Source organism: Giraffa tippelskirchi, chromosome 6, assembly GCF_054371585.1.
Source record: "Giraffa tippelskirchi isolate mGirTip1 chromosome 6, T2T-mGirTip1v1.2.pri, whole genome shotgun sequence".
In the NCBI taxonomy this organism is placed as follows: Eukaryota; Metazoa; Chordata; class Mammalia; order Artiodactyla; family Giraffidae; genus Giraffa; species Giraffa tippelskirchi.
Window position 1 is genome coordinate 16,364,593 of NC_137280.1, and position 68,153 is coordinate 16,432,745.

Sequence of the window (68,153 nt, forward strand, 5' to 3'; positions counted from 1 at the left end):
AACAAAACATGCCTCATATATTTGCTACCTAAAAAAGACTCACTTCAGATCTAGAGACAAAGAGACTGAATGTGGAGGGATGGAAAACAGTATTTCATGCAAATAGGAAGTAAAAGAAAGCTGGGGTAGCAATACTCATATCAGACAAAATAGACTTTAAAATAAAGTCTGTAACAAAAAAAAAGAAGGGCATTGCATAATGATAGAGGGATCAGTCCAACAAATGGATATAATGCTTATAAGTATCAATGCACCCTATATAAGAACAACTAAATATCAAAGGGAGAAATTGGTGTAATACGATAATGGTAGAGGACTTTAACACCTCACTTATATCACTGAATAGCTCATCCAGACAGAAAATCAAAAAGGAAACATTGGCCTTATGTGACACCTTTGATCAGATGACATTAATATATATATATATATATATATATATATATAATATTCTGCCTCCAAACAGCAGAACACACATTTTCTTCAAGTACACATGGAACATTCTTCAGGACAGATCACATGTTAGATCACAAAATAAGTCTTAATAAATTTAAGAAGAACTGAAGTCATATCAAGCATCTTTTTTGACCACAACAGTCTGAAACCAGAAATCAATCATAAGAAGAAAACTGGAAAAGCACAAACACATGGAGGTTAAACAACACGCTAGTAAACAAAGGGTAGGCCAACAAATAAGTTAAAGAGGGCATAAAAATACCTTGAGACATATTAAACGGAAATACAATATTCTAAAATCTATGGATGTAGCAAAAACAGTTTTAAGAGAGAAGTTTATAGCAATACAGGCTGACCTCAGGAAACAAGAAAAATCTCAAAAAAAAAGCAATCTAACCTTACAGCTAAAGGAAGTAGAAAAAGAACAAACAAAGTGCAAAGTTAGTAGAAGGAAGGAAATAACAAAGATCAGAGTGGAAATAAATGAAATTGAGACTCAAATAACAATAGAAAAGATCAATGAGACTAATAGCTGGTTCTTTGACAAGATAAACAAAATGGATGGCTTTAGTCAAACTCACAAAGAAAAAAAGAGGGCCCAAATAAATAAAATCAGAAATGAAAGAGAAGTTACAACTGACACCACAGAAATACAAATGATAAGAAACTATTGCAAATATTTATACACGAACAAACTAGACAATCTAGAATAAATGAATAAATTGCTGGAAACAACAATCTTCCCATGCTAAATCAGGAATAAATATTATTAGAAAATCTGAATCGATCAGTCACTACTAATGAAATTGAATACACAACCAAAACACTCCCAACAAAACAAAGTCCAGACCAAATAAATTCATAGGTGAATGCCACAAAACATTTAAAGACAAGTTAATACCTATGCTTCTCAAACTATTCCAAAAGGTGGAAACACTTGCAAAATCCTCCTACAAGTCCAATAGAATCACAAAACCAGATAAAGACAGTAAAACTAAGGAAGAGAAAAAGGATAATTATAGGTCAATATACCTTATGAACACAGATGAAAAATCCTCAACAAAATATTAACAAACCAAATTCAATAATAATTAAAAGGATCATACACTGTGATCAAGTTAGATTTATTTCGAGGATGCAAAGATAGTTCAATATTCACAAATCAGTCAATGGAATACACCACACTAACAAAATGGAAGATAAAAATCATAGAATCTTGTCAATAGATGAAGGAAAAGCATTTGACAAAATTCAGTAGTCATTTCTGATAAAAACTCAACAAAGTGAGCAGAATGAGAACATACCCCAACATAATAAAAGACCATATATCACAAGCCCTCAGTTAACACTATGCTCAACAGTGAAAGATGGAAAGTTTTTCCTCTTTCATCAGGTAGAAGACAGGGTGTCCACTCTCACCACTCCTATTCAATATAGTCGTAGAAGTCCTGACCAGAACAAGCAGGCAAAGAAAATAAATAAAAGACATCTAAATTGGAAAGGAAAAAGTAAAACTGTCTTTGTTTGTAGATGATATAATCTTATCTATAGAAAACCCTAAAGACTTCACCAAAAAACAAAAAAACTATTAGACCTGATGAATGAACTCAGTAAAGTTTCAGGATACAAAATTTACGTAGAGAAATCAGTTGCATTTCTATACTACACTAACAATAAACTCTCTGAAAAAGAAATAAATAATTCCATATACAGTTGTACAAAAACAATAAAATACTTAGGAATAAATTTAACCAGAAAATGAGATCTGTACATGGAAGACTATCAGTTTGATGAAAGAAATGGAAAAAGACACAAATAATTGGGAAAGTATCTTATGTCCATGGATTAAAAGAATGAATATTGTAAAAATGTTCACACTAACCAAAGCCATCCATAGATTTAATGCAACCTCTAACAAAATTCCAATGGCATTTTCCACAAAAATATTAAAAACAATATTAAAATTTGTATGGAACCATAGAAGACTCTTAATAGACCAAAGCAGTCCTGAACAGGAATAACACAGCTGGAGGAATTTTACACTTCCTGATTTCAAACTATACTGCAAACCAATTGTAATCATGGCAGTACTGGCAGAAAAGTAGACTCATAGATCAATAGAACAGAACCGAGAGCCCAGAAATAAACCTGTACATATATGATCAACTAACATTTGACAAGAGAGCCAGGAATATTCAATGGGGAAAGGATAGTCTCTTCAATAAATGGTGTTGGGAAAACAGGACAACCACTTTCAGAAGGATGAAATTGAATTGTATCTTATATCACTCACAAAAATTAATTCAAAGTGGATTAAAGACTTAAACACAAAGCCTCCAACCATAAAACTCTTAGAAGAAAGCATAGGGAAATAACTTCTTGATAACAATCACAGCAAAAAGCTTTTAAATGTGACACCAAAATTTGCACAAACAACAGAAACAAAAATTAATAAATGGGACTACATTAAATTAAAAAGCTCCTACACAGCAAAAGAAACAATCAGCAAAATGAAGAGGTAACTTACTGAACGGGAGAAAATACTTGCAAATCATGTATCTGATTAAGAGATTAATTTCCAAAATGTAGAAAGAACTCATAGAATTCAATAGTAAAGCAAATCAATAAAAACACAAACAATTCAATTAAAATATGGAAGGGGGGCTGAAAAGACATCTTCCCAAAGAAGACATACAAATGGTCAACAGGCACATGAAAAGGTGCTCAACAGCACTAATCACCAGGGAAATACCAATCAAAACCCCAGTAAGATATTACCTCATACCTGTCAGAATGACTATTATCAAAAAGACAACAAATAACAAGCATTGGTGAGAATAAGGAAAAAAAGGAATCTTCATGTACTTCCAGTAGGATTGTAAATTGCTGTAGCCTCGGTGTATGCAAATATTTACAGCATTTTAATTTATAATTGCCTCAAACTGGAAGTAATCCAATATTCATCAGCTAAGAAATAGATGGGACAAATTGTGGTATATCTTTACAATGGACCAATAAAAGGAATAAAAAGGAATGAAGTACTAAAGCATGCAACAACATAAATGACTCTCAGAGGCATCAAACTAAATGAAATAACCAGACACGAAAGGATCCTGATTTACTTGACATTCTGATTAAGTCAGTCAGTGGGACAGTAATCAGATCAATAGTTCCTAAGGACTGGAGATAGGGAGAGGGGACACAAGACAACTTTTTGAGGTGATGGAAATACTCTATATTATGGTAGATACATGATTGTATATTATTTGTCAAAACACACAGAGCTGTACACCTAATACAATAAACCTGAAAAAAAAATCACACCCTAAAAAAACCCAAAACAACTCCTTTACCATGCTTCCTACCTTATTTCTTTACTTATTTACCTGGTTGTGAGGTTTCTTAGGGAAGAGACTTTTTCTATGTAGCTTGTATTCAGCTAATATTTATTCACTGTTTACTATGTGCCAACATCCATTAACTGCTGGAAAACCGAAGTGAACCAGACGGTTTATCTCTGCTCTCAATATATTGTCTTAGCGTTAGTTATAACCTGCTTCTATTCCTTTTCTAGCAAGCTTCACAGAAAGGTCATCTAAACTTAAAGCTCACATTTCTCAAAGATTCAACTACTAGGTACATATCTAGCTAGAAACTTTTGCTCATCTATAACAGAGATCCTCCCAAATAGTGGCTTAAATAAGACAGAAGTTTGGACACAGGCAGTCCAGGGACCTAAATCAACTGGGACCTGAATTTCTTTCTGCTCCGGCATCCTCTGAGGATTTTATGTGCAAGACACAAGGTGGTTTAAGCTGACTGACAGACCTCCAGCTATCATGTTGGGGTTACAGGCATCAGGAAGGACAAAGGAGGAAGACAAACAACCGCCACCCCCTACCCCTGACCCCTGTGCTTTTAAGGAGACTTCTGGAAGTCCCACAGAACAGTTCTATGAGAATTTAGTCACAAAACTACAGCTAAATATCATACATATATATACACATATATTTCATATTCATATATATATAGATTTCAGGCAGCACTATGTCTAGTTTAAAAAAGGAGGTTTTGGAAAAATGACCATTTGGCAGCCAGCATGGTGGAACTAGATCTGGACAAGAATAATCTGAGAATCTAAATCCAGGGAGGGACATTTGCTGCACAGCACAACATTTATATGTTCATAAAGTATTTCCCCACAGATTGCTTATTGGTCACAAAGGGAGGTAGTAACTGTACAACGGAGTAACCAGATGACACCCTGACCGGGTGATCAAGACGGGTACAACCAATGAGGAGCAGGCGGACATCATGTGGCCTCCAGATGTGACTCTGTGAAGGACATGACATTGCACTCATGGTATTTCAGCTGGAAATGCATGGCTTGAATCTAATCACGAGTAAACATCAGACAAACCAAAGCCGAGGAACCGTCCATAAAAGTAACTTTTCAAAAATGCCAGTGTTATGAAAGATAATGAAAAGCTGATAAATGTTTCCAAGATTAAAGGAGACTAAAGAGACAGTAACCAAATACAATAGGTGATCCTGGACTGGTTCCTGGGCTGGAGGAAAGCAAAATGCTCTAAAGGACATGATTGAGACATTTGACTAACCTGGTAGAGATACTGACTTCAAAGAGAGAAAGAGCAAGATCTGAGGACTAGTCTTGAATCTATTTCCCCCTTTCTATCCTCAGAGGCATTGTCTTAGTTCAGTTTCTCAGCGTGTACCCCTATCCCCTCAGCCTATCTCCTGAATCTTCCATGTAATATCACAAAGTCCATTGTCTTTCCTTTCCAGTCTGTCCTCCACATTGTCAGCAGGGTGACTTTTTAAAAGCACAAATCTGATTATGCCAAATTTCCTTAGTCCATTTGGACTGCTATAACAAAAATACCATAAACTGATTGGATTTTAAAGCAACAAACATTTCTCATCGTTTTGGAGGCTGGGAAGTCTAAGATCATAGCACTGGCAGATTTAGTGTCTGTTAAGTGGCTCAGACGGTAAAGAATCTGCCTGCAATGTGGGAGACCTGGGTTCAATTCCTGGGTTGGGAAGATCCCCTGGAGAAGAGAAAGGCTACTCACTCCAGTATTCATGCCTGGGAAATCCCATGGACAGAGGAGCCTGGCAGGCCACAGTCCACGGGGTCGCAAAGAGTCGGAAAAGACTGAGCAACTAACGCTTTCACTTTCAAGAACTGCTTGTCTCATTTTTTAATATCTCGTTCATCTCCGATTCTTTGTGACTACAGGGACCGTAGCCTGCCAGGCTCCTCTGTCCAATGAATTCTCCAAGCAAGAATATGGAGTGGGTTGCCATGCCCTCCTCCAGGGGATCTTCCTGACCCAGGGATCCAGCTCTTGCATCTCCTGCTTTGGCGGGCAGATTCTTTACCACTGCCTCACCTAGGAAGCCCAATTGTCTCCTTAAGGGCTGCCTTTTCCCTGTGACCTCACATAGAGGAAGCAGCAAGAGTGTTTTCTTGGCTTCTTTTGTAAGGGCACTGATCCTATTTATGGGGACTCAAACGACAGTGGCCTGATTATCTCCCAAAGGCTTCACCTCCATCATATAGGGGGTTGGGACTTCAATCCGTGGATTTGGAGAGGGCCCAGAGATTCAATCCCTGGCACTCCTGATGAGAGACCATCTGTGGCCTGATCCTAGCCACTTAACCGTCATTCTCTATGTGAACCCAGAGTTCCCTGTGGGGCATTTCTCTCCTGCACTCCTGTCGCAAATGGTTTCCGTTCTTGAATGTTCCCTCCACCTTTTGTCGTCATGACATAATGCTGTGCATGAGATAATGAGGGTAAGCAGGGGAGGTAATAAGCCAGCAAATAAGGAGTTGTTTTAAAGCTTTTACCTAATTTGAAATACAGGCTGGACTATCATGTGAAATGCTCCCATTAAACATTTTTAAAGGAATTAATTTTTCAGAGAAATAAGTAAGTGTCTACTGTTTGTGCCAACTCAAAGGGAAGGGCAAATGAAGATGGGCTTGTTGGCTAACTTCCACCTTAGAATTTCCTGTGAGGCTATTAGATGCAGCCAGCTAAGGATCTCATCTTAGTCAGACTTATTCTGTCAACAGCCCTTTTTCTCTGTCACAGCTGGTATCGAGAGCCATATGTCATAAAACTCCCTGTACTCCCGAAGTTTGGAACCTTTGCTGGAACGAAAATGCATCACTGTTGTTGAATCAAGTGACCTATGGAGTTCCCCAAAGAACTGTCCTTTATATCTCATAGTTTTATGGTGAAAACTCATGGCTTTTCTTACCCATGTGACTTTTCCCCCATTTCCCATCTGTTTACTCCCTATAATTTTTCCAAAATGTTATTCCATCAATCTGTTCAGTAAAAAAAGCTTGCTTACCTCATTTGCTCTCAGGAATAAAAAAGCATCACAAGAATTGCATTTAGTGATGAGTTGATACAATTCTGTTTCTCGGGACTTCTCAAATAAGATTACCAGCAAATAAACACTTAGCTAGAATACAAGACAGAAGATCCAGCTATAATATATTAGTATCTATTCCATAGATCTCTATCTGTACCCAAACTCACATTTTTAAGGTATTAGTTTTAACTGTTGTCAAGCATGCCCTTAAAAGTCAAGTCTGCAGTAATATAATGAACAGTGAGAGAAGATTGAGAGTATAATTGTCAACTGCCTGAGTGAAGATTATTCATTCTGCACTGTGTATCCTGTTAAGGGGAATTCTAATTTGCGGCCAAGCATCATGTTCATTTCCATATAGGAGAGATGGTCTACAGAGCTCTTAATAGCTTTGTATTTCAAAGGGATGCTGCGATACCATTTTATATCTAATCTATGAACTTGGCATGTCTACTTCTACTTTGCTCTATGAATTTAAACAGTCACTTCCCTCATATTCTTGGAGTAAGTGAAGTAATAGATTATTTGTGACAGCAGCAATTTCTAAGCTATGGATCCATTTAATATAAGTTATTAGACTCTAAATTCATCCAAGATTTACAGTTAAATTCCAGGAAATTGATGGAGAAAAATCTGAGTTATTGTCTTACCTTTCCAGAGAATATTACTGTTTCATCAATGTCCATGTAAGTTTCCAAAGAACTGCCAAAAATCTTACATGTTTAACACTCTTATATGCATTAGTGATCACTATTTTAATGGAACAGATAATAACTTCTCTATGCACCTCACAGGCTTATGAGAATCTTAAGAAATAATTTATAGGAAAAAATATAAAGAAGGGTTACTCTATTATTAAGTATATTTTATTAAAAATAACAATTTCTTAAGTTGCAGATATGATCAGAGAAACTTAACTCTTGAGAAATCACCTAATATTATTTTGTAATAAAAAATAGACATATATTCTGCTCACAAACCAGAAAGAACAGGCTGGTCTCATTTTTTATTGCCTGTGAAATCAACAGTGCTTGGAAACCTGTCTTGGGGTTAGAGTTCTAGGGCCTGGACTTGACTTGAATCATGCCTCCCCCTCTGCCTTATTGAAAATATCAACAGTAGTATCTTTTACTAAAAGCTTCACTCCCCCCACCCCATTCTCTAAAACAAGTCAACAGCCACGACAGACTCCGGCTGGGGTTAAGTCCCATGTCCAGGATAGCTGTGCTGGTTGTTTAAGGCTGGCATCCATTCTGATTGATCAGAAGCTGTCCTAGACACCCTGTGAGGTGGATGTCATTTATTATTATCATCACCATCATCATCATCATCTCTATTTTAAAATTAGGAAACTGAGGGGTTAAATAACATTCCCAAGGTCATATAGTTAATAAGTGGCTAGAGCCAGTATTTGAACTCAGACAGGTTATCTTGTGGCTCAGCTGGTAAAGAATCTGCCTGCAATGCGGGAGACCTGGGTTCGATCCCTGGGTTGGGAAGATTCCCCTGGAGAAGGGACAGGCTATCCACTCCAGTATTCTGGCCGGGAGAATTCCATGGACTGTATAGTCTATGGGGTCGCAAAGAGTTGGACACTTCTGAGCGACTTTCATTTTCACTTCTCAGTCTGTCTCCAGGATCTATGCTCTTAACCTTGACACTATTGATAAGCAGCTGCGTGCAAGGGTCTGTAGAAAAGGAGTCATATCTGGGATGTGTAGAGGAATCACATGAGTGGAGAGGGTAGAAAGGGGAGATGGCAGATCACAGAGGTGACTCTATCTGCTGTATCCCTAGAAAAGGCCTGGATGGAACATCTGTAACTAAATATTTTACATTCAAGGAGCATTTGCACTGAATAGGAATTTGAGAAAAAAGACAAATGCCTTCCTTTTACAGATGAAGAAAATGCAGTACCAAAAAGTACCTAGTCACCTAGGGTGACATAGCTCCTTCATTCAATTTAATCATTTATTCAGTCAAATACTGTGCTAGGCTCCCGAGAAATAAAGATAGCAGGTCACCTTGCCTTCAAGAAAGTTATACTTTGTCAGAAAACCATGTATGAAAAACCAAAATTATGAAACAGTAAAAATACTAAAAGAGATATAAGTGAAGTGTGTGAGAACTCAGAGACTTTCCTTGGGGGTCCTTCCTTGAAGGCTTCCCAGAGGAGGCAGCCTTTGAGCTGAGTACTGAAAGATGTGTAGGAGGTTCCCACGTGGAGAATGAAAAGAAGTGTATTCCAGGCAGTCCAGGTGATTGGTGCTAGAGTGCAAACTAAAACGCCTGCGTTTTTATTCATTCCAGCCCTCAGCCTTCCATACTACCAGGGAAAGAAATCCCCAGTCTTGGGAAGCATTCTTGACAGGACTGTTCTAGATCACATGAGAATACACGTCAGAAAAATACACACAGTCGGTGGTAACTGAAGATTTTAAATCATTTCTCCTCTCCTAATCCAACATTTTCACATCTCTTACTAATGCTTTCATTATACCTTGTAGCTATATGTAAATTACATACAAAAGATATTTTATCTGCTTTCTCCTTATTTTGAAATGGCAGAGAGATAATTTAACACTTCCATCTAAGAGCCATCATTTATTTTGTTTTCTTCTTAGGATCTTAATTCTCTTAGGAGAGTAAGACCGGCCCCAGCTTTCAGCATTCAGTCTTCCTGGTCTCGAATAGTTGCAAAAATTTCTGTAAAATCCGTAGACTTTGTTATGTTTTAATTAAATGACATTTTCTTGCAAGTTTTTTTTTTTTTCCTGAAAATTAAAATAGTTACCTTGGTTAATTGTGTCCAGAGTATATGTGTTAAGGTTATGTGCTGGGTTTTCCTGGTGCCTCAGTGGGAAAGAATCTGCCGTCAATGCAGGAGACACAGATCCATTCCCTGGTCTGGGAAGATCCCACATGCCCTGGAGCAACTAAGCCCTTGTGCCACAACCACTGAGCCTGTGCTCTAGAGCCTGGGAGCTGCGACTACTGAACCCATGTGCCGCAACTACTGAAGACCACACACCCTAGAGTCCACACTCCACCACAAGAGAAGCCACCACGATGAGAAGCCACCACAACTACAGAGTAGACTCCACTTGCTGCAATTAGAGAAAAGCGCACAAAGCAGTCAAGACCCAGCACAGCCAAAAATTTAAAAATAAATTTTTTTAAAAAATGGTGATATACTGAACAAGAGCTCCTGGAAAGAGGATGAATTGGGAGTAAAGTCCATCTTGAGACTTCTCAGCCTCAAGAAATAGAAGACTTTTCTGGTTATTCAAACATGGACTTGGTCTTCTGTGGATAATTAGGAGGATTTAGAATGCACGGTTCAACTTTGGGCTTTTGAAAGGGTAATGACTCAGTTCAGTTCAGTTCAGTCGCTCAGTCATGTCTGAATCTTTGCGACCCCATGAACCGCAGCAAGCCAGGCCTCCCTGTCCATCACCAACTCCCAGAGTCTACCCAAACCCATGTCCATCGAGTCGGTGATGCCATCCAGCCATCTCATCCTCTGTCGTCCCCTTCTCCTCCTGCCCCCAATCCTTCCCAGCATCAGGGTCTTTTCCAATGAGTCAACTCTTCGCATGAGGTGGCCAAAGTATTGGAGTTTCAGCTTCAGCATCAGTCCTTCCAATGAACACCCAGGACTGATCTCCTTTAGGATGGACTGGTTGGATCTCCTTGCAGTCCAAGGGACTCTCAAGAATCTTCTCCAACACCACAGTTCAAAAGCATCAATTCTTCGGCACTCAGCTTTCTTCACTGTCGAACTCTCACATTCATACATGACCACTGGAAAAGCCATAGCCTTGACTAGACGGACCTTTGTTGAAAAAGTAATGTCTCTGCTTTTAAATATGCTATCTAGGTTGGTCATAACCTTCCTTCCAAGGAGTAAGCGTCTTTTAATTTCATGGCTGCAATCACCATCAGAAGTGATTTTGGAGCCCAAAAAAATAAAGTCAGCCACTGTTTCCACTGTTTCCCCATCTATTTCCCATGAAGTGATGGGACCAGATGCCATGATCTTAGTTTTCTGAATGTTGAGCTTTAAGCCAACTTTTTCACTCTCCTCTTTCACTTTCATCAAGAGGCTCTTTAGTTCTTCTTCACTTTCTGCCATAAGGATGGTGTCATCTGCATAATGACTCAGGGTTGGGTTCTAATCACACCATCAGATTAGCTTTAACCCCTGTGGTAGACCAGGACTTGAATTCAGTCTGACTCCAGAACACTTGCTTATGACCATCAAGATGGGGTGATCCCACTGTACAACTCTGCCTTTAATAAAAAACATACAAGTCCCATTATAGCATTGGGGCCTGAAGTTCCTGTGCCTGCAGTCTGTCAACCCCTGTGATATCCCCTCACCCCAAGACCCCACCAAGTAAAGAACCCTCCTTCTCTGGTCATCTAGGGCAATTCATTAAGGAAGGGGGAGGGGGATGGAAGTGTTCACACTTGCCAGTTGGCAGCGTCCAGCTTGTTGCTTCTCTTCTGTTGCTGTTTCCTTCACTGTTTCCCAGACAGTGTTTACTGTCTGGCAAGGTATTTGAAGGGGCCTCACTATTTTTTTTTTTTAATTTAATTTTAACTTTTTTTTTTTAACACCAAAAACATTTTGTATTGGGGTATAGCTGATTAACAATGTTGTGATAGTTTTAGGTGAAAAGTGAAGGGACTCAGCCACACATATACATTTAACCCTTCTCCTCTATTCCCCCCAACCCCCCCCCCCCATCTGGGCTGGCACATAACGTTGAGCAGAGTTCCATGTGTTATACAATAGGATTTTGCTGGTTATCCATTTTAAATATAGCAGTCGGTACATGACCTTCCCAAAGTGAAGGGGCCTCACTATTGCCATAGGCAATGGTGTTCTTCCAAAGAGGGTGATAGCAGGCAGCAAATACTTAGACAGCACTCACCATATTCCAGGCACTGTTCTAAGGGCTTGACACATAACACTCCTTTGATACTTTAAGCAGACCTGTGAAGAGGACAGTCTACTATCCTACCATTTATACACCAGAAAGCTGAGGTACTGAAAGATTAAGTAACTTGCCCAATAAGGTAATAATGAAGCTAGTCTGACTGCAGTGCTCGTCATCTTAAGCCTGTTACTGTACTCATGTCCCAAGACTCACTCCTGATGCTTCTAATGGTTGAGGTGAAAGAAAGGCTGTAGGTTCCTTTCAGGAGTGATAAGAAGAGCCTGCTCCCAACTGGGGCTACACTCTCAACTCCAGGGAACCACTCATGCTCAGATGATCTCAAACCCTTTAATGTGAACAGTTATTTGGTTTTCTCGAGTAAATGTTTCCTAAATAATATCCATAAGCATGGGCAATGTTTACTTGTACTTATGGGTAGTAAAGTAATGCTCAAAATTCTCCAAGCCAGGCTTCAAAAGTACATGACCCGTGAACTTCCAGATGTTCAAGCTGGATTTAGACAAGGCAGAGGAACCAGAGATCAAATTGCCAACATCTGTTGGATCATCGAGAAAGCAAGAGAGTTCCAGAAAAACATCTATTTCTGCCTTATTGACTATGCCAAAGCCTTTGACTGTGTGGATCACAATAAACTGTGGAAAATTCTTAAAGAGATGGGCATACCAGACCACCTGACCTGCCTTTTGAGAAATCTGTATGCAGGTCAGGAAGCAACAGTTAGAACTGGACATGGAACAACAAACTGGTTCCAAGTAGGGAAAGGAGTATGTCAAGGCTGTATATTATTGTCACCCTGCTTATTTAACTTCAGGCATCCCTGGTGGCTCAGATGGTAAGGCGTCTGCCTGCAATATGGGAGACCCAGGTTCAATCTCTGGGTTGGGAAGATTCCCTGGAGAAGGAAATGGCAACCCACTCTAGTACTCTTGCCTGGAAAATTCCACGGACTGAGGAGCCTGGTAGGCTACAGTCCATGGGTTCGCAAAGAGTCAGACACGACTGAGCAACTTCACTTTCACTTTTATTTAACTTACATGCAGAGTACACCATGAGAAACGCTGGGCTGGAGGAAGCACAAGCTGGAATCAAGACTGCTGGGAGAAATATCAGTAACCTCAGATATGCAGATGACACCATCCTTATGGCAGAAAGTGAAGAAGAACTAAAGAGCCTGTTGATGAAAGTGAAAGAGGAGAGTGAAAAAGTTGGCTTAAAGCTCAATATTCAGAAAACTAAGATCATGGCATCCGGTCCCATCACTTCATGGCAGATAGATCGGGAAACAGTGGAAACAGTGGCTGACTTTATTTTTCTGGACTCCAAAATCACTGCTGATGGTGATTACAGCCATGAAATTAAAAGATGCTTACTCCTTGGAAGGAAAGTTATGACCAACCTAGACAGCATATTAAAAAGCAGAGACATTACTTTTTCAACAAAGGTCCATCTAGTCAAGGCTACGGTTTTTCCAGTGGTCATGTATGGATGTGAGAGTTGGACTATAAAGAAGGCTGAGCACCAAAGAATTGATGCTTTTGAACTGTGGTGTTGGAGAAGACTCTTAAGAGTCCCTTGGACTGCAAGGAGATCCAACCAGTCCATCCTAAAGGAGATCAGTCCTGGGTGTTCATTGGAAGGACTGATGTTGAAGCTGAAACTCCAATACTTTGGCCACCTCATGCGAAGAGCTGACTCATTTGAAAAGACCCTGATACTGGGAAAGATTGAGGGCAGGAGAAGGGGATGACAGGGGATGAGATGGTTGGATGGTATCATCAACTCAATGGACATGGGTTTGGGCAGACTCCGGGAGTTGGTAATGGACAGAGTGGTCTGGAGTGCTGCAGTTCACAGGGTCGCAAAGATTTGGACATGACTAAGCAACTGAACTGAACTGAAAATCACTGCAGATGGTGACTGCAGCCATGAAATTGGAAGGCGCTTGCTCCTTGGAAGAAAAGCTGTGACCACCCTAGACAGCATATTAAAAAGCAGAGACATTACTTTGCCAACAAAGGTCCATGTAGTCAAGGCTATGGTTTTTCCAGTAGTCATGTATGGATGTGAGAGTTGGACTATAAAGAAGGCTGAGCACTGAAGAATTGATGCTTTTGAACTGTGGTGTTGGAGAAGACTCTTGAGAGTCCCTTGGACTGCAAGGAGATCCAACCAGTCCATCCTAAAGGAAATCAGTCCTGAACACTCATTGGAAGGACTGATGCTGAAGCTGAAACTCCAATACTTTGGCCACCTGATGTGAAGCACTGACTCATTTGAGAAGACCTGGATGCTGGGAAAGATTGAAGGCGGGAGGAGAAGGGGATGACAGAGGATGAGATGGTTGGATGGCATCACCGATTCAATGGACATGGTTTTGAGTAAACTCCGGGAGCTGATGATGGACAAGGAGGCCTGGCATGCTGCAGTCCATGGGGTTGCAAAGAGTCAGACACGATCGAGTGACTTAACTGAACTGAATGGGTCAGTTTCTTGCAGGGGAAAGTTGAAAGCAGACACAAATCTGTAATGATGCAGCTACTTATTGCATACAAATTATTTTATGTTTGTTTGCTCATTTTCCCCCCTCCTCCAACAAATATTTAGTGAGCACCTACTCTGTATTCAGGGATGTGGTGGTAAGCCAAACAGTCCAGCTTGCTGCCTTTATGAAAGTCGTATTCTTACAGAGAGCAGTTTGGCTACTTGGAACCAGGCCGCAGCCACTCTACACTCCATGTTCGAATAATTAATTGGCCCCATGTGACTGTCCCCTGTGCAATTCCACAGGGGCCTATACTTAGAAGGAGTGTTTGTTTTAATGCTCTGCTGTCACCATTTTGGAATTTTTACAAATTAATGAACAATGGTTCTGCACTTTCAGTTTGCACTGGGCCCTATACATTATATACCCAGCCCTGATTGGCCAGCTTGTTCATAAGGCTGAAAACTGCCTGCAGTCCTGAAATGGCTATTCTTCCATTCACACTTCAGAAATCTCTGTGCAAAGTTTTAATCAAAAATCAAACTCAGTGTCCCAAGATGATGGCCACTGGGTTACTTCATCCTTCCCCTTCTCACTCCAAGAACCACTGTGTCTTGGTTTCTGTAACTCTGACAACAATAACTGGTTGAAAACATGAACTTGCACCAGATTATTGACTAATAAGAAAATAAGGTTACACTTAAGGAATTGCACCTCAGCCCAAACCTCTGACTTGATCTCTTTTTGGCTCCCCACTTGCAATCCACTTATTTTTTCTTCCTCCCATGTCTTAGATCGTGGTGAGAGCAGCGAGCTGTTTGTCCTTTGGGGACCAAATGGGACCAAGGGGATGTGGCAGAACTGGAAAAAAGGACTCCCTGTGATCCTGCTTTTAGCTTGATTGTGACGTAGGCATTTGAACTCTAGATTTTTCCATGACACTTATTCTTCCTCAGTGTTCATGATCCATTTGCTCTTTTTTCTTAAAACTTGCTCCGTGGGAAAGCAGAAAAGAAATACAATCAAATTTTTTTTTATCAAAATGCAAATGACTAGTTAATAAGATTTAATGTGTATCTCTTCTCATGATGTTTCAATTTTAACACAGTGCAAAACTTGTCTGACCATGCTCAAGGCTGAAGAGAATAATTCGACTTCAATCAGGAGGACCCCAGGGATGTGTGGGGAAGAGTGGGGAGATGAGAGAGGAAAAAGGAGAACTCTTCCCACCACTCCTGACTCTCATCTAGGAGTAGTCCTGAAAGATCATTCCTTGCCTTGAATAAAATGGAATTGCCCTGAGCTTTTGAATCTGGAAGCCATAGGCCAGGTAGAAAAGGTAAACTGAAAACCAGGTTATAGACCTCAAAGCCCAAAGAAATAAGCAATGTTTCCCATGGTAACTGGGGCATAAACATCTTTGTGAATTAGTATGGAAGGAGATCCATCCCACTGGTGCCCCAGTTAACCCATTTGTGTTTGTCTGTCCTGACTCAGACTGTTCTCCAAGTGGAAGCAAGTCTATCCAGGGACTTTTCTTTTTCCTGATTGTCTGTCCTCCTTCCCTATGAGCCCCCTTTGTTGTTGGCAGATAAACTATGTCTTAATGTTGCTGTTGATATTTCAGCAGCTATGCCTACAATTCTGAATAAAAATCTAGCACAAAGGAGTTGACAGTGATGGACCAATAGTCCAAGAATACACATTAGCGAGACAGGCATCTTCAGTTAATTCAACAGCATCAGTTTGCTGGAGAGAGTTCCTGGGAGCAAATGGATTGGAGTATCGTGACATTTGGTTGTTGTTGTGAAAGTTTAGGTGAAAGGCAGCTGTAATGAGAGACTTTAAAAAAGAGGGGGCAAATGTCTTGGGACTGAATTTATTCATTAAGCTTGGAGAGATCCTCTGGGGGAAGAGAGGAAGCAGCTGGAGGGAGAGAAGGAAGCAACAGATGGTCTGTGGGCCAAAATTTCTCCTTCAAGAGAAGTGAAACAGGGTGCACAGGACCAAATAACATGGCTGTGAGAAGAAGCCTTACCCCAAATCAGGTCAAATGGTAAGGGGTGGCCTGGATTTCTCATGAAGAATGGTGTGTCCTCCTAAGGGACAGGTGTCAGGGAGGAGGGCCAGAAAGATGGATTGCCTCCTCTACCAGACACACAGTTTAGTGATCAAGAGGGGCTGAAAGTTATATGATTTACCTTTTGGGGTTACCAAATGGGAGGAAGGCAAGTGTTAAAATATGGATAGCATCAAAAGACAGATTCAAAATGACCCTATCAAACCCTCATGCATTCTTTGGGGGCATCTGAAGTTCTGGTTCTTGAATAGAACTATGGGCACGTTCCTTCTCTCTGGGGCAGAAGGCAGAGGTTTGATGGCAGCAGGGACACCGGGAAGGTGTTCCAGAAATACAACAGAGCAGATGGGTGAGTTGCATATGGTGGAAAAAAAGAAACGCTTCACTGGGGTTGGTGTGTTCACTAGGCAGAGACATTGAGGTGGGAGGCTGGGTATGAATTTTATGGGGGATACTGGGTCCCTAGACACCTAGGAGTAAAACAGACTCCATCTGTAAGACCTGGACTCTGGAGGTCCGCTTTGAAGTAGGCATCAGTTTGGATTGAGTAGAAGTTTACAAAGGCTTCCCTAGTGACTCAGATGGTAAAGAATTCGTCTGCAATGCAGGAAACCTAGGTTTGGATCCCTGGGTTAGGAAGATCCCCTAGAGGAGGGCATGGCAACCCACTCTAGTATTCTGTCCATGGGGATTCTCCAGGCAGGAATACTAGAGTGGGTTGGCATGCCAGGTCACAAATCAAAAGTGTACTTCCCCCTTTTGTCAATAAGGACAGCCCACTCTGGGGACAAGAGAGATGCAGAACTCTGCCCAGGAAGCAACTAGGACATGCCCAAGGTATTTGGAAAGAACTGCCAGAATCAAGTGATTAAACTCCACGTGAGGGATAAGGGAGAGAGAAAGTAGAAAGAAGAGTCAGTATGGGGGAGAACGAGTAAGTTTTGGTTTAGACATGACAAGGTCAAGAGGTTGGTAGGCCATCCATGTGGAAGCATCCAGCAGGCATGGATCCAGAAGCATCCAGAAGGCTATCAGGGCTGATGCTATGAATGGGGGTCGCTTGCTTAGACAGTGGTCACTGAAGCCATGATGGTGGGTGAGGCTGTGTGGTGAGAGTGGGCAGGCTAGGAGGTGAATGGCCATCAGGACACGGAAGACTGCCACAGACTCGAGGTGGAAGGAGAAAAAAAATGCAGATGAATACTTGAGAAGGTGACTCTGAGAAGTCCAAGACAAAGCACCCTGTTGTCGTGTCTCGGAGGTGGAGAAAGAAAAATTGACCGAAAGCATTAAGTGACCAGTAGATGGGCAAGGAAAAAAGTTCTCAGACTTGGCCAGTTAAGTTCATGGCTTCTTTGGCAGGGTACAGCGCATGAGACCAGAAGGCCGATTGCAGAGGGGTTGAGGCAGGAGTGACTGCAACGAAGGTCAGCCGTGATTGTCTTTTGCGAAGTTTGATTTTAAATTCTAGTGCCAATCGGCAAGGATTAAAGATCTGAGTCATCAACGTGGAATCAGGTTTAAAAGATGCTGTGGGTTTTTTGAATGGCAGTAATAGATTCATCAACATTTCTAGAGACCTCTGTCATTTTCAAAGCACTTTCTTATAGCAGCCCCTTATTTCATGCTCTCAAGAAGCCTCTGAAAGCATTTTCGTCTTAAAGATGAGGACATTAGATCCAAAAAGCTGTGGTGTCACAGCTGATTTGTGGCAGATCTGGGCCTCACAACCTATCTCCTGTCTCTATGTTCTAAGATGTCATTTTATTTCATCTCTAATAGTTAACGAGAAGTACATTAAATGACACACTAGCGTTCTGGACTTCCAGGGTTCCTCTTTTTGGCCAAAGTTGAATGGGGTATGTGGTTGTGTGTTGGGGATAAATATTCCATGTTTGTTTGGGTGAGGAGGATGGGTCAAAAGTCGGCTGGATCAGCATGGCTCAGAAATGTGAGACACAGTGCATTTATTTTCTCTTACTGTGATGTGTAGCTAGAATAGCTGCTCTTGGCAGCACCAGTCTTTTCATAGGTTAACTCGAATTTATTACCAGTTGTGTGCCAGAGTCCAGAGGGCTTGAGGATACAAAGATCCAGCAAGCCTCTATCTATCTAGTTCCAGGACACAGAGTGTGACAGAGTTATCATGTAAATGTGCACGTTCGCCATGGTAGTTGCAAACCTGCTTAGAAGAAATGTCATTTAAAGGTTGCTTTTGAAATGTTTGGCACGTGGTTTTTGTTCTAAATGAAAGGATTTTGGTTGAACAAAATTATCAAATAAATGAATGAGAAAGATAGCTAATGATAAATTCCTGGAATTAAGTGAGTTCAGGGGTGAGTTGAAGAAAAAGCACAGAACGTGCATGTGTGTATGTGTTGAGGGTGGTGATGAGGAGATGGGGTTTAGTAGAAAGAAGACAAGTTCTCCATGGATCTGGGCAGCTTGGACCAAGGCTCAGAGGTGGTGAAGGGTAGAACAGATGTCGAAAGGCATCAGAAACGCATCTTACTGGAGATAAAGCCTGGGATTTTGGATAAGAGAGATTTGGAAGAAAGCAATGGAAGAAGCTCAAACAGTAAGTAGCTTGTTGCCATATTTTCTTCTTTTCCATGTCCTTGAGAGAAGTTCACAAGCATACTGCTCTTGTTTGTAATGTGAATTCTAATCCAGGTGTACTTCCAAGCCAGCTAGCCTGTTCTTCTGATGTAGCTTTTACTCCACGCTGCTGTCCTAGTAGCCTATGAAACTTTGGCACAGGGTGAAAGTGATAATATGTCCTTGTATGTAGGAAACTTTTAGGATAAACAGCACCATCAATCGCTGAAAAGACTATACTTCATGCAGCCTGTAAGGCACAAAACATTAGGTTTGTGACTGTGAGTCCAACAGGACGCTTGAACTTAATTTTAAAACGAAAGAGCAAAGAAATGTCACCATTACTATAAAGCATGAACTGTTACTACCTTATTCTTTTGTGTCCCATTTAACAGATGATATGCCTCTAATTTTGTGAAGACAAAAAGTAAATGCTATTGAAATCTTCCTTCATTTCTCCTTTAGACTTCAATTTTCCCCACTAAATTAGCTAACTAAATAGAAACAAAAGAAAAAGGTCCCTTTTTTTAACACGATGAAATTCTAATGGCAGTTACATATCAAAGTGGTTATTGAAGATATTTATACTTTATCTTGATGCCAAATCACTTTGTTTAGGCTACTAAATGTTTACAGGATGTGTAATTTATCATCTTCTCTAATTGCATCATTTTTCTTCTTGATAAAAATTTAACTGGGCATACGGCAGAATGACAAACACCTGTCAGCCTGGGGAGGAAGGGGTTTTTGTCTGTAATGACTTGCTCTATTTTATAACCTCTCATATTTTGTCAAACCAGGCTTTGACTGTAGGCTGATTATTCTTGATTATATTATTTAGTTCTGCCAAATATACAGCTATATAGAGTTAAATATTAGTTTCCTCTTACACCACAGTTCTTTGTTAGAATATACAGTAGTATTTGAATTGGATTCCAAACAATTGTGCTCTTGTAATGGACTCCATATATTCAAGAAAGCAGCATGGCATAGTATGTATGGCAGTTAAGATCGTAAGTGGTGAGTTGGTTAAGAAATAGGGCTCTGGATTTAGATGGCCTGAGTTCAGATCCCAATTCTGCCATTTACTACTGTAAATCACTACTGTGATATGAAGTGAGCCACAATTTATCTGTGGGGGCTAAGAGTGCTTACCTTACAGGGTAATTGCAAGGATCAGATGAATTAATACATGGAGAATACTTAGAAAAATTCTGGTCCTTAATAAGCACTCAATATATATAAATTGTCATTGAAAAGCCTAGCTTTACTTAATTGTGTTAGATCTACTACTTATGATTCTCTGAATATTTTTTTAGTAACATCTTTATTGAGAAACAATTCAATACCATAACTCATGTACCATAAAACTCACCCTTTCTCTCATTTGGTGCTGTATCTGCAGGAACTGCTATTCATCATCGTCTTTACATTTGGGCAGCTTTAAGCATAAGCTTTGCCATCAGGGAAGAAGGGAGTCATCTCAGTGGTACTGTGAAGAAGCTTCCCCATTAGCCAAGAAAAGGATAATGCTTTGCTGATTTGAATATGCAAACATTTTCTTGCTTCCCTTTCATTGTATCCTTTTTGAGGATCCAATAGTTTTCTTGTTTGAGTCTAGGAAGGTACTGGGTTTAGGAGGTTTTGAAGTGAGATATACAGAGAAGCCCATTTGACAAACATGACTTAAACAGAACCACTGTAATTGAGTTCAGATACGCCAAAGGGCGAAAAGTTTATGTCTTGCCTGTCTTCCAAAAAACCTCTGCTGATGCAAATCAAGCTGTTCTTTCCATACAGCATTCATTTTTAGCTGGCCTAAAAAATTTTCCCTCCTCTGCTTCTTATAAATGTGGTTTCCAGTTATTTTGTGGTGATGCTCCAGTACTCACTTGAATCCTTGCTAAAGCCTCTGCTGTTTAAGATTGAGCACAGTACTTTCTTATTAGAATTAACATTTACCAAGGGTATAGTAGGTGTCGAGGACTGTAAAAGTTACTTTGCAGACACTATCTCTGTTATTTACAAGAACTGTGCAAAGGTGACATTATTGTTCCCATTTTTCTGATAAGGAAGCTGCAGTTCCAAAATTCACTTGCCCAAGATAACTCAGCTTCTACAGGATGCATCTAGGATTCAACTGATCTCTTTCACCCTCTATCTCTTTCACACTCTTTCTGCTAAATTCTGATTCCTTACTTTATTCTACTACCACAGTTTTTCTGTTTCCTTAACAATTATTCTTCTGCTACTTTTACGCATCTCAAGCAAAATTTTTCCAGTTCTTCAAGGATTGTGCTAAAAGCAGTCAGAGGTTGGTAAAAATGCTACATCTGTATCCCATAACAAAGCCCATGTTGTCAAGATTCAAGTCTTATTGCCTATCATCTATTTTGAAACAAATTTGCAAGAAAACTCTGCCAGGTCTGAGCCTATTATTATTTTAATCTCTGCAGAAGAGATACAACTGCCCAAACTGATTAAATTAAAATGTAATTTAGATTCAGAAAGTTGCATGTCTAAAGAAATAGAATGTACAATTTCCATATATGAGTTCTTAGGAGTCTAGCTGTCCAAGTTACATTAGAGTGTCTGCAGCTATTTGCCACGGAATTGTCTTTGTTTCCCCAAACAGGGAGGATTTATTCATTTCGGAATTAACTAATCTCGACCAAATATTCATTGCCCACTCAAATTTGTGTAACTTTTCAAAGAATTGAGTTACAAATGCCTTTTGTTTAGCCATGGAGGACACCAACTGAGTCTAATGTTAATAGTTTCCTCATGCAGTTACATTTAACAAGATACACAGTCATTAGACTCTTGTTTAAGGCCTTGAGCATAAAACGAAAAATTTTCAGCAATTAGTTTGGCAAAATTTTTGGCTTTTGAGATACCTGAGGCAGCAGTTAAAAATCAGTAATGACTAATGAGATCATTTTCATTGTGTTTGTTTTAAATTCACTGTACCAAGCCTTTTCTTTAGCAGTTTTCAGCTATTTTAGTCTTCTTTTTAGGTTGCACAGTGTTTTCCAAAGTATGACCAGGAGGAAGCTAGTCCCCAAAAGGGTTGCAATAAGAAAGTTTCACAGTCAAATAAGTTGGGGACATGCTGCATTATATAGATTTTTTTTTTTTTTGGATAGTTACAATATGCATAAGCAAAATAAAGGCTCTGAGAGGTTCTATAAACAAATGTGTTTATTTGCTTTAATCTAATTTTTCTGAGGGCTTCCCACATAGCTCAGTAGTAAAGAATTGGCCTGCCAGTGAAGGAGACAAGGGTTCAATCCCTGGGTCAGGAAGATATCTAGGAGAAGGAAATGGCAACCCACTCCAGTATTCTTGCCTGGAAAATCCCATGGATGGAGGAGCCTGGCAGGCTACCGTACATGGGGTCGCACAAGAGTCGGATTCAACTTAGTGACTAAACAACAATTTTTCTGAAATTTGTTGAACCAAAGACTACCCCTTTTGCCCTCCCCTCTGCAACACCCACTGAATCTCACAGTGAACTAATTGCCTTTTGGAAAACACTGACATTGGTTATTGCAAGGTCAAGAGGACAGTTGACTCCTTTAATCTTTCCTGTGGTGAGACAATTGGAAAGTTTGGAGGATGCAAATTCACCAGAACTCCAGGCTTCAAGTGAGAGGCATGGCAGAGTGCCTAACTCAGAGTCATTTGCTAAATGTTCAGTGAATAAATAATTCCTTCTTTGGAAAAATAAACTTTACTTTTTAGATCAGTTTTAGATTTACCGAAAAGTTGTGAAGCTGGCACACAGAGTCCCCTTAGACTCTGCACACAGTTTTCCTCTGTATTAGCATCTTCTGTTACTGTGATAGATTTGTCACCATCAATATTAATATGTTATTAATCAAAGTTCATACTTTAATTGAACTTCTTTTGTTTTTACCCAATATCCTGTTTCCGTTCCAGGATCCCATCTGTGACACGGTGATACATTTAGTTGTCGTGGCTTCTTAAGCTTCTCATGGCTGTGACAGTTTCTTAGACTAGTTTTTTTTTTGTGTGTGACCTTGGCAGTTTGGAGAAGTGCTGATTAGAAAGGGTTTAATTTTCCTCTCCCCCTTTTGCTATCTAATTGGTAGAAATCAACCACTGGGGTGCCTTTTACATTTTTTGCATAAACTTGTGAATAAACGCTTCTCAATGGGAGATGAAGGACCCCTGGATTGGGAGAGCCAGAACACAAGCAAATGCTGAATAAACCAGGGCGTGGACAGTGTTGCAGGCAGTGTACTCGTCTTTTTGCTTGTACTGCCTTTTTAAAAAATAATTTTCATTGAGGTACAGTTGATTTACAATGCTGTGTTAGTTTCAGATATACTGCAAAGTGAATTCGTTTATATATATACTCTCATTCTTTTCCCGTATGGGCCATTACAGAGTATTGAGTGGTGTTCCCTGTGCTATACAGTCAGTGCTTATTAGTTATCTGTTTTATATACAGTAATAAGTATGTGTCAATCCCAAGCTTCCAATTTACCCCTCCTTCCCTGCTTACTCCCTACTAACCATTAAGTTTGTTTTCTATACCTCTATTTCTGTTTTGTAGATAAGTTCATTTGTACCATTTTTTATATTCCACATATAAGTGATATCATATGATATTTGTCTTTCTTTGAGTTACTTCACTGAGCATGACAATTTCTAAGTCTGTCATGTTGCTGCAAATGGTATTATTCTGTTCCTTTTTATGGCTGAATAATGTTCTATTGGATATATGTACCACTCTTTCTTTATCCATTCATCTGTTGATAGACATTTAGGTTGCTTCCGTGTCCTGGCTATGGTAAATAGTACTGCGATAAACACTGGAATACGTGAATCTTCTTGCTTGTACTGTTTTGCTTTTCTGCTTTCTCCTTTTTATCTTCTTTTGTTACTAGCAAGGTACTTGAAGGTGAGAAAATGAGATTTTTTTTTAGCTTTCCACATCCCTCAATTAATTCTATTTAGATTAAATTTCTCCTCTGTATCAAGTGCATACTTGGAAAAAACAAAGCCCACTGGGACTTGACTTTGGCAAACACTTGTGCTTTTAGGGTCTTTATCTTTGGTCTTTGTCTTAAAAAAGAGAATTGCCTTGCTATACTTATTCTGCTTTTTAACAATCCCTATGTGTATGCCTGGGCTTTCCAGGTGGCACTAGTGGTAAAGAACCCACCTGTCACTATAGGTAGATGTAAGAGACATGGGTTCAATGCCTGGGTTGGGAAGATCCTCCGGAGAAGGGCACAGCAACCCACTCCCGTATTCTTGCCTGAAGAATCCCATTGACAGAGAGGCTACAGTTGACTGATGGGCTACAGTTCATAGGGTTGCAAAGAGTTGGACATGACTGAAGTGACTTAACATGCATGCACGCACATGTCTAGGTCTAGAAATCTTGCCATGAGTTCCATAGGCTCCAGGGATGAAACCAGATCTTCTCTTGTGTTACCATCACTGGGGTTTTTCTTTCTATCAATAAAATAAGAATTATGTTAATCAAGTGAATGTGTAGACTTTTTAATTTCTATTTTTAAAAATAATATCCTTGTCTTATTATTGCTTATAGGCTTTTCTTGTTGATTATTATAATCTTTTAACATTAAGGTTTTACTGCTGAAGTTGCTACTATTTCTTTGTGGGATTCAGTGACTTCTGGTAGAGACACCTGACTCCTTAGCTCATTTGCTGCAACAGCAAAATTTTACTAGGAGTTTTGAGTTCGTCTTTGTCAGCTGGTCAGTTCCTTAGTTGAATAAATACCAGATTATGTCAACAACAGTCTCTCAATTAATTATTTTCTCTAACTGATGTTATTGCCTCTTGCTGCCATCTTGTCAAAACTTGTTGAAGAAGAGATGATAGGATTGTGTCAATTGCAGAGAAAGTAGGGGAATTTACATATATATGTTAACCCTTTCCCTGGCTTTTTATGGATTTTCTTGTTTGGAACATATTTCTTTATAAATTTGCTTACCCTTCTCACTGCCCCCACTTTCCCTTCTTTTTCTTCCTCATTTACATCTACCTTCTTTTTCTCTACTCTGCACTGAGCTCAGGTGTGATTCTGTCCAGTAAAATCAAAGTGTGAAGAATGGTGTGCACTCTGTAAAGTTCTCAGGGAGTATTTGCAGTTTGTTAATGGGAAAGGATTTCTGACTCGAGGCTGTATGGGGGATAAGGTGGAGACAGGGAAGGGGAAGAGGTTTGGTAGGGTATTTCTGCTGCTGTTTGCTTATACCAGAGATGGTAAACTTTTTTTTTGCAAAGGGCCAGATAGGAATATTTTAGGCTTTAGGGTACATATAGTCTTTGTTGCAGCTACTCACCTCTGCTGTTGTAACAAGAAAACAGCTGTAGACAAATGTAAGCAAATGAGCATGGCTGTGTCCAATAAAACTTTATGGACATTGAAGTTCGAACTTTATGTGATTTTCATAAAATGGTATTTTTTTAATCTTTTTTTTTTCTCTTTTAAAAATTTTTTTTGGCCGTGCTGTGTGCCATGTGGGATCTTAGTTCCCCGCCCAGGGATTGAACCCATACCTCTAGTACTGGAAGTGTGGAGTCTTAACCACTGGATCCCCAGGGAAATCCCCAAATGGTATTCTCTGAAAAAATGTTTTCAACCATTTAAAAATGTAAAAACCTTTGCTATTTAGTGGCCAAAAACAGATGGAGGGATAAATTTGTCCTACAGATTCTAATTTGTCAACCCCGGGCTTATGTCAAGATTCCAAGATCCCCCTTATACCAGTCAACCAAGCCAACCAACAACAACCAACCACCAAATAAGCAAACATCAGCCAAACCATGCAGCTGGGTTAAAGGAGGTAAGGGAATATGGCTCGTGAAGGAGCAAGCCATCTGAGTAAGTGAGGGCCAGGGTGTTGCAGGCAAGGGGACTGAGCTGACCTGATGCCCTGTGCCTGCTAAAGCCAGAGGACAGGGTCAGCCAGGGCCACCGATGCAGTGACATTAGCACTCTCCAGCATCTTCACATTAAAGACAGTGACCATATACGCACAGCACTCATCGGGTGCTGATCCTTCTACTTGAAACTTCTGATGGACTCTTCGCTCCCAGGCGGGTGGTGTGGTTGTCCCTTTGTAAGAGACACAGAACTGTTGAAAACCTTGTCAGAGTCAAATAGGTGGTGACAGAGCCAGGATTCGAACCCTGGCCCGGTGGACCTGCAGCCTCCTTCCTTCCCTGACTCCACGCTGCCTCACCTAGGAGAGATGGCAGAAAATCAAGGCAGTTATTGTCTCCATGACTTCATCCTGCTGGAGTTTCCTCAAAGCAAAATAAGAGACAGCTTCTAAACACTCGCCAGTGCTGGCTAGGATCAATAAACGCTCTGAGCTGCTGACTTCCTCCATCTGCCACTTCAGGGGAGGAGGCAAAGAGATGTGATGGGAAAGAACACTTGAAGTGGACTCCTGGCTCCACCGTTAGCTTCCTGAGCCCCGGTTTGCCTTATCTGAAAGGTGGGGAGTAAGAGAAACTGCATAGAAGGCTTGTAGGACTTTAATGAGACGATGCATGCAACCCACGGGCGTAGCGCCTGTCACAGAGTAGGCACTACATCAAGGCTGCGACCCTTCAAGCAGTCATTGTTTGGTCTTTCACTCCATAAGCATTTGTGGCGTGGCTGCTCTGTGCTGGGCACCAGGTAAGCACTGGGATGGACAGATGAGTCAGATAGTCCCTGCCTCCAAGGAGCTGACAGTTGGTAGAACAACAGGCATATAAACAAATAAGCTTGACCACGTGCTTCAGGAATATGTGGGGCCCGAGTAAGAGCACAGAGGTAGGAGTATTTCCAAGTGAACAGGTGGAGGGGCACAGAATAGCCTTCAGAGAGGAGCTGGCAGAGTTTACATCCAGGCAACTCAAGCCAGCTGCAATTCCTATGGCCAATCTCTCACCAACAAAAATCTCGTCTCATGGAGACAATGAAAAAACAACCCACTTTTTCCTAAAAGCATTTAAGAAAATCTATGCAAATTTTGGAAAGCAAAACAGGAAGTCAAATTAGAGGCAAAGAAAACACGCCTTCCTTCTCAAGTCTCTTGTGCTTGGAAGTTTCCTGCCAGGATGTTGACCAGAGAGAAACAGCCTGACCAAGAGTCATTTGTTCCTTTAAAAAAAGTTTCTTTAAACAGAAGCTGATTTCATTTTTTTTTTTTTTTTCACATTCTCTGTGGCCTTGGGAAACACCTTCCTCAAAAATAGAAATATCCAAAAGAGATTAGGGAGAAACGAATCCTTCTGGGTCTAAACTCTCCATATGTGACATTGGCATACTGCCTTGGAGTCTGCAGAGCTTTTATACAGGCACATTATAGTGGGAAGGGGCCAGGAGTTTGAGTTTGAATTCTGGCTGCACCATTTAATAGTGACCTTGGGGCTGTTGGGGGAAATAATAAGCTGATACACATAAGGTGATGACCAGGGTACCTGGCTCAAGAAATGTTAACACTTCATTATCATTTTGTCTCCCTGAGAATCCATCTATTACAGCCCACGAGGCTAAGCACCATTTCTTCCATCTTCCCCATGTAGTTCTGCACTCCCGGTTTCTCTGCCCTCTTCTTGGTCCAACAGATAACATTCTCCCTACCTGAACCTTCTCACCACTATTTCTTTCCTGTGACCAGGTCTCACCTTCCAGCTCCATCTATCTGACTGCTATTCATCCTTTGCATCTCAGCTCAAACTGCTTGCCCAAGGAAGACCCCCGCCACCCCACCCCTGACCTCCCAGCCTAGGTTAGGTGCCCTGGTGAATGTGCCCATATGTTCCAGAGGTTTTACACTGTGACAATGTCACATTTACAGTTACTTATTCACATCCAATTTCAAAGCAGAGCATAAGCTATGAGAGGCTGCTTACTCCGGGCATCTAGCTTAAGAGTGTAATGGTACGCTACAGATACCTGTTGACTGGGTAGGAGGCAGGCAGGTATTATTACCCCTCACACAGGAAGAAACCAAGAAGCCAGAGAGTATAAAAGCAGACTCACGATCACACAGCTAGGCGTCTCAGGAGCCAAGACTTGAATCCTAGCCTTCTGACTTGAAACCCAGCGGTGCTTCCAGGAGAGAGCCCCAAAGTCTTGTTCTAGAGTACTTGACTCTCATTCATTTACTCTACAAATGTGCAGAAATGTCAAATGCTTGCTATAATGGCACAGAAGTACTGGGGAGCTGGGCTTCTCTTTTGGTGAAAACCTTCTCTTCTCAGTCCCAAGCAGGGTCCTTTCTCAGCCCTTCCATTCTTACTCATAACACAAGTCCCAAGGATGGCTCTTGCTTCCCTCTTCTTCCCAGGGTTCTGATGACTCTTCACTGTGAGTCTCCGTTTTGGCTTAGACTGACCTTAAGAACAGTGTCGAGGGATTAATCCCACCCCTCAGTTTCACCCTCTGCTGTTTCAGAGACAAACATACAATGTCATTTTTATTTTTAAAGGCCACCACCCTGGTGGCTCAGACAGTAAAGAATCTACCTGCAATGTGCAAGACGGGGTTCAATCCCTAGATTGGAAAGATTCCCTGAAAAAGGGAAGGGCTACCCATTCCAGTATTCTTGCCTGGAGAATTCCATGGACAGAGGCTACAGTCCATGGGGTCACAAAGAGTCAGACACGACTGAGCCACTAACACTTTCACTGCACAGTGGAAATAGAGTCGTATACATACGTATATACTCATATTCAAAGACAACCGCTGGGGAGGTAAAACAAAAAACAAACTTCAAGAAATCTCAAAAGTCTCCAGGAGCAATTGTCCCTGACTTTTCACCCTTTCCTGTCTGTTGTCATTTGAGGGGACTGTCCTAGATGCCCCCACCCCCACCCACATGCTTAGTAGCTGATGGAGGAAGGCCAGGATCAGGCATGGTGCCTCCCAAGGCTAAGTGCATAGTAGAAGACTCTGTAATAGAACTCAAAATGGGAAAGAAGAGAGACATTTAAAAAATATAATAAAGCCCCAAATTAGGTTAACAGGGAGGACATATAGACCTAGTGGGTGCTAACTGCAGAGATTAACCAGAAGATGGTACCTTTAGGAGTGCCACCTGTGAAGAGGGGACCACATGTGGAGATGGCTCAGCTAGAGAAATTGTAACACTGATGCCTTGGTGGACTTCCTCCTCCCCAGAGAAGAGCTACAGATACTTCCTCCAGATCAAAGATAAGGAGTAAAGCCCAGGAGGGGTGGGTGAAGGGGAAATGAAATATAGCTTTTCACAGATCTATATTTTCATAGCTTTCATCCCATTCTCTCAGCTTAGATTTCCTTGGGACAACTGCTACACCCTATTCCATCACTCTTTTATTCTTGATGGTGGACATTCTTTTACATACCAGGTTACCATGCAAGATATCTGAATAATTCTGTCAGAGTGAAAAAATAGGAGTCCATCCATTGGTTCAAGTGCCCTAGATCCAAGTTTCATTTTGTTTCAAAGCAACAAGCAAGTCCCTTCTCTCTGAAATCTCTCCTGTAGCATATAAGAAAAGTCAAATTAGGCCCATCTGACACAAAATTACTGAAATAAGGAAAGAGAAGTGAGAGAGGTACACTCTTTCCCCAGACAGATGTTCACCTGAGTGTCTTTTGTCAACCTGAACAGTAGGGTCACCTGGTGTAGCCCCCACCCCTGAAAAACCTGGCTCTATCCATGTGGACCAATGATTGAAGGAGTTTTAAGTACACAACAAGAAAGGAGGAAACTAAACACCTTTCCTGTCAAGAGAAGAAACTATGCCTTAATCTTCTTTATATCCCCACAGTCTAGTGTAGGACTTGGCATGTACCAATGTATTAATAAAGGTCTGTTGAATTGAAGAAGACTTTGGAAACGAGGAGATCTGGGAGCACTGTGATTCAACGCAAGTTGAATGATCGCTGCCAATGGCCTTTAGGAACAGAAGAGAAGGAAAAACAGATTAGGGGAATGGATTGGAGGTGTGTGTTCACAAAAGGAGAAAGTGAGTTTTGGGAAATTTATGTGAGCAGGAAATCAGGGAAGGACCACCGCTTTCAATACCCAAGGCCGTAAGCAGAATAGTCTGATCTGAATGTGTGGACGTGACTCTTCTTCCTGAGTTGCAGAATAGATGAGGAAAAGGACTGTTGGTTTGGCTGGAGAGAAGAATGTAATTAGGAAGTAAATCTGATATAAGCTATAAACTTTGAACTGCAAAAATCTCTATCAGAGTATTTTAAGTCATGAGACTATGTAGTTCTGGTGATGTTTAACCACCAAGTATGTTTTAACCAAATGAGACACCATCAAAGAAGGATACCAAGAATGATGGAGAAAGCTATGTTAGGAAACAGTGTGGTCTTTGGAAAAGAAAGTCTTTGACAAATTGTGAAGACAATGAAATGAATGAAGAAAGAAAATGAAGAAAATTTTTAACAGGGTGAGTGAGAGAAAATAGAACAGAATTTAAATTTTTTATTGATGATTAGTTTTCATTTTACTGATGATTAGTTTGACTGCAAGTAATAGAAAATCCCCCAAAGAGGGGTTGATACAAAATATGAGATTATTTTTGTCTCAGGTGACAGTCCAGTTAGGCCATCCAGGGCTAGTGTGGAAGGCTCTTCAAAGTCCTCAAGGCCCCAGGCACCCCTTAGCTGCCCACTCTTTGTCATCCCTAAGAGTGGTCATCCTCCTCATGGTCCAGGATGGCCACATCTGGGTCCTAGCAGAGGGACTGGAGAAAAGAACACAAAAAGCAGATACTGGGTGTCTTTGTAAGGAAAGCTTCCAGGTGCTGCCACGTGGTACCTCTGCCCCCATCTCATCGGTCAGAACTTAGCCACAGGGCCACATCTAGCAAGGGAAGCTGGGAAACACAGATGTGTTGTCTGAGTACCCATATCTCCAGCTGAAAAACTAGGGGTTCTGTTCCTGAAGGAGATTTTTAAAAAATTGGATACAGGGGCTTCTCTGGTTTTCTCTGCCACAGTGTCATAAAAATGATCGTGTTTTTAGAAAGCATGGCTAAGAGGCTGTTACTACATAACAGCAGAAAATTATTCTCTAGATCTTAATGAAAAGAATGTTCAAAGTGAAGATTCCATCCTAGAATATTATCTTAATGCTGATTAACCTTGAGACATAATAATCCCTTCACTCTTGGACCTGACTCCAGGGCCAAGGTTATCTAAGGCAACGAGAGCATTGGTTCATCCAGGTCTTCATGACCCTGACTTTAACGCTCTCTCGGAGTTGTTTTCAAAAGGAAAGTAAATCCCATTATCATCATTACATTGTTAAATTCAGTGAACTGTAAACCAACAGTGTGAGCCTCACGGAAACTCTGTGCTCACTCAGAAACACAGCTCTGCAGTAATTGCCACCCTGCGTTCCTTTGGCTCTGCACTCCAGCAGCCAATTCCCTTGGTTCGCTTTCCACTGTAGTCCCTCCCCATGCACCTCTCCCTTCTGCTTTCCACCCCAGCCACCAACTCCTGAAGAATCTTCCGAGGGCACTGCTGACAACACGGAACTGTGCTCGCCATGCAACTAACACAGGGTGCTCAAGTCCCCGCTGCCTGAAAACAACACCTGGGCCTGGCCCCCCAGATCCATGAAAAGCGTCCTCACCCTACTGAGCCAACCAGAGTTTCCTCTGAGATATTGCTATTGCACCTCGTACCTGGGTGTGTGTGTGCTCAGTCATGTCTGACTCTTTGCGACCCCATGGACTGTAGCCCACCAAGCTCCTCTGTCCATGGAATTCTCCAGGCAAGAATACTGGAGCAGGTTGCCATTCCCTTCTCCAGGGGATCTTCCTGACCCAGGGAGTGAACCCTGAATTGGCAGACGGATTCTTTACCACTGCATCACCTGGAAAGACCCCCTGGTACTTGGGGAAAAGGTGTCAAAGGTATTTTGTGCTTTCCTCCCTCATTCTATGCCCTTTCCTACACCCTTAAGTAATATAATGGGCTCTGTGGTTTAAACAGAATCGGTTTTCCAATGGGAATGTTAAGAATCCCAGAGAAGTAACATTCCTATGTTTAAATGCCTTAAAAGTAGATTTATGATGGTAAACATATATTAATTATTACCATGAAGAAATGGATCAATCTACCAACCAGAGAAATAATTGAAAAAAAACAAAGTATAAGCAAATCATTCTTTCTTTTTTCTTACTGTGGCAAGAACACTTAATACAAGATCTACCCTCTTGACCAAAGAGCACAAAACAGTATTGCTAACTTCAGGCATAGTGTTGTGCAGTATGTGTCTAGAACTTACTCATTAAAAAAAAAAAAATTATTTATTTATTTTTGACTGTGCTGGGTCTGCCTTGCTCTGTGGGCTTTTTTCCTCTAGTTGCGGCAAGCAGTGGCTGCTCCCTAGTTGTGGCGCATGGGCTTCTCACTGTAGGGGCCTCACGGGCCTCCGTAGTTGCTGCACGTGGGCTCAGCAGCTGTGGCTCAGTGGCTCTAGAGCACAGGCTCAATAGTTGTGGCCCGTGTGCTTAGTTGCTCCATGGCATGTGGGATCCTCCCGGACCTGGGATTAAACCCGTGTGTCCTGCATCGGCAGGCGGATTCTTTATCACGGAGCCACCAGGGAAGCCCTAGAACTTATTCTTGCATAACTGAGACTTCATACCAGTTGGATATTCAACTCCCCTTTCCCTTAGTCCCTGGCAACCACCACTCTCCTCTCTGCTTCCAAGAGTCTGACTACTTTAGACATCTTTCTTTGAAAGAAACAAATTTAAATGTGGTTGGTCCTGCTTTTTATTAAATGACTACTGGTCTCTCATTTTCCTCTTCTTTACTCCTGTCAGTTATCTATTTCAGTGTGAGAGATTTGTGAGTAAAAGGAACTACTAATATCTACTCTAATATTCAGTTTATTAAAGTTGAAAATTTTATTTTACCTAAGTCTTCAAACTTAACCTGTAAATCTAACTTATAAATTCTATTTGTAAATACAGTGATTTATATAAAAATGTGAACCATTGCTTTTTTGTTGTTTGATTAGTCTTCGATTAACTTATCTATTTTAAAAAATTGAATTTCCTCAGTTGGTCACCTTTATACATGTAAATAAATTTCCTAAAATATTTCTCAACTACCCTTACAAATTTAATATATTCAGTTTTCTGAAATAGTTCAAATGCCTGACAGGGCAACACTTATGAAACCTAGCAAGTAAAATCTTTCTACATATCAATTAACTCTTACAAATCTAATAAAACTAACTTATACTGGTTGTAAATTGGATTCTCTTAAACATTCAAACACTATGAACATATTCAATTATTTCAAATGAAAATCATAAATTTTGATACCAGTTTATCATTTCAAAACAAAATCACAAGGTTAATTTGTTAAATTCTCTTAAACATTTCAAACTCCTTAAATAACATACACAAACTGATGATCCTAATGGTTAGAAAACTTACTCCTAAAATTTAACACGAAAGTAATAATACAAGTTTGATTGTCTTCATCATCTGCACACTTTTTCTACATCCTTTCCGTAGAAGTAAAGTCACTTTAACCAGCCAAGGTGAGCAGAAAGGCATTTCAGGCAGGATGGAGTTATTGAGAACTGCAATGCCATCTCAGTAAAATATACTAGACTCAGTAAAATATACCAGACTCAGTAAAATATATAAGACTAGGATATTTTTTCCAGGATGATTCTATCTGAGCAACGAGTTAACACACTGAGCTGCTTGTCATAGTTGGTTTGGTTCTGCCTACTGTGTCACCAGATGGGGAGTGTGCCATGTGTCCCAGAGTGTCTTTCAAACTCACCTTTACCCTATTTTTATCACAGCCTCTTTCATTTTTTAACACATGATTTGGGTACATAGAATTCTACAGTCCCCCTTGGGGTGTAGCCTATCTTTTTGCCAAGTGATTAGATTTAATTGAATTTTCCATCCCTCTTCAGGTTATAGAACTCTCTGTATCTTTTACTTCATTATGTTTCACTGTGGCAGGGACCAGCTGGGTCCTCACCTCACCTGCTTTCCCTTCATCCTGGGCACAGAGCCAGATTTGGTTTCACAGCTCTCCTGCAGTTAGGTGTAGCCATGGGGCTGACTTTTGGCCAATGAAATATGAGTAGCTTGCCCCATAAAACCTTCCTAGGCTCCATCATCTGGGATCTTTCTTTTTCTGCAGGCTTGACGCTGAGCAGCAGGGCAGTCTTGGAAGTGACACATTAAAGTGGGCAGAGCTGTGAGGTGCAAGGGGCATGGGCTGGAAAAGAGCTATATGTTATTCAGGAACGTTCATTCTGGACTTGACCTGAATGAAAAATAAACTTCAATCATGATGTTAAAGCAATTATATATATTTGGAACTGTTCATTTAAATGCCCACTAACCTTTGTTCATTATCATTAAGGTAAAAAATTCTTAAAGTTGGTGGTAGTGATGAATCAAATTCATGCAATATTAGTTAACACTGCATGTTCTGAGTCAATGGGAAACATGAAGTGGAGGCATTGAGTACATGACTGGCCAGAGTCATTCTTGCTCTTTATATCAAAACCTGACCTAATTAACATTTAAAAAAATAGGAACTAATGCTATGAGACTTGTGCACATTTTAGATAACTTTTCTTTAAGCATCCAATAAAACACAAATCAGCAGCTCATTGACAATTAAATCAACTACAGTTCGTGAGATAAAAATAAACCTATTGCTCAGCTATAAATATTCTCAGTTCTATGATCAGACAGAAAAATTTCCCCAAGGGCCCTCATAAACAGGAAACTATGTGATACAATGGACAATATCCTTGACAGCCAAAACAATATGTCAGCTACTCAGACATTCTTAAACAGACCAGATGCACGTATTCAAGGCATTCACTTGAAAATGATTAAAAAGAGATTTTTCTCTTCTAAGAAATACAAATTTCTTTAAAAAATTAAAGGTATAGTACTGTAACAAATTTCAATAATAAGGCTCCTTTTTTTTTTTTTCACATCTGGTTACTTCACATTTTGCTTTTAGCATTTGAGGTTGCTAAAGGTTATGGGTTTCTGAAAGTATTATCTTCATGTGCAAACCTGGCCCATAGTCAGACAGCTTTGTGCTTCCAGATCAGTCAGTGTTTCCCTTTCTGCTTCTATATCAACTGGTTCTGTCATGTGTGGGTTGCAATTGCCCCAGGAAACATGCTTGTCTAAAATGTAGCAATACACATTAGATTTCGAAAATAAAACTACCCACAAATGTACTTCTTTCAAAATGGATTTTGTACATCTCTCTCCACCACATGCAAAAAAATGAAAACTTAAACCTCTTTTTCCATGGGAAGAAACTGTGGGGAAAATGAAAACAGACTTTAGTACTGAAATCCTCAGGAGAGAGAAAAAGAGGGAGAGAATGGATATTCAGGAAGAAATGCTAGAGTAAATATTAGCAAAGAAGAGGAGATAATAAAGTTCTTTCCATAAATTGTTTGTATCAGTGATCAGTGCATTCAAGCAGCAAAAATCTGACTAGAAGTGATTTCAACAAACAGGGCTTACATTTCTCCAAACACCCGATGGGTAGAAGGAGGCAGTTAATGACGTTGATTCATCAGCTCAGCTCAGTGATGTGTGTTAATACCTCTGCAGTTTTCTCAGTCTTTCCTTATCATCACACGATGATGGCCCCCCAAAGACTGCTGTAGCTCCAGGCATTACACAACTTCCAAGGAAAGAAGAAAAGGAGAAGTGGGTCACAGTGACAACATTTTTCTCTTTTACCAAGAAAGCAAATGCTTTCTTCATGTAACTGTGTCACATGGCCTTTCCTAGCTGTGTGCATGCCTGCTGTGTGCTAAGTCGCTTTAGTTGTGTCCGACTCTGTGTGACTACATGAACGGTAGCCTGCAAGGCTCCTCTGTCCATGGGATTCTCCAGGCAAGAATACTGGAGTGGGTTGCTATGCTCTCCTCCAGGGGGCCTTCCTGACCGAGGGATCGAATCAGGGTCTCTTGCATCTCCTGCATTGGCAGGTGGGTTCTTTACCGCTAGAGCCACCTGGGAAGCCCTTTCCTAGCTGCAGAGGCTGAGAAAGTGACCATGTCATGATCGGAGGTGGGCAAGAGAACCGAGTGGGTCAACCAAACAGGCACCATGAGAGTGGATGGGCTTGTAGTATTCACGCCTTCTTGATCCACTTAACAATGAGTTCCCGAAGAAAAATTCTACATGACATGCCTTTGTCAGTTCATGTGAGACGCATCAGTATGACTCATCAAGTAGTGACTCCCCTCTAGCTCATGTCCTTCCTCCTTATCTCAAATATTCAAATATGCTGAATAAAATCTTACCTACCTCTTCCAACAACACAAGAGAAGACTCTACACGTGGACATCACCAGATGGTCAACACCGAAATCAGATTGATTATATTCTTTGCAGCCAAAGATGGAGAAGCTCTATACAGTCAGCAAAAACAAGACCGGGAGCAGACTGTGGCTCAGATCATGAACTGCTTATTGCCAAATTCAGACTTAAATTGAAGAAAGTAGGGAAAACCAATAGACCATTCAGGTATGACCTAGATCAAATCCCTTATGAGTATACAGTGGAAGTGACAAATAGATTTAAGGGACTAGACCTGATAGACAGAGTGCCTGATGAACTATGGACAGAGGTTCGTGACATTGTACAGGAGACAGGGATCAAGAAAATCCCCATGGAAAAGAAATACAAAAAAGCAAAATGGCTGTCTGAGGAGGCCTTACAGATAGCTGGGAAGAGAAGAGAAGTGAAAAGCAAAGGAGAAAAGGAAAGATATTCCCATCTGAATGCAGAGTTCCAAAGAATAGCAAGGAGAGATAAGAAAGCCTTCCTCAGTGATCAGTGCAAAGAAATAGAGGAAAACAACAAAATAGGAAAGACTAGAGATCTCTTCAAGAAAATTAGAGATACCAAAGGAACATTTCATGCAAAGATAGGCTCGATAAAGGACAGAAATGGTATGGACCTAACAGAAGTAGAAGATATTAAGAAGAGGTAGCAAGAATACACAGAAGAACTGTACAAAAAAGATCTTCATGACCCAGATAATCACGATGGTGTGATCACTCACCTAGAGCCAGACATCCTGGAATGTGAAGTCAAGTGGGCCTTAGAAAGCACCACTACAAACAAAGCTAGTGGAGGTGATGGAATTCCAGTTGAGCTATTTCAAATCCTCAAAGGTGATGCTGTGAAAGTGCTGCACTCGATATGCCAGCAAATATGGAAAACTCAGCAGTGGCCACAGGACTGGAAGAGGTCAGTTTTCGTTCCAATCCCAAAGAAAGGTAATGCCAAAGAATGCTCAAACTACCGCACAATTGCACTCATCTCACATGCTAGTAAAGTAATGCTCAAAATTCTCCAAGCCAGGCTTCAGCAATATGTGAACCGTGAACTTCCAGATGTTCAAGCTGGTTTTAGAAAAGGCAGAGGAACCAGAGATCAAATTGCCAATATCCGCTGGATCATCGAAAAAGCAAGAGAGTTCCAGAAAAACATCTATTTCTGCTTTATTGACTATGCCAAAGCCTTTGACTGTGTGGATCACAATAAACTGTGGAAAATTCTGAAAGAGATGGGAATACCAGACCATCTGACCTGTCTCTTGAGAAACCTGTATGCAGGTCAGGAAGCAACAGTTAGAACTGGACATGGAACAACAGACTGGTTCCAAATAGGAAAAGGAGTGTGTCAAGGCTGTATGTTGTCACCCTGCTTATTTAACTTATATGCAGAGTACATCACGAGAAACGCTGGGCTGGAAGAAACACAAGCTGGAATCAAGATTGCCAGGAGAAATATCAATAACCTCAGATATGCGGATGACACCACCCTTATGGCAGAAAGTGAAGAAGAACTAAAGAGCCTCTTGATGAAGGTGAAAGAGGAGAGTGAAAAAGTTGGCTTAAAGCTCAACGTTCAGAAAACTAAGATCATGGCATCTGGTCCCATCACTTCATGGGAAATAGATGGAGAAACAGTGCAAACAGTGTCAGACTTTATTTTTCTGGGCTCCAAAATCACTGCTGATGGTGATTGCAGCCATGAAATTAAAAGACACTTACTCCTTGGAAGGAAGGTTATGGCCAACCTAGATAGCATGTTTAAAAGCAGAGACATTACTTTGCCAACAAAAGTCCATCCAGTCAAGGCTATGGTTTTTCCAGTGGTCATGTATGGATGTGAGAGTTGGACGGTGAAGAAAGCTGAGCGCTGCAGAATTGATGCTTTTGAACTGTGGTGTTGGAGAAGACTCTTGAGAGTCCCTTGGACTGCAAGGAGATCCAATCAATCCATCCTAAAAGAGATCAATCCTGAGTGTTCATTGGAAGGTCTGATGTTGAAGCTGAAACTCCAATACTTTGGCCACCTCATGCGAAGAGTTGACTCATTGGAAAAGAGCCTAATGCTGGGTAGGATTGGGGGCGGAAGGAGAAGGGGACGACAGAGGATGAGAGGGTTGGATGGCATAACCGACTTGATGGACATGGTTTGGGTGGACTCCGGGAGTTGGTGATGGACAGAGAGGCCTGGCGTGCTGCAATTCATGGGGTTGCAGAGAGTCGGACACGACTGAGCGACTGAACTGAACTGAAACTCCCTAAGAAAACACATCAAATTATCCATGAACTTGGCTGAGGAAAGACTTCCTGGTTTCTGGAACATTTCACCTACTCCAAGAAATAACTTTGAAAATCAGCTAGTAAAGGAATTTCTAGAAAGTAGTGAATATAAAAAAGAAAATCACAAAATCCAAAAATTCTGAGTGATCAATATAACCTGTTAAAAGAGATTTGAATATTAAAAAATAAAGCCAAATTACCCTTTCATGCTATGAAAAACAATAAGTCAACTTAGAATGGATTCCATGGTACTCCCACTTTCCCACTTATAGAACCGTCATATTTAGGGGATATTTTAGCATACAAGGAAAGCATAACAAATTCCTGCTGAAAAAGAGCAAATGAAAGCCCAGCCTCCCCACCTCACCTCACCCCACCCCCAACCCAACCCAAGTTCCAAAACAAGGCAATGAATGAATTGTATTTAATAGCTGTAGCTTAAATAAAGCTGCTTCCAAGCTATGTATTCAGCAGAGCACTCTGCTAGGTGAACTGTGCCTGAGAAGAATGGACTCAGTAACCCCAGGCTATGTTCAACTACAATTAGCAGAATGTCTAGCAAAATTTTCCTCTGTGACATCTTACTATATTTCAGCAAGGGAATTAATTACAGGGCAACATTTGCCTGATTGCACCCCTGAGTTACATTATTGCTAAAGAGTGGACAAGTCGGCCACAATATCCTAGCTGAATTTGAAAGCAAGCTTCCTGTGATGGGGCCTCTCCTGCTGAATAGAAGAAAGAGTATGCACAAAGAGGGAGAAAATTAAGTCCACGTGGTGGGTTGCGTGCAATGAAATTGCCTGCTGGAAAAGGACTGCATGTTCCCCAGATCAGATACGCCTAAGTTCTACCTCCAGGAAAAAAAAATCTTCAGAGGGAAAGACCCTTACTCTTCTTTCAGTCTAGAATCCACTATAGAAAGCTCATAAAAAAAAGAAGGAATGAAGCACTGATACATGAATAAACCTTGAAAACACCATATTTAAGTGACAGAAGCCAGACACAGAAGGTCATGTATCATACGATTCCATTTACATCAGATGTCCAGAGCAGGCAAATCCATAGAGATAGAAAGTAGATTATTGTTTGCCAGGGACTGAAGGAAATGGAGAATGAGGAGTAATTGCTGATAGGTACAGGGTTTCCTTCTGGGGTGATAGAAATGTTCTGGAATTAGAAAGTGGTGGTATCTGTACAAAACAGTGAATATACGAAAAACCACAGAAGCAAACACTTTAAAATGATGAATTGTATGTATGAATATACACATCTCAGTTTTTAAGCATGCCTTAAAAAGGCCCACTTCTGAGAGGATGATAACTGAAAAAATAAATAGCGACTGTACTAATGCATACACAAATTAGACTAATACATATTTTGTGATGTTGAACACCATGGTAGAAAAAGTAGTGGGCTGAAAATCAGGAGTCTAGTAACTTTAGAAGTCACTTAACCTCTCTGGGCCTCAATTTTCTGGTCCCCACACACATGCAGACAGCCTTGGCAGGGATTCTATTACTCCCTTTGAGGGGCTACTCAAAGTGGGAGGGGCTTGACCCTGTTTTTCCAGAACCCAGTTCCTTGGGGTCAAGTGCTTCTGGCAGCCAGACTGCCTGCCTTCTCTCACTGCTTCCATCTCCTTCCCTCAAGTCAGTCCAGTTATGTGCCTCCAACCAGGGAAGCAAATCTCAGGCCAGAGTTCAGGCACAATCAGCCATCTACAATTTTTAAACATTTTGACTCAATTAGCAATGCATGAAAAATTGAGAGGTTTTATAAACAAACACAAACATTAATTTCTGACTTTTTCCCCCAAATTGAAAGCCCTACAACATTAGGCCATGACATGACAATGATTGGCTACAGCCTCTGTCTAGACTGGGCATGGACTCTCCAGCTCACTAGCCTTACCAGTCCCTATTGCTTCACAACCCTGGGGTTGACCATTCAGTTGCCTATTCATCACACTTGCCCTATTTCTTATCTTACAGTGAAGAGATAAGTGAAATATTTCTTGTACTAATATGTGCATCATTTAAAAATTTTATTTATTTTTTAATCAAAGGATAATTGCTTAATAGAATTTTGTTGGTTTCTGCCCAATTTTGTGGGTACATCATTTTTTTTTAACATCTGGTCTACCTCAGCAGTATAAATGACCTGCCTGCCCCTGGAAGCATTTGCATCTGAGGTTCTTGGCCTAGACTTTAGATATTTAAAATCTGTCCCTTGGAGCAATGGAAGTCCAAACCTCTAGGATATATTCAAGGGCAGTGTGGTTCTCAGCCAGGGGTGATTTTGCCTGCCACAGTCCCTTTGGCATTGTCTGGAGGCCTTTTTGATGATTATGACTACAGGTTGTGATCGGCATCTAGTAGCAGCCGGGGATGCTGCTAAACATCCTACAATGCATAGGAAGCAGTCCGAACAACAAAGCATTGCCTGATCCCAAAGTCAACAGTGGCAATGTTGAAAAACTGTTCCAAGGAATGCGTAAGGGCTGAGGGAGGAGAGGAAGCACCTGACATGCTTCTCAGTCATAGCTGGGGAATGAGATCCTTATTATTTTCTCAATCAGTTTCAGTTCAGTTTAGTCGCTCAGTCGTGTCTGACTCTTTGCAACCCCATGGACTGCAGCATGCTAGGCCTCCCTGTCCATCACCAACTCCCGGAGTTTACTCAAACTCATGTCCATTGAGCTGGTGATGCCATCCAACCATCTCATCATCTGACATCCCCTTCTTCTCCCGCCTTCAATCTTTCCCAGCATCAAGGTCTTTACAGTCAGTTTATCAAGTCACAAATATGTGGCTGCCCAGGCCAGGGACTTCTTTGTAGGACAACTGTCATTTAAGCACACAAATTTTGAAGTATTAATTCAAGAAAAAAATGAGTAGTTGATAGTAACACTTCAGTCCTGAAAATAGCCAGACTGATCACTTTCTTCACGGAACCATCAGACTTGACTCGCAGTGACTTCTGATCATCTCAAGAAATAAAATTTGCTTTTAAAAACAGTAGTTTGCAATGATTTGCCATCACTGAGGATTTGCAAAGTAATGTGATGCATATTGTAATGAAGTCTTTGACTTTAATGGGGTTTTAAGTATGAGCAGCTAATGTGAAATTATAATAACCTGAACTCACTGAGACTGGGTAGATCAAGAAATCATTTGTATTAGAAGACAAAAATTATGTAGTTATTTCTAGTTTCTATTTTTTAATCCCTGAGTCTCTTATTTTCTAAACAACTATATCAATACAGATGTATTTTGATATACAAATTTGATCCTTAAAAATGTAAGTTATATGTATTAATTTGTTGTAAAATATTTGTGTTCAATTAAATAAAGGATTATTAAATTAATAAAGGAGAAATGTAAAAGAGTTACTGAAAGAAATATTTCAAGCAATGTAGCATTATCAGAATAAAGGCATAATCTCTCAAGATGACCAGCTTGGAAGGGACAATAAGTATTTGTTTTCAATGTGTAAGTTTTAATCTACTTTTCAGTTTATAAGCACTATGAAAATAGATTTAATCACACCTCTAGTCTTCACAGTATTTTGTAGTCCTTACAGTGCTTTCATGTAGATTGCCTCACTTAATTATTTGGCAATCTCTGAGGCAGGCACTATTTTCTTTTGTTAGTAGATGTAAGAATTGGGCTCAGAGAGGCCCAAAGTCATGCAACTTCAAATGATAGAGCTTGAGGCAGAGCAGGAGTTGGAGGGTGAGGGTGACAGGGAGTGGGAGATGGGGAGTGGCTGATCTTTTCAGTTTGTTAACTTAAAAATATGTTTCTAATACTCCCAAACTGATCACTGTAGATATAATCTACAATTCAGGTAAAGGGAATTGGGAGATTCAATGTAATCCCTATTCATAATCCCAGCTGCCATTTTACAGATACTGATAAGCTGATCCTAAAATCCATATGGAAATTCAAGGGACACAGAATAGTCAAAATAACCTTGGAAAAGAAAAACAAAGTTGGATGATTCATGCCTCCCAACTTCAAAGCTTACTACAAAGCTACAGTATTCAAGAGAGTGTGGTATTGGCTTAGGATAGACATACAGATCATTGGAATAGGACTGGGAGTCCAGAAATAAATACTCATATTTACAGTCAATTGAGTTTTAAAAATTGATTGTTTTATTTTAAACTGTGATAAAATACACACAGCATGAAATTTACCATCCTAACCATTTAACCATTTTTAATGCATGGTTCAGTGGTATTAAACACATTCACATTACTATGAAGCCATTACCACCATCCAGCCCCATAACTCTTTTCATCTTTTCTATGCCCATTAAATAATAACTTGACATTTTCCCCTAATTTCAGTTAGTATATTGTCCTCAAGCTTCATCCATGTGGTAGCATATTGCAGAATTTCCTTTTTAAGGTTGAATAGTATCCCACTGTCTGGAAAAGGGAATGGCTACCCACTTCAGTATTCTTGCCTGGAGCATTCCATGGACAGAGAAGCCTGGTGGGCTACAGTCCATGGGGTTGCAAAGAGTCAGACATGACTGAGCAATTAAGCATGCATGCATGCAAGGTACAGTAAAGCTTTAGTCTGTAACTTTAGGTCACAAGCTCATCTCTGGATGTACCAGTGAGCTATGTTTTTCTCTGGCCATGCCCAGCCCACATGCCCTGCAGAGACCAAGCCCTTGCAAGCCTCTCTCTGATGGTGGTATCATAGCGTCCAGTCTGCTGGTCTTCTAGGTGTTACCTCTCTGGGCTCTTCTCTTACCATTCACCCTCTTTTCCCATCCCCAGCCCCTGTGCCCAAGCAGAAGAACCCTAGAGAAGTTTCCAAACGACTCTGTCAACACTTAGCCGATAAATGTCAACCATGACCACAACATCTCTCATACACTCAAATCACTGTGTTATTTCAACACGGTCGCTTGCTGTGCTGTTGTTGTTTTTCTTTCTTCCTGATTAGTGTTCTTCTGTTGCATTTTCTTCCCTCTCCCTCTTGTAGAACCAGGAAGCCGAGCAGGGCAGCCTGTGAGCAAGGCTAACTTCCTGCTTGAGTGTTCCTGGTGAGGAAAGCCCTGTTCCCAAATTCCTGAGTGCTTAGGGGCCCCCAAAGGATAGCCCATCTGAGAACGACTTCCTGGCAACTGAGCTAGCAGAGGCTCCCCAGGTCAGGAAGGCAGGCTGCCCTGGGCTTTATCACTTTGTTGAGAGGCAGCTGTGCATTTGTTGGCCCTTCCTTTCCGGTGCAGAGGGGAAGAAAGCAGCAACTGCTCTCTTCCCTTCCGACGGCATTGAAATCCATGAAGCACGGGGCTTTCTCCCAAGGCCCAGAGTGACTCAGTTTCAGGTGTCAAATGTATTTTCCAATGCTGCCTATTAATTTTAATAAGTTAAACAAATGATGGTGGTCAGAGGAGTAATTATCTGATCTATGGAATTGATTACCAATGTAATAATCTAGACTATAATGTAGGTGTTTATCAAAAAGCTGCTGAAGTGAGCTGGGGTCACCGATGGTGTCTGATACAATGCTGGAGCAGACACACCTGGATCTGATGCTTTCTAGGCAGGCCTCATACCTATGTACACACCTGAGCAATTTTCTGAACCTCATTGTCTTTATCTATAAAATGGAAATAATATTACCTACCTTTTAAGTGTGCTATAGAGATTAAATAAAGTCGACTGAGCAACTAAGCACAGCACAGGAAGATTAAATAAAGTGAAAGTCACTCAGTTGCATCCGACTTTTTGCGACCCCATGGACTGTAGCCTGCCAGGGTCTTCTGTCCATGGAATTCTCCAGACCAGAATATTGGAATAGGTAGTTGTTCCCTTCTCCAGGAGAGCTTCCCAACCCAAGGATTGAACCCAGGTCCCCCACATTGCAGGTGGATTCTTTACCAGCTGATCTACCAGGGAAGCTCACAGTAAGAAGGCGTGCATGCTCAGTTACTTCAGTCATGTCTGACTCTTTGCGACCCCATGGACCATAAACTGCCCGGCTCTTCTGTCCATGGGGATTCTCCAGGCAAGAACACTGGTGTGGATTGCCATGCCCTCCTCCAGGGGATCTTCCCAATCCAAGAATCAAACCTGCATCTCTTATGTCTCTTGCACTGGCAGGCGGTTTTTTTTACCATAGCACCACCTGGGAAGGCCCAAATAAAACATTATAAAAAAGCACTTAGTGTGGAGTCTGGCACCTATTGGGCATTTAACTGGTAACATATGCTATCTGTAGACTTAGCACCTTATGTGTGTATATATATATATATATATGGATAAGGTGTATATGTATGTGTACATGTGTATATGTATATACATATATATACACATATCATATATATATATATGATATGTGTATGTTCCCCCATTTTACAGTTGAAGAAACAAAGGCACCAAGAGGTTAAAGAAGCTTGCTCAAAGCTGGCAGCCCTAAGTGGTAGTCAGAACTTGAACCTGAGCTGTCTGGCCTGAGACTCGAGCTCTCAACCAGTTACACTAGTGCTTTTCTAACACTCCTCACCCCCTACAAGTGACTACAAAATGCAAATTTTTTAGGCCCTTTCAGGATACAAAAAACAGATGCTGACTTAGGGACCATGACTTTTCTCTCACATTATTTATAAACCCAATAACATGTCACAGAGTCTCTTGTCCGGAACAGGGGGACCAGGAACAAGTGGTCATTCTGGCCAGTGCATATCTTGTCACATGGCCAAGGTCAAGAAGATGCATTTTCCTGTTTTGGGGCTTCAGATTGCTCATTTCCTTCCTTTTCCCCTCCTCCATGTCTAGTTTAGGCAGTCGTCTTGCAAAAATAAATTTTTTAGTCATAAAAGATATAAAATTGGAGTGTGTGGATGGATGCATTCAGATTCACCCCTGCTAGAAACATCTTTATGGGCAGAGAATACCATTGTTGTAGACAAAAATGGGCTTCCCTTTCACAGCCCCTCAACTCTGCTCACAAAGAGGGATTTCAGAAAAACCTACTCTGCCAACACTGTGTTCCGTGTTGTGTGCCTATTTCTGTGCCCGCCCTTCCATCCTAACTTTTGTTTAAGGAATTTGGCATTTGTGTGTATGATTTATGAATTACTGAAGAAAACTCTGGCACTTCTTCCAGGGTTATTTAATAGCTATTAGAATCAAGTGGTGTTAAAATAGGAAAGGATTTAGGAATTCAAAGACAGCACATCTGAGTATCCCGGCCTGTTTCCAAAATTATGTCTCGTGAAAACTTCCTCTCTCACAAAACGTCATTGTAGCAAATTACCCTAATAAAGATCTACTCTGGGGAGGGGGCTGAAACAAGGCATGCTGAAATTTTGGCAAGGCTGAATCTTTATCAGGCAACTATAAACTTCTAAAATTTTATTGCAAAAAATAACCCCACAAGCCTATAAAATAATAACAAACATACAGTCCTCGAAACAACTGGTTAATGTCTAAGCATCTTGAGATGTTGAGTGTAGCATGGAAAAGAGAGTGAATCTAATGGAAAAATCTGATTAACGTCAATCTTGAGTTTAACAAAGTTCCTTGCTAGCTGCTGAAATTGTTCAAACTTATCCTATGAGCCCTTGACTTGAAAAAATTTTTTTTCTTCCTATTTACACTCATATGAGGACATCTTAAAAGGTTGACTCTCATCCCCTGCTTCTTAACCAGTCAAGTCTTGGTTTTCTAGGTTGTATTGTGGTGACTATTCTAAATCACTGTTGACTCTTCAAGCTGGATGGTGGTAGGCTTTACTCTTCACCATTACGATGGGACTGGTGGTTCTGAGAACTCAAGTCCATCTTCTCTGAAATGCCTTAATGGGTATTATTGGCAATGACTCCATTGCTTCAAAACACTTTAAAAAGTATTTCCTTTGCAGGATCCAGCCAAACTCTTAGTGAACATGTCTCATTGTTGGTCAATAAATAAGAGCTGAGCGAGAACAACACAGAACCCTTTGAAACTAAAGGTAAAATAAACATAGATCTAAATTTTAAAAAACCCTTCTTGTGTGACTGATCTCATGCCCCAAATGAATTGCCATAAGTTATTTTAGGAATGGAGAATAAAAGAATACATTCTTCCCTTTAAATCACATTTGTGATTATTTCAAAGAACATCTTTCTGGTAAGGGATTAAGTAGACTTCACTTACCAAGGGATTCTCCGGTCAAGTGTAAATTTCAGTTAGACTTCATCATCTGAACATCTGAGTTAATGAACGTATTTCCTCATTTTTAGACTTGGGAATGAAGAGAGCCCTTTTCTTTTGTATCCTTAGGATGAGAGCTCAAAAACTAGGATCTCGATCCTAACTCTTTTATTTACTTATTTATTTGACTGCATCAGGTCTTTGTTGCAGCCTGGGGGAGTTCCATTGCCTCATACAGATCTTTCCCTGTGATGCACGGACTCTAGTTGGACTCTCTAGTTGTGGTACCTGGGCTTCAGACCGCTCAGGCTCAGTAGTTGCAGCTCGGGCTTGGTTACTCCATGGCATGTCGAGTCTTAGTTTCCTGACCAGGGATCGAACCCACATCCCTTACTTTGAAGGCAGGTTCTTAACCACTGGATCACCAGGGAAGTCCCTTGATCCTAACTCTTGATTAACATGGTGGGGTGTGGCATCGGGGAGACCAACACAAAATAGGTTCTGGGTGGTCCAACAGGCATGTCTGGACTAAACTGTCCTCATTGGGAGACATCACTGGGAGCCAACGAGACTTACTTACATCGCAGAGGAAACTCATTCTCTCTCTTGCTACTTGCAGAAAACAAAATCCTCTGAGCAAGGCCCTGGGAGATCGCATTGCTTGTGAATAAAATATACTCTCTTTAGTACACAGAGTCCATGCTGTGTACTTTAGCTGCCTTTTAGAGGGCTTCCCAGTTCTTAGCACTACTCTGGATCATTCAAGCTACTGTGTAAGTGTTGGGAAAATAGTTGCTTGCTGCTAGTGAGATGAGCCTTCAATCTCACCTCGGACACCACGAGCTGTGTGAACTGGGACAAGCTTCTTCCCATCAGCAACCTGAGTCTCATTCTCCGTAGGGGCAGGGTGACAGTATCGTACCTATAGACCTCACAGGATGGTTGTATGAATTCCAGGTGTCTTACCCAGTGTCCAATGTATAGAAGAAACACAAAAATATCAATTCTGCTCCCTGTATATCTGAACAAATGAGGTGGTAGTGTGTGTGGAGTCCAGGTGGAAGGAGGCCAGTCAGAAAAAGAACTAAACTGGTATTATTAACGTCCATGCCGGCATTTGCCATACCACTCAGTGAGGGTATCACCTGCTCTGAAAATCTGCCACAGAGACAAAAGCCAGGCTGGGGCTTAGTGTCCATTCTTGAACCCACAGTAGTCGAGTCGTGTTCAAAACTGTAGTATTCCTGTGTGCCTCTGCCTCTCTCTCCCACCCAGGCCGAGCACAGCCGGGGAAGCAGACCTGTGTCCGCTTCATTCCTCAGCTAACCCTGAGGGAGGCTTGGGCAGTCACGTTGAGACATCAGAGCCTCCCTCTTCACTTCTAAGTTCTCATCTCTGGGGATGGAGATGCCTCCACGAGGAGGAAGCTGGAGGGACAGAGCTGCTTGTGGGGTGAGGGGGGGAGTGCCGGGGGGCGGGGAGCCTGGTGGTCCTGCCGCAGACCCCCCAGGAGTGCTCACTGTGCTGCTTGCTGGGCTTAAAGGCTCCTGACCTTCTCTCAAGACATTCTCTTAAGAAGCCTATGAGGGAGGAAGATGGGGTCAGGTCCCTGAGACTCAGAAAGCTCTAGCAACTTTTTTTTTCACTGTCTTATGGCAAGTAAATGCAGAACCAGGTTCAGGTCCACACTGGCTGGTTCCAGAAGTTAGCACTCTTAAGAACTCGAAGACTGGAGGAACCCAGAAGTGCCATGGTTTCCTGCTAACGGCAGGAAAACCTGCCATTCCCCAGGTTTTCCCTCTGCTATACTCTTGGCTGTAGTCTTAGCTTATAATCATCAATGTATTCTGCATGTTGTGTTTTTATTATTTGTCCATGTTTTCCTCAAAACCATCTTATTGGTCTTGATACAACCAGAATCTAGGCATATCAGAGTTATTTGGATAGTTTTATATGATTTGTTTCTCCTTTGAGTCAGAGGACTAGGCTGGAAGGCAAAATCATGCAGCCCTTTCCCTGTGCGCCTGAGGTGCTGAGATATTGAAGGTCCTGTCTAGACAACTGGAAAAGAAACCACCCAGACCCTGCACTTCAGAGTCATAGTCCCGAGCAACTTTCAGCATTAGCTCAGTGGAAGAAGAGAAATAGATCAAAGCACCCACTGTGATAATAATATGTGATAATATCAAGTGCCCGTTGATAATAAGTATGTTTTGTAATCAATTAAGCATAAGCATGTATCCACATAAAATGTTTAAAGATTAAGTTATTGATTTGGGCTCCTTTCATTTTCTGCTGGCTTCATCCTAATTAGTGGGAGTGCTGAAATTTCTATCAATGTTTCCTAAGTTGTCTCTACAATTGAAGGGAAGTAGTAGGCTGACGGGCTTCACTGGTGGTTCAGATGGTAAAGAATCCACCTGCAATGCAGGAAACCTGGATCTGATCCTTAGGTTGGGAAGATCCCCTGGAGGAGGCTCATGGCAACCCACTCCAATATTCTTGCCTGGAGAATCCCCATGGACAGAGGTGCCCCATAGACAGTCGATGCGGTCACAAAGAGTTGGACACGAATGAGCGACTAAGCACAGTAGGCTGATTGGGCTTCCCAGATGGTGTGTGGTAAAGAATCTGCTTGCCAATGCAGGAGATGCAAGAGATTTGGGTTTGATCCCTGGGTTGGGAAGATGCCCTGGAGGAAGATCCCAGTATTCTTGCCGGGGAAATTCCACGCACAGAGGAGCCTGGCGGGCTGCAATCCATAGGGTCACAAAGAGTCAGACGTGACTGAGCAGAATATTTTCCTTACATAGTAGGCTAATGCAGTTTTTTCCTGAGTACCTGAAAGATGGGCTTCCCCTGTGGCTCAGTAGTAAAGAATCTGCCTGCAAGTCAGGAGCTGCAGGAGATAGGGTTGGGAAGGGTGGGGAAGATTCCCTGGAGGAAGGCATGGCAACCCACTCCAGTATTCTTGCCTGGAGAATCCTAGGGACAGAGAAGCGTGGCATGCTATTGTTCATAAAGCTGCAAAGAGTCAGACACGACTGAAGCAATTTAGCACACATGCACACACCTGAAAAATAGAGACAAAGAATGTTTTCTAGGAAATTGAATAAACAGTCTGGGTTTCAGAGCTTGAGCTCTTCGTAGAGCAAATTCTATATGGGTTATGGCATTATAGCCATATCACACACACACACACACACACACACACACACACACACACTTTTTTCCCCTACTATAAGAGTAATATCTATTTTTTGTACACATTTTGGGAAATATGAGGATGAAGGAAGAAAACAAATCATATAGATTTTTACCATCTGAGAAAGACAGTTATTGATTGGGGAATTTCCTTCCAGTCTTAGCACATATATTGTAACCAAATATGGATCATATTGTAGACATTGCCTTGTAGTCAGACTACACAATATTTAAAGGATGCAGTTCTGGGTGACTAAAACTCATCTTTGGTAGACATAATACAGATGTGGGGTGACACTAGCTGGGGTGCTCCATCCTTGGGAGTTTGGACAAAGGGAAGGGAAAGCTTAAGTAACTAGTCAAGGACTTCAATTTCAGTCTAAACAAGAGCTTTCCGGGGTGACTTCACAGCTGTGGTGTAACCCAAGCTCCCTGACAGTGATTTCAGGCTACTGCCAGAAAGGACAAGAGCTGACCCAACAAAGCATAGAGAACTCCAGGGGATATATAATGACAAACATTTTAGCTAATACTGATCCATTGGAAAATCAGATTCCTTCCTGCCAGACACTCAGATGAAAGCTATTCAGAGAGCCACAGCTAACCTTTCAGCACAGAGGGCTGTGTTGCAAAAAATGAAATGCTATGTGGTTTAGAACTTGTCTATAAAATGCATGCTGTTGACAATGGTTTCTCCCTATAGTCTACAGGAAGTAAATTTGTACAAAGAAGTGGCTGGACTAATTTACTAAGTGCAAGATTAAAAGCCAGAAGCTCAGATCGGCTCTCTGCCACTGACATAGTATACAGTTCTCATGTCATCATTTCTCTTCTCCAGAAAAACTTTCAGGGTTGACAAAAAGATCAAGGTGGCTTGGCTTTGGGAGGGTAAAATTGGGGGGTTCGGTCTCTTACTGCATGAGTTCCTCAAGGCTATTTCCAGACAGTATGTGGTCTTTCAGTATCATAGGATGAAGCTCATGGCTGAATGTTATGGAGGTGGTTTTGGCCAAGGCATAAGTCATAAGACTGTGAAGAAGGCTCAGCTCAGCAGTGCTCAGCTTTTTGGAGACTTTCTCTGAGAAATGTGTTATCTCAGAATGATTTGTATAAACAAAAAGGTCTTCATAGCACCAGCCTTGAAGCAGTTTCCATAAACAAGGGAGAAGGAGCCTCTGCAGGCAGGCCACCTCCTGTAGACTCTGCCAGTAGAGACCTCAGCTTCTCCTTCTCCAGTGAGGGCACGAAGCAACGCCCACAAAAGAGCAAGGAAACGCATTTGCTCTGAGCCAGCGCTTCAGTCTGTTACAGAGGATGGAAAATGTGCTTGAGGCTTGGAGTTGGGAAAATGTGTTTTTGTTCACTCAGCTCCCATTATAACCACATCTGTTATCAGCAGGGCGGGCTGTGCTAGTATTAATAGCCTGGAGTTCTTGGTGATGTTTTGGCTGAGAGCATTAAACAGAGAAGGCTGAGAAAAGCCACTTCACTGTGCTGGGGCAATTGCCCCTTGAATTCTTCTGGAAGGCCTGACTCTAGGCCTAATTTATATCTTTTCCATGTAAGAACCTAACCTAAAAGGGACTCAGAGTAAAGAGCTGCTCTGTCTTTTGTTCATGGCTTCTCAGACAGGCTACCAAGTTCAATCAGTTCAAAATGTCCCATTTTTCCTCCTTCTCTCTCCATAGATGGACTTAAGTTTTCTCTGACACCTCCTCAACTAGTATTCTGTGACCACATGGTTTGCAGTAATAGAATCATCCACAGTCAGGTTGAAAATGACTTCAGGGATCCTCCAGACCAGTAGCTCTCAGGCTCTACTCTTTTGAGGAGGGATCACCAGGGGAGGGGAACATGAGAAGGAGCCAAGAACACACCCTGACAAACAACACACACACACACACACACACACACACACACACACACACACACACACACGCACTTCCACTTAGCACCATCTTCCAAATAATATTCCATTTGAACAAAAGGTGATGTGGCTAAAGACTGAAATACCCAATAAATGGGTTTCCCTTGTGGCTCAGCTGGGAAAGAAACCACCTGCAATGCGGGAGACCTGAGTTCAATCCCTGGGTTGGGAAGATTCCCTGGAGAAGGGAAAGGCTACCCACTCCAGTATTCTGGCCTGGAGAATTCCATGGACTGTATAGTCCATGGGGTCGCAAAGAGACGCACATGACTGAGCGACTTTCACTCCACTCTCCAGTAAATTCTACCCTCCAATTTTACTAGTTAAGAAATAAATTCCCAGGGAGGTTAACTGACTTACCTAAGGCAATTGATTTTTTTGTGACAAAGCCAAGATTAGAACCCCAATGTTCTCATTCTTTCTTTCATTCATTTGTTCATTCATTCATTCACAAATGTTTTCTGTTTTAGGTATTGGACTGATTGCTAAGTCCAAAAAGACTTACTAAACAATTTAAATAAGTCACATCTATTTGAAAAAAATTATTTTCTGTGAATTTGAGTGTTATGTTACATAATAACTTCTCTTTCAGTGACTAAGTTAAAGTCTTTCCTCATTAAATATCACATTTCTTTTGATTGCCTTGAGGAATTTGTGGTAAAGTCATATTACCATTTAAAATATGTGGAATATATTAACATTTGCAAATTCCGTTCATTTTAAAAGCATCTTTGTCGTTTATGTTAGTGGGGTCATAGTTGGCATATATTCAACTATATAATACACTCTGTACTAAGTTTCTTTCAATGAAAGCAACATTTTCAAAATGAACCATTTTTCATGAATATGCATTATATAGTCATGATATGCTATGGATAGCCTGGTCAGTACACTAACCACATTATTTTACAATGATCTATTTATGTGTCTGTTTCTCCTCAGCAGAATATGAGCTGCTTGAGGGCATTACAGCAGTCCAAGGCATTTGTTCTTGCAAACAGATACACAGAAAAGCTATCTGGTAGATCAGGTCTCTCCAGGTCATTAGACATCCTGAAAGCCTTTTGCACCTGTAATGTTGTGTGATAGTGAAGTTGCACCTCTGAGATTTAGCCACACTTTTTATTAGCCTACTTAGGCTGTCGTAACAAAGTACCACTGGCTGAGTAGCCTACACAGTAGATGTTTATTTTCTCATAGTTGTAAGGAAAGACTTGGACTTCCCTAATGGTCCAGTGGTTAAGAATCTGCCTGCGAATGCATGGGTTCGATCCATGGTCCAGGAAGGTCCAACATGCCATGGAGCAACTAAGCTCGTGTACCACAACTACTGATCCCACACTCTAGAGTCCATGAGTGGCAACTACTGAGCTCTAGAGTCCATGCTCTGCAACAGGAGAAACCACCACAATGAGAACACTTGCCATAACTAGAGAAAGCCCGTATGTATCAACGAAGACCCAGTGCAGCCAAAAAAATAGGTAAAATTTGTGAGAATAGCATTGAAACACATACATAACCATACGTAAAAATAGCCAATGGAGTTTGATGTATGATGCAGGAAACCCAAAGCTGGTGCTTTGTGACAACGTTGGGGTGGAGAGGGGGGCAGGAGGGGGTTCAGGAGGGAGGTGACACATGTATGCATATGGCTGATTCAGGGGTTCAGGAGGGAGGTGACACGTGTATGCTTATGGCCGATTCATGTTGATGTGTGGCAAAAACCATCACAATATCGTGAAGTAACTTCCCTCCAATTAAAATAAATAAATACAAATTTTTAAAAGTGATCACAAACATTAAAAAGAAAAAAGACTAGAATTCTGTGATCAAGGTATCAGAAAATTTGGTTTCTGGGGAGAGCTCCCTTCCTGGCTTTAGACAGTTGCCCTCTTGCTGTGTATGGGTAGAAGGGATGGGTGTGGGTGGGGGGCAGCTCTTCTTAAAAGGACATTAATCCTATGAGATTAGGGCCCCACCCTCATGACCTCATTTAACTTTAATTACTTCCTTAGGGCTCATCTCCAACTACAGCCACATGGGGATCAGGTTTCTACATATGCATTTAGAAAGGATGCAAATATTCAGTCTGTAACTCTCTTAGACAGTCTCATGTTTTTCCTCCAATATGGCAAACTGGGGAGTAATTGGGATGAGGGGCCAGAGAGGGAAGCTGCTCAACTCCAGGAAGCAGTTGATGACAACAGGTTGATGTCACTGCTGTTTGAAAGCAGGAGACTGTCCCCCGCCACTGCCCTAGTCTTGCCTTTACCTTCTCTCTCTCCAGGCCTTTCTAAGCTCTGCAGAACTCGAAGAATATAGCCCAATGTACACTCTGATTTCAAGTGTGTACAGAGTATGCACTGTTTGCCTTCCCCGTATCCACCTCTCCTTCTTTAGCAGCAGTTCTTGTGTCTCCCCCCTGCCCTCCATAGCCCTCTGTTGGTCCACGGGTCTGGGTAGATGTGCCACTCCAGTTCTGAGGCCAGCAACTGGCCCTGGCCCTGGCCAGTCAGTGTATTTCATTTCCTTGGCCACAAAGATTGAGTTAGTAGTGGACATGTGATCTAGGCTGATCTAATTGGAATGATTCTTAAAAGCTTTTGGAAAAACAACTCTTCTCTTTTTTCCATCTCTGAATCTTAAGAATATGAGTCTGGAAAACCACAGCTATCTTGTCACCATAAAGTCAAAAAACTCTTATTCGAGAATGTAGCCAACCTGGGGGAGGCTGATCTGGGTGGTGGAGAAAGAGAAAGTCATGTTTTGGGGGACATCATTTAGGCACACTCCCTGTTCTCAATCAGGCTGTGCTGAAGCCAGCCCAGCCCTCAGATGCCTCAGTTTGCTAAGTCAGTAAGTTCCAGACTGCTATTATTGGTGTTGCATGACTTATAACTGGGAATGCCAGATAAAACATAGGACATCCACTTAAACTTGAAATTAAAATAAACAAAAGGCAATTTTAAGTTTATGAGCACGTTCCAAATTCTTCATTTTACTTATACTAAAAAATTATTTATTGTTTTTCTGAAATTGACATTTAACTGGATGGCCTGCATTTTTATTTGCTAAATCTGGCAGTCCCACTTGTAACTAAAATGTATAGTGATGGATGGTGAAACACAGTGTTCACAGTCTGTTATTTTGGTGAATGGGTGACAGGAGTCCTTGGCTGGTCCTAGATGTTACAAATAACGTCTGAGGATGCTGCTACCAACGTTTTTCCAAAACAGGTGTCACATGTCGGTGTTAACAGGGCTGATGTGGGTGGAGAGGCAAGAAGACAGACGTCTGAGCTGAGCTAAGGATTAGCAACCATCAGGAAAGCCCAGAACCAGACACACAGGAATAAAGGTCAAGGGGAAATGCAGTCGAGACACGTCAAAAACACATGTGGCTCACTTTGTATTCAACAGTTTAGGCAAGGAAGGGGGAGAAGAGGGAAGAAAGAGGAAAAGAAGATAACAATTGAAATAATTTGGGGACTTCCCTGGTGGTCCAGTGCTTAAGACTCTACATGCCAAATACAGGGGACACGGGTTCGATCCCTGGTCTGGGAAGATTCCACATGCTGTGGGGCCAACTAAGCCCAGTTGCTACAAGGACTGAGCCCGTGCACCCTAGAACACGTGCTCTGCAGCTAGAGAAGCCACGGCAATGAGAAACCCACCCACTGCAACTAGAGAAAGCCTGAGCAGCAACAAAGATCCAGTGCAGCCAAAAATAGAAGAGTAAATAAAATAATTTTTTAAAAAAAAATAAAAGAAATAATGTGGATGTTGAGGGTGGTCCTGCAGACAGTTTAGGGGTGACTGAGTGAGTGAGTCCCTCAGTTGGCCTCTCCCAGTGCCAGCATCTCCCCACTGAGTGTCATTCAAGGGTGGCCGCTCTCACAGGGGCTGATGGCCAAGCTGTCTAACAACTGGGACTCCAGACAGGTGTGTACTTGCTGATTGTCAGCTCTGCCCTGTTCCAGCCATTTCCCTTGGAACCGCTGACGCTGTATAAGGCTGCCACACTACAGAAGGGGAGAAATGAGGCAAGGAAGCAGAACCCAGGCACCCACAGACACCAGAGGTCATGAAACACAGAGGCACGAGAGGGCTGGGAAGGTCAGTTATCAACGTGTTCTGCGAGTGCTGCTGTGCCCTCCTCGTGTTCCCCTCCCTTTACACCCTGTGTCCCCTCTAAGGGAGTTGCTGGGAGCCAGGGGCCTTCCCCTTTGCTGACTGTTCTTGTCCTCCAGAGAATCTCCAACCCAGCCCCTATTCCCGAGTACTTTTGGCTTCTCCTGGAATCAGGAGGGCTCTTCTCCTCTCCTAGGTCTCACCCTTCCACGACCAAAACTCACCATCAAGTTTGATAAATGCCTTCGTGTTGGTTATGGACAACTTCCTAGACCCAAAGCCTTCCCAGAGCCTCAGTGTCACGCTGCATGAAAAAAAAAAATCAATCTCACTCTTCAAAAATAAACTGAGAAGTTGAAAAAAACAAAATCAAAAAAGCAAACAAAACTGTATTATGTATGCCAAAAGTATAGCCGCTGTATAGATCTGTAGTTGCCTGATTGCCATTAAAGGGCAGAGGGTGGAAAGCACTGACCCGTGGTGAGCGTGGCCAGGGCCGTGGGGGCTCCAGGAGCAGAGGGGTCAGATCACCAAACGCTAGGGTGGGGCTGAGGGGCAGTGGGGCGACTCTGCCAAGCTGTGTTTCCACTCAGGAATTAGGGATGCACAGACTGAAAAAATTCAGGGAACACGGTTTGAATTTAAAGTAATAAGGCAAAAACATTTCAGAGATTTGCTGTGTAACCCAAATATCCCCAGCCCTCCTTAGCCTGCAGGTACCCAAGAGGCCACAGTAATGTTGGAATTTGAACATCTCTAGGCTCAAAGAGGATACGGGGAGGTGAGAGGGTCATGGCTACATCTAGCCAGTCTTCCAAGGATAAGCTGCTTCTGGCACATTAGCAGATATTAACATCAACTACACTGTGTACTGGGCAAGGGCTCCCATCCCCAGGAGTTGGTAGGGTTACCCTGGATGCAGGAACATGTATCTGCAGCAGTGGCCTCCTCCCTTGGCTTTAACAAGCACAAGGCCTTATTCTGGGAGCACCTCCTTCACCTGCTACCTCCACCCCTTCACACCTGGCTCAGGCAGCCCTTTCCCAAGTATTGTTCCCACCCACTGCATTTTTGGGGCCCATGTGATGAGGAGGTGTGTTGATGGGGGGGGGGGTGAGGGGTTGGGGGGATACACAGGGAGTCCAGAGGAAGATAAAGGCAGTCTTACACATCATACCCGACCCTGTCCACTACCACTGCTCCTCCCAACCCCATTCACCCACATCCCACTTTAGAAATTCTTCAGGGCTAACAAAAGTCACTTTGTTTCAGGTATAAATACTTTCTGAGTTCAAGCCTAGTGACCATTTTTCATACCTTTCTCTCATTCACGTTCATCACAGCTTAGTTGAGCATCACAAAGGAGGGAGGCAAAAATTGGCAGAACTAGAGAATGGGGGTGGGGGGGAGGGAAGGGATGGGGAGGGAAGAGGAGTGGCGGGGAAGCAGGAGGAAAGGGGGGTGGGGGGAGGAGGGAAGGGATGGGGAGGGAAGAGGAGTGGCGGGGAAGCAAGAGGAAAGGGGGGTGGGGGGAGGAGGGAAGGGATGGGGAGGGAAGAGGAGTTGCAGGGAAGCAGGAGGAAAGGGGGGTGGGGGGAGGAGGGAAGGGATGGGGAGGGAAGAGGAGTGACAGGGAAGCAAGAGGAAAGGGGGGTGGGGGGAGGAGGGAAGGGATGGGGAGGGAAGAGGAGTGGCGGGGAAGCAAGAGGAAAGGGGGGTGGGGGGAGGAGGGAAGGGATGGGGAGGGAAGAGGAGTGGCGGGGAAGCAAGAGGAAAGGGGGGTGGGGGGAGGAGGGAAGGGATGGGGAGGGAAGAGGAGTGGGGGGAAGCAGGAGGAAAGGGGGGTGGGGGGAGGAGGGAAGGGATGGGGAGGGAAGAGGAGGGGCGGGGAAGCAGGAGGAAAGGGGGGTGGGGGGCTGGGGTGCGGCTCTGCACTCACGTGACTTAGACCCACTTCGCCCCGCCTCTTTGCCTTAAAATCTCTAGCCTGTCTCCATTCAGGATAAATTCTGGGAAAATTCCTTCACAGGGCCTCTCTACCTGAGGGCAAACTATTAATACACGAAAATAATGTTCTTCTCGGATCTAAGGTTTGTCCCCCCCACCCCCCCAGCTCTCTTCGCCAGCTCTGTTTCAGGCCTCCCCCATCCATTCTCTCACTCTCTTTTCTCTCCGCAGCCTCTGTTGCCAAGGCAACAGGATCGCTTCTGCAGCCTCCCTCCCCCCACGGGGGGCCCCTCCCCACGGCTGCTCTCCTCTCCGTGGGCCCCTTGCTTGGCGCACCCTGGTCCGGGTGGGCGCGCCACTCGCCCCACCGCGGTCAAGGGAGACGGCGGTCCCCCACCCCGTGCCTTCCCCCCTCCCGGAAAGGTCAGGCGGCTCCTCTTCCTCTTCTCTGAGCTTCTCCCCCAGAAAAGAATCCCTAGGACAGTAATGCACTAATGAGCAGGGTAAACTTTGGGTTTATGTCAAAGAGGAGAGGAGGGGAGAATTCAGGTCCTACCTTTGCAGGATCAGCGACTTGAAATCCACCCTCGGGTATTTGTGTTCTCCCAAGTTTTTTTCAGGGCTTCCTTCCCCTCTCCCCAGCCTAGCCCTCCTCAACCATCCCCCTCCTGCCCTCCCACCGTGCAAGCAGTGCAGTCTCAACATAACGGATGGTTCATCAACCCTCAGGGCAGTGCTCCTGAAGACAGGAGTCTGCCTGTTGTTCTGTTTCAGATCCATTGGACACAAGTGTTCGGTTAAAAGGGTAGGTCTGGACCCAGATTGCCCAGGTCAAGTCCCAGCTCAGATATTTTGTAAATGTGTGAGTTTAGGCAGTCTATTTGTTTTCTCATCTGTAAAATGAGGATAATAGTATCCACATAAAGCATTATTATGAGATCAAGTGAGATAATGTATCAACCTTAGACCCTGGCACATGGTAAGGGCCACACCTGGTAATACAGTTTTTGCTTCAGGGATTTGCTCTTGGGAGGTGGCTTATCAACCACTGTTGTCCCTTTAGGATCTAACCTCTACCCCAAACACAGTCCTTCTAAGGCTGATCAATGCTCTCAACCAGAGGGTTTACGATGAATGAAACATTCTTCATTGAAATATCTTTAAACCAACCCTCATTTGTTCATTCGCTGAATCAGTTAATGGCCTCGAAGCCCTTTACCACACATTAAATCATATAGCTTCGTTCCAGTTTCTCCACTTGGCCTCCCTGTGTCTTTTTAGTCCACCCCCACACCAGTTTGAGCCAGGGCCCTGGTTCCTGGCTCTCACGGTGCTCCCTCCTGTCAAAGGATTATGGCATCAGCACATCATGAAAGCACATTTACGATTTTAGAAGACTCTACAGGAACTCAGGGCAACACAGGCCACAATAAATTGTGGAGCTGAGTTTTTTCTAAAGATAGCTATCAACCGAAGCCTCAAAACCAGCTATAGTTGTAGGATTTCATCGGGCTTTTGCATTCCCATGGTAACCAAGGTACGTGCGAAGCTTATAAACACATATTAAGAGAGCCTGCGAGTGGAAAACATGTGGCACTGAGAGTGAGGAGAGCCAGGTCTGACCCTAGCTCTGTGGCTCATCAGCTGGGTGGTCTGGGAAGCTATTTATAACTATCTGAGCCACTGTTTCAGACTCCATCAGTGTTTCTCAAAGTACGTGCCTCGGGTCACCTGCAACAAAATCAATGGCTATATATTTTTTAAGTGCATATTCTTGGGTCCCTTCCAGAACCACTGAGTCTGAATCTCTGGGGATAGGAACCAAGAATCCCATTGTTAACCAGAACCCTATGTGGTTTTTAAACACACTGAAATCCAAGAATCACAGGGCCCTACAGTCCCCCATTTAATATGTTATAGTTTCTTGCTTATTCAGGCGGCCAGAATTTGATTGCTTCGTACCCAAAGAATCACTGCAAAAATCCCTGAGCAACAGCAGAATACACTCTTCAGAGTATTCCTTCATTACCACATATTCACCCTGTACCTTCTACGGTCAAGCCCTATTCTTGGGATGTACGTGCAAAGTCACTTCAGTTATGTCCGACTCTTGGCTACCCTATAGGCTGTAGCCTGCCAGGCTCCTCTGTCCATGGGATTCTCCAGGCAAGAATACTGGAGTGGGTTACCATGCCCTTCTCCAGGGGACCTACCTGATCCTAGGATCAAACTCTTATCTCTTAAGTCTCCTGCATTGGCAGGTGGGTTCTTTACTACTACTGCCACATGGGAAGTCCATTCTTGGGAGACGGCATTCAAAAGAGAGAAACATGCCCGTCCTTACAGAGCTTACACTGTAGTGTGTGGGAGCAGAGACAATAAAGAAACTACTAGTACATCAAAGCTTTGGTTTTTCCAGTGGTCATGTATGGATGTGAGAGTTGGACTATAAAGAAACCTGAGCGCCGAAGAATTGATGCTTTTGGACTGTGGTGTTGGAGAAGACTCTTGAGAGTCCCTTCGACTGCAAGGAGGTCCAACCAGTCCATCCTAAAGGAGATCAGTCCTGGGTGTTCATTGGAAGGAGTGATGCTGAAGCTGAAACTCCAATACTTTGGCCACCTGATGCAAAGAACTGACTCATTGGAAAAGACCCTGATGCTGGGAAAGATTGAGGGCAGGAGGAGAAGGGGACGACAGAAGATGAGATGGTTGGATGGCATCACCGACTCGATAGACATGAGTTTGAGTAAGCTCCGGGAGTTGGTGATGGACAGGGAAGGCTGGTGTGCTGCGGTTCATGGGGTCACAAAGAATAGAACATAACTGAGCTACTGAACTGAACTGAAATATACATGTATCCACAAAGATCAACTTATATATTTATTACAGAGATCTGACAGGTGGGCCCAACTGCACCTTGAAGGGAATGTAGTGGATGCTATTGGTGCCCCACCCAGATCCCCTTTAGGGCTGGTGCACCCTCTGCTTCTCACCCCCCCCAACCCCCACTTCCACACCCTGTCAGTGACTCAGTATATATTGATGGCACCTTGCCTCAAGGTGGGGCCAGCTTGGTGGTATAACTTGTGCTTCCTGAGCTCTTTCCAGGGGAGGTCACATCTTTCCTAGCTCTTCCACCCCTATCCCTTCCTGCTCCCCTCCTTCCCCTTGTCCAGGGAGCACTCTCTGTAAGTCATGTGTGCAAGAATCCCTGTTTCATGCTCTATTCTAGGGAACCCAGCCTAAGGCAGGCCCCCAACTCCAGAGGGGTTCTACAGACTAGGAGGACTGATGGTTATTATGGCTCACTCTCCCCCAAATGTTTATTGTTCCATTTTCACCCTCAATTTATATTTAATATTAAGCCTTTTGGATGCCTGACATTGCCCCGCAGAGAGAAGCAGGTCAAGCCCTGGAGACACATGCCTGGTGTCTGCTCTGTTTCTCCCATTCCTTTGCCTCTGCAGCCACAGACATTACCTGAGTGCTGACAGTATGGCAGGGACTGTGCTGGGCTTTCGGAGGGGACATAGCACAGCATGGGGTCCTCCATGTCACATGCTAGGACACTAGTGTCCAGTTACTGTCACATACCTAATGAATGCATGCGTGCTAAGTCGCCTCAGTCGTGTCCAACTCTTTGCAACCCTATGGACTGTAGCCCGCCAGGCTCCTCTGTCCATGGGATTCTCCAGGCAAGAATACTGGAGTGGGTCGCCATGCCCTCCTCCAGGAGATCTTCACGACCCAGGGATCGGACCCAGGTCTCCTGCATTACAGGCAGATTCTTTACCACTGAACCACGGGGGAAGCCCCACATACCTAATCCATATTTGAAAAGAATCAAACTTTCTGTATGGTCAGCTGGCTTAAAGGTAAAGTTCATATACCTTTCTCATCAGCAATATTTTTTTTTTAAAAAACAAATGCAACTCTGGTACACTTCTGCTCAAATGAATCAACATTCCCATCCCGACTGCCTCTTTGAAGCAGACAGAAAAGGGAGCACAGGGCAGGGCTGGTAGCGACCGAGGCCAGCGGCATGTTCTGTGTAAGGAGAGAAGAACGCGTGTACTCCTCTGGTTTTCATTACAAGATGGAAAGCCTCGCTTCTCCTTCATAGACACTAGTTTTCACATTCACCACATCAGAGGTGGATTTTTAAAAGGATGTGGATGGGTGCTGAGGCAGACATTCCTCACAGCTTGACAGCACAGACATTCCTGAAATAGTTGCAAGATTAAAGAAGTACTTGGGAGGTTTTCCTTTAAAGTAAATTTTGTAATATAATTCTTTGCTCCTGGCCCTCGGTAGGGGGGCTACATGAGGAAAATGAAAGGGGAGAGGGGCCCATCTATGGAAGTTTGCCAGCCCACTTAATCTCAGATGGCTGAGGATGAGGCCTGTGCCTGGAAAGAGAGTGGCTGGTGGTGAGGGTCTTGAGCTGGCAGGGCCCTCCTCACCTAGGTGCAGTCGGGGCCTTTATGAACGTTTTAGGAACATGGTTTCCAACAGGCAGAAGAGTTTTGTGTGAGTAAAGGACTTGGGTCATTCGCTCTGGTATTTCGCCTCGCTGGAGAGGAGAAGAACCGGGTAAAACTTAGAAGGAGAGTAACAGTGACTCACTGCTGAAAGTCAGGCTTCAGCAAATTTCCCGCGGGTAGGAAGGGCTGCCTTGTTACTCACAGGCCGCTTTCTCTTCACCAACCCGCAAAGGAAAGTGTCTGAGCATCACAGCTCTGCTTCTCCGCGTCCTCCCCCACCTCTCGCCCCTCACAACAAAGAGCTCATGTTGTCCCCCCAGCCAGGGTGTGTGGGAGCATCAGCAAGGGGTCTTGTTGAAATAAAGAAGAAGAGTCACTAGCTCTTTGTTGTTGTTCTTCTTCAATCGCTAAGTCGTGTCTGACCCTTTGAGACCCTACAAACTCCAGCACCCAGGCTTCCCAGTAGCTCCGGGTGGGACCCAACTGTCTGCCTTTCTAATAAGCTCATGAGCGATTCGTACACTAACGTGGTCTTGAATCACACTGGACCAGCCAGAACCTAGCTGGTTCAGAAGCAACCACAATGAGGGGATGGAAGTGGCCTCCTGTGGCCCCTATGTTGATAAAGGTGTTTTGTTTTTTTTTTCTCTGAGGACAGCAAATCTCCAGTCTCATCCCTGGCAACGATCCCAGTGACTGAGTGCTGCCATCAACGTCTCTGGTTGTTCCTCTTTGTCTATTGCACAGTCAGGCTATCACCGAGGCTGGCTCTGGCCAGCATTCCTTTCTGCCTTCTGCGACCGGGCCCCGGAGCAGGCCCCCTGGAAGAGAACATTCATGAGACACAAAAGCGGAAAATGAAATCTCGCCTTCCCCAGGCGATTTTCTGCTCCATCACTCTGCCTCCAGCTGCTTTATGAGCAGTGGCTCAGCAAGGCAGCTCTTTCTTGGCGGCAGCAAGGCATGCACCGGGGGCTGGGGCCCCGGCCTCCTCCGCCATGGAGTGTGCTTTGCATTCAACAGCCACTCCAGATGAAAGGGCCAATTGCTTCTAAATGCATAAATTGCTATTTTTTTATGGCTCTCGTAATAGGGGCTGCCCTAAAAGTGGTGTGAAGGGCTCCCAGTTTGCAGTGTCCCCTGTTCCCCGAGCTTTGCTCGTTTTTCACAGCTCTTGAACTCTTCCTCTCAATCCCAGCCTGCCTGAGTGGGCGGGAGAGTGGAGGAGATGGGGGTGGAGGGAGCCAATTAGCACAGGCTAAGAGCAGCCTTGGCAAGAAGCCAGGAGAAGGGGGGCCCTCCTCAGGTGGAAATGATGACTCAGGGATCACAAGAGAACCTGCGTCAGGGGCTGTTTGAGTAGCAACCAATACCTGGTTTGAGTCACTGATGAATGTTTACCGGTATTAGGAGGAAGGCTGGAGCCACGATGATTGCTAAATAGAGAAAGACGGGTTGACAAAGACGTGAACATGTCAAGTCAGAATAAGGCAAGCCTGTCAGCTTTGTTGCTAGAATTTTGTGTTCTTTGATTAATGCCACAGAGCAGGGAGCTGGGAGCAAGTGGCTGTTTGGAAGCCTCCCAGCATCAATCAAAGAGTGCCCTCCTGGGCGGAGAGGGGGTGGATATGCTGCATGGGGTGGGGGTGACATTATCTCCTTCTTGGAGGCCACCTCACTCACCAAGGGGTCCTTAAGACTGTTCACTCCAGAACTGACGTCTACCAGGCAGGGCTGGCTGACAGGTCCTTCAAGAAACTGGATAAACACCGCTTTCCTGACAGACCCTCAGAATCTCCTGGGGGCATTCTCAAGGGTATAGGTATATGGGTATCTAGCCTGGGGTTCATTGGGGAGTGGGGAGGCCCTTATAGATAGAGGAGTTAGTATGTTTAAAGAGCTTAGATCAGCATCCAGCCTTATACGAATAATAGCTATTATTAGTAATAAGCAAGCATCATTGGAAGGACTGATGCTGAGGCTGAAACTCCAGTATTTTGGTCATCTGATGCAAACTGCTGACTCATTGGAAAAGCTCTTGATGCTGGGAAAGATTGAGGGCAGAAGGAGAAGAAGGCTTTAGAGGATGAGATGACTGGATAGCATCACTGATGGCAATGGGCATGAACTTGGACAAATTTCAGGAGATGGTAAGGGACAGGGATGCCTGGCATGCTGCAGTCCATGGGGTCACAAAGAGTCGGACATGACTGGGTGACTGAACAACAACAATGAACCATCAGAAGTAACCATCTTCCCTGCGTGCATACGTGCACGCGTACTTAATCGTGGCTGGCTGTTGTGACTCCATGAACTATAGCCTGCCAGGTTCCTCTGTTCATGGGGTTTTCCAGGCAATAATACTGGAGTGGGTTGCCATTTCCTACTCCAGGGACCATCTTCCCTGAGTTTCTATAAATCAGTCTCCATCAGTCTCTCATGACCATTGTCACATGTTACAATGAGTTCTTCACTGATCAGAGTAAATATTTTCTACTCATTTTTGTGTTTAAAAAATAATTAGACTAGAAGGGATTTGAAGTTGCTCTCTGAACAGTAGAGAATGTTAGTTGTGGTTAACTTTCTGGGAGTTACACATAACCATAACCATCAGCTTTGGCCAACTATGCTGTGTGGTGTAGTGTGGTTACCAGCATACACACTGCATGGGTTTAACTCCTGGCTCCTCTGGTTACTAGCTGTGTGACCTTGGGTAACTAACTTTACCTTCTTTACCTTAGTTTCCTCATCTGTGGAATGGAGGATACTAAGAGTATCTAGCTTAGAAGGTTGTGATGAGACTTAAACATGTTCATGTGTGTAGAGCACTTAGCACAGTGCCTACCACATAATTAGTGCTACTGTGTTGTCACCTTTTTGGACATGTTGGCTATCGTTTGTCTCATGTCTATATTAGATTATCTATTGGTCATTCCATTGGTATATTGGTCAGTATTTCTCCAGGGTCTTCTTGCTTGAAAACTCTTCTTCACTTATGGGAAAACTATTCTGTATATCTAAGTTTTCAAAGCTGACATTTGGGGAACACTAATGAATTATCTGCTTATTTTTTTCAAAGATTTGATATAGATATCCTTTCAAAATTAAGCTCCTTTAGTGCATTCAAAATGTAAATCAGTGAAAATATTGATTTCATGGACTGTTCCAGAATATCCCCAGAATTTGTCTTGTGTTTTCAGGATGAACAAAATTCCAGAGTAACCAACAGCTTAGATGGATGAACGAAGGTTCTTCTGTGTTGATATTACAAAGGAATTGGATTATGAAGGAAATGACACAGAAAATGACCATTTTGCAGACCCTAATGAAAAACTGAAACAAGTGATGATCATTAATTGAGGTTAAAGCAGAAGTTAATGAGGAGCTTTGCAATAGGACATGCAGGCTATTACCAGCCAAAGTCACTGAACAATCTTGGCATTACTGAAAATGCAACCTCCAGATAGGAGCTGTTGTTGATGTTCAGTTGCTAAGTCATGTCCAACTCTTTGTGACCCCATGGACTGCAGCATGTCAGGCTCCTCTGTCCTTCACCATCTCCTGGAGTTTGCTCAAATTCATGCCCATTGAGTTGGCGATGGTATCTAACCATCTCATCCTCTGCTGCCCCCTTCTCCTTTTGCCTTCAATCTTTCTCAGCATCAGGGTCTTTTTCAGTGAGTCAGCTCTTAGAATCAGATGGCCAAAGTATTGGAGCTTGAGCTTCAGCATCAGTCCTTCCATAAAATGAAGTAAATAGGATCATCAATAAAGTTGAACTTGGGTCAAGTCCAGCCATTAATTCCAACTTCTGTTGTTGTTGTTCAGTCGCTAAGTCATGTCCAAATCTCCAACTTCATGGACTGTAGCCTGCCGAGTTCCACTGTGCATGGAATTTCCGTGCAAGAATACTGGAGTGGGTTGCCATTTCCTTCTCCAGGGCATCTTCCTGGCCCAGGGACTGAACCCGCATCTCCTGCATTGGCAGGTGGATTCTTTACCACTGAGCCACTTGGGAAGCCCCAATTCTAACTTCTAGGCTATAGAGAATAAAGTGAGGAGACAGACATGTTAAACAGCATCATGAAAAAGGAATCAGTGGAAGCTAGGATGTAAAACATCCCAGAGAAGCTGATTTGGTTTCTTCAACAAGTTAGTCACTTGTAAGGAAATACACAGGAATAACTTCTAAGTTAAGAGAGATTTGAAGAACACTTAAGAGATGTAACCACCACACTCAGTGAAAGGACTGTTTGGATCCTTCTTTGAGCAAACAACTATAAAAAATAATTTCAATAGTTGAGAAAAGTTAAATATGGCCTGGCATTAGGTGCTATTGAGGAATTAATGTTAATTTTTGTAAATTTGATGATAGTATTACTGCTGAAGCTGGTGATTAACATATGATTGTGTTGTGTGTGTGTTTTCTACTTTTGACTATGCTTAGAAATTTTCATAATAAGGATTTTAAGAAAAACCCTAAATAAACATTATTAAAACAAATTAAATAGAATTGAAACATCTAATATTCTCCCTCTGTAATAGGCTGAATTGTGTCCCCTGCAAATTCATATGTTGAAGTCCTCAGTCTCAGTACCTTGGAATGTGACTGTATTTGTAGAGCCTTTAAAGAGATAATTAAGGTAAAATGAGATTATATGATGCTTTCCAGGTGGTGCTAGTGGTAAAGAACCCTCCTGCCAATGCAGGAGATGCAGGACACTCGGGTTCAATACCTGGGTTGGGAAGATCCCCTGGAGAAGAGCATGGCAACCAGCTCCAGTATTTTGGCTTGGAGAATTCCCATAGACAAAGGAGCCTGGCAGGCTACCGTCCATATGGTCACACAGAGTTGGACACTACTGAAGCAACTTAGCACACATGAACACATGAGGTTTTTGGGATGGGAACCTACTCCAATATAACTGGTATCCTTATTAGAAGTGGAGGGACTTCCCTGGTGGTGCAGTGGTTAAGACTTTCCCTTTGAATGCGGGGGGTGCAGATTCAATGTCTGGTTGGGGAGCTAAGATCCCACAGGCCTCTTGACCAAGAACACCAAAAAAACATCAAATAGAAGCAATGCTGTAACAAATTCAATGAAGATTTCAGAAATGGTCCACTTAAAAATAATCTTTAAAAAAAGAAGTGGAGGTTGGGACACAGGCACTCAGAGGGGAGACCGCATGAAGATACATGGGGAAGAGGGACATCTACAACCCAAGGAGAGAAGCCTCAGAGGAAATTAATGGGCCAACACCTTAATCTTGGAAGTCTGGTTTCCAGGCTGTGAGTAAAAAATTTTTCTTTTTTAAGCCACCCAGTAGGACCCAGCAGACTAATATAGCCTCTTTCCTGCTTAGTTTTCTTTACTGCCACTTACCACTATCTAATGCATTATATTTTTATTCCCCTATTGCCAATCTTCCCCCACTAGAATGTACATAAGGGCAGTAAATTCTGTCTCTGTTGTTAATTGCTGAATCCCCAGCACCTATACCAGGGCCTGGCCCACTGAGCACAGACGTTGCTTAATAAATGTATGTGAAATGTTGAGTTCATGAATGAAGAACTTAAGAGTTACTTCATGATAAACTGTTAGGTTGATAATATTTTTCCAGGGTATGA

The 68,153-nt window shown here is 42.5% G+C and overlaps 1 long non-coding RNA gene across 1 annotated transcript; it reads right to left on the reverse strand.

Annotated features, from left to right (window-relative positions):
• Positions 1–34,992: 34,992 nt before the first annotated feature.
• Positions 34,993–58,282, reverse strand: LOC145511032 (uncharacterized). Its single transcript, XR_014057447.1, has 5 exons — positions 58,031–58,282; positions 57,409–57,477; positions 56,316–56,395; positions 44,600–44,821; positions 34,993–35,720 (listed from the first exon to the last, which is right to left on the reverse strand). It is a non-coding gene; the product is annotated as an uncharacterized LOC145511032 (long non-coding RNA).
• Positions 58,283–68,153: the final 9,871 nt, after the last annotated feature.